General features: G+C 43.2%; 1 protein-coding gene across 1 annotated transcript; it reads left to right on the top strand.

The window, feature by feature from the left end:
• Positions 1-24,854: 24,854 nt before the first annotated feature.
• apln (apelin) lies at positions 24,855-50,940 on the top strand. The gene is made up of 3 exons (XM_084041645.1): positions 24,855-25,412; positions 39,467-39,639; positions 46,225-50,940. Exons 1-2 carry the CDS (start codon positions 25,346-25,348, stop codon positions 39,631-39,633), a joined length of 234 nt encoding a protein of 77 aa, XP_083897771.1. The 5' UTR covers positions 24,855-25,345; the 3' UTR covers positions 39,634-39,639; positions 46,225-50,940.
• The last annotated feature ends 10,008 nt before the right edge of the window (positions 50,941-60,948 follow it).

The raw sequence follows: 60,948 nt of genomic DNA on the forward strand, positions 1-60,948 counted from the left end.
CAGGATGAGTCACCAGAACCAAGGACAAGTGTTTTTGATAAATCTAATCTAAATCTTATAATGCTGTTTTTTTTATGTTAATGTTTATGTTTTTTCAGCTTTCAGCATGATCACAGATGTTTAAAACGACAGGTGCCATTAAAAACACTGAATTATTTTGCTGATTACAATATAAAACTTCAAATCTAAAAAAAGCAATTGCCTATCTAAAAATCTAGTAACCTAAAACAATTTAGGGTTTGTATAGGAAGGGGGCGTATCTGATAAAATCTATATCAAATATCTAAATACTGAATCAAGCAACTTAAAAACTGTCTGGGGTGCTCACAAAAGCCTGAGTAGACGATAAAATGACCCAATTTTTTTTTTAAGTGAAACATCCCGAAGTCTTTAATTCTTTGAACGCACAGTCCACAGACAAGGAGGACAGTGGTGTGTGTTTGGGTGGGTGTGCGCGTATGTCAGAGAGGGAAATTCACTCTCAGATTGATACGGAATACCATCATGGGTCCACTGAAATGGGCTGATAAAAAATTCATAAACTCACAATAAATTTTTCACAGACAAAAAAAAAACTTGGCCTGTTCCAAGTCATGCAAGGAATAAAATGTTTGGTAGACAGGATTCACCAAAGAAACATGTCCTTCTGTATTCTGTTTATTACTGTGATGGCCACTCCAGCAGCCATAGGCTACAATATTGAAACAACATGGTGGTAACTCTTTTCTTTTTTGTTTATAGTTTAGATTTAAATTTTATTGCAATTCTTGACAAAAAGGTTGGCTGATTGGAGTGCACACATTTAGTGTTGCCTGATTTGGTTTTGCAAGGAACCTGCATTTGTTCCGCCAGGCTGGAACAGCACGGGCGGGGATTATGTTTTCGCCCCTGTCCGTCCGTGTGTTTGTCTGTCTGTCTATGTGTGTACACCTAATCTATGGCATCGCTGGACCGATCGGAGTGAAACTTTGCATTCACACTCCCAGTAGGAAAGTCGATTTTCAAATCGGCCTCATGGTGGTGCTATTAACAGCCGCTTCGTATTTTGGCCTATAAATCTTGAACTGTAGGTCGTAAAATTAATTTTTTTTAATTATTGGATCGTGGCGCAACTTCCCATATAGACCCCGCCAATGTCAGCCTGACAAGATTTTCTGCCATTTTGCGTTTTCTTCAAAACACTTTTTGTTACTACTCCTAAATGTTTTGTGCAAAGCTCACACAAATCAGTAACCATTCCCTCTAAGGTCATGTAATCAAGATGCACCGGTCAGATTCCATTCCATTCCAGTTTTATTACATATTATAAATGTCAGTTTGTTGCAGAAACGTGATTAGATTGGAATCTTCAACTGAGTCTTCTTTTTTTTTAACCGATTTTTTGGGGGGCTTTTTAATCCTTTTTCTTTTTTTTCTCTTTGATAGGACAAGTAGGCTGACAGGAAATGGGGAGAGAAGGACTGGAGTCTTAAGGACTGGAGGATTTGTCAATAACTCAAGAACTGCTTAAATTGAATTGATGAGGAAAATGGACTGCACCATATTCCTTCTGCATCATAGGGAGGGGAAGGGGTTTAGTTTTAGGTTAGTTTGATTTTTGCTATTATGTTGTTGGACAACTGTGTCTTTGATATGTCTGTTCATTGACATTGTACTGGCATATGTTGTAGTTATTGTTGCTTGTTTAAATGATAATATCATTTAAACGAAATGATAATATCATTTAAACTGATCAGGCTGACATATTATGTCAGCCTGATCAGCCACTATACAGTTTATGTTCCCCATGACTTAGTTTGTTAGGTCAGTAGTGCTGTCATCAGCCCAGACCTATGCTTAAGTATTTGTATTACTTTTTTGTTTGCTAAATTGAAAATTGAAAATACAAAAAGAAACATTTTCTCAAATGAAGACTTGTCTCTCTGTTACATCTGCTCAGTCCCAGAGAATTACACTACATTCCTATATTCTGGTTATTGATGATGGACATGCAAAAAGTTGATGGAGATTTTAATTAAATACATACAAGATTGTAATTGTAAGCTTTTACATGGTTAGGGGAGGAATAAAACAGAAGATGACTGAAGGGTGCAAATACTGTACTGTAAATCAAGTTCTGATTAGATCTGCAGTAAATGAGGGTAAATGGGTAAATGTGGTCAAGAGACTCCTAAATTATCTTTCCACTCAATTCTGAGGCTTATAATAATGCACTTTTAATTCATTCCTTTAGGCTAATTCAGTAAGGCAAACATCTGAATTAAGATGGGAAGGGTAATTTCCTTTTCCAATTATGCCTTTCATTTAGTTTTATTTCCGTGTATTACGCTTGTCAGTGAACTGGCTTGGCAACTCAAACAGAAATGAGGTAGAAATTAATCAAATCCTTCCTAGCAACTGCAGCGACTTCTCAGCCAAGTTCACACACTGTTTAAATTCCAAGGCAATGGAATGTGTCACTGCATATCTTTATTTTAACAGTTTGTTACAAGTTGATGAGAAACAAGGAAATGGAAGCCTTGCGGCGTACACCGGGTCGGAGGCATTTGTCACAGACAGAAACGTGAGAAACTGAGCCCGACTAAAACCCAGCTGAACCCTGCTGAGCTCCCGAGCACCTGTTTTCTGTAAACACCACCAAGCCTTTGCGCCTCCCGATAACACCCTTCACCCGCAAACCCCACCCCCTATCCCCCTGTGTGGAAGCCTTGTCCCCAGGGGATTCCAACTCCTCTTATAACAATTCCATGGACCCTCTTCCCTGAATTATTCCCACCCTGGCCTGAACAGTGACTAGTGAGTGCCAGCAGGCCACGACGGCAGACACAGATAGAAGGCCTATGATGGCTTCCATATGTCACATCGCTCTTGTGCTTTAAAAAAAAAAAGTTTTCTTTCCATCTCTCATCTCTCTGTTTCTGTCTTGAAATGGACTGACCAGGGAAAGAGCAGCAGGCGGTACGGAGGGGGTCAACAGTGATGCCCATTAATATGTCTCAGCACAAAATAGGGACTCTGTTTAAGCTTGAACTCCACCTCTTGGCTAGATGAATATTGTGAGGTTAAAGACTCTGAGAGGTTAAAAGTAGCACATTTTATGGCCAAGAAGCTGACATGAGATAATTTGTACTTTGGGGGGGGGGGGGGGCTGCAGTGTCTGCCAGGGTCTTGGAAATGGATCCATGGTGAGATTTCCCACCATAACTCCTCCCTCCGATACCCGTCACCAGATTTAGACATCTTTAAGCCACTCTGGGGAGGCTGTGACATGAATCTGTTGTTGTTGTATGGTAAATATGAACCGATCGGAAGCAGAAAAGCTCATTTTGACACTGCGGCACTGGGAGGTTTTCCTGTCTGGGCTGACACATGAGAACACTAATATTCCCCTGTCTGATTGTAATCCCTGCAGCCGACCTCATTAACCAGGCATTCGCATTGAACCCTGGCAGAGTAGGGTCCAGAAGCTTGGCTGTCAATCAACACAGTTTTCTTCAAACAAAGGGCATCAGGAGAAATAATCCATCTCTCTCTCTCTCTCTCTCTCTCTCTCTCTCTCTCTCTCTCTCTCTCTCTCTCTCTCTCTCTCTCTCTCTCTCTCTCTCTCTCTCTCTCTCTCTCTCTCTCTCTCTCTCTCTCTCTCTCTCTCTCTCTCTCTCTCTCTCTCTCTCTCTCCCCCCCTCCCCAACGGAGCTTAAAAACAGGTTGTTTTGGGATTTAAAGACTTATGGATGCAAAGCATACACACGTACATAAGAATGAAGGCGTTTAAACATCAAAGGTACAAAATCACCTTTAAAGGGCTTTATAGCCACACCTACAGCAAATACAAGTAGTAGGAGTTGAAAATTATTCAGAATAGGTCTTTATCTTTCAGTTTATCTAGTATTGTGCTGACACAAAACATGGCACAGATCTTTGTAAGGCTGGTTGAAACCAAAAGCTTCCATCACTTTCATTCTAAAGCTCTCCCTCGAGCCCTCACACAAAGTAATTCTTTGTATACACAAGAGCCACACGTTAATGCAAGTTCTCGCTTACGTTCAGGTTCATAGCATGCAATAAGGCCTTTACTTTCCATACTAAAGGAATTAGCGGAATTCCATGAGGTTCAGACGCTGGACAAAGGTTATATTGAGGTTCCCGGGTGAACTTTTGGTGGTGGTCTTCTGATAGGTTTCTGTAGATGTTTCTGCACCCCCATCCCTTTTATTCACCTCTTGCAGCTTGAATTCAGAACCCCTTCTCTCTGCAACATGGAGCGAAATAACAGCCAATAAAGTGACACTGGCTATGGGGCAGTCTGCCAGTTGAAAACACAGAGCTGCCAAGGTGATTTACGGCATGCTCGCTTTTCCTGAGGGTGACAGCGGAGACAGCGACGGAGACAGAGAGGGAGAGTGATTGGGGCTTTTGTGAGGTCCTCTCATAAAAGGTTGAGCGATGAGACCCCACTGCTCTCATAACATTCCTGTGCTGTTGGGATAACACACTCAAACAGAAAACGATACTCCTTTTACGGCATGTGCCGTGTCACCAAACACTAACGCCGCTCTCCGCACTGTTCATCATGATAAAAGAGAGAGGGGGCTGTGAGTGGGACCAAAAAATGCCTTTTCATGGGAGAACTCACAGGGACCGATTTGCCTAAAGCTGAGTTGCAGAGGAAAACAAACAGTTATAGTTGCTCTAATTCAATAATCTCCTCTTGCTGCATTCTCCGTCTGCATTCTGTAACTTTATAGCTCCACAATGTGGGGTGGAGTGGCTTTGGTGCCAAGCCCTTTTTTCCCCTCTGTTGGGTTGAGCGGGTGCCACAGACTTGAAAGACAGACAGACGGGCAGGGCAGACAGACAGACGGGCAGGAGGCTGAGCCTGGGTGGACAAGAGCGTTGTTGTGCATCAGGAGCACGCAGCCTGAACCTTATCCATTTCAGTCTTACGAAGGCGCATGGGAGAGAGACATACAACACAACATGGACAGAAAGAGGACACTGCTCTGTCTGCTGTGTGTCATCATAACTGCTACGTTCGTTCGCATGCCTGTGAGTTCACTGCTGGACCGCTGCCTGGGAAACAGATGGCAGGGAACAACACTATCACCCACCCTCAACTGTGACATCCTGGTCCAGGCCTTCGCCATGCACCTTGCTATTGGTCTGACTGTATCTACTGTACGCCTGAAACCCCTCCACCCCCGGCTAATCCATCGTCAGATTAGGAGATATTCAAGAGTGAAACTGCCTTGACAGCTGAGCCTCATTAGCCCAAGCATGCGCTTCCATTTTACAATGACTTACTTTACTTGTAATGTGCACTAGGTTGTTCAAATGGCACAGCACTGGTCTGAGATTTATGGGACACATAGACCTGCTTAGCCCCCGTGTAAACCCGCCAGGAGATGAAATCGGAAGCCCCCTGGTCTTGTTACTTACTGACCAGCTTTACAACGTTAGACAATTAACGAGTTAAGATGGATCAGTGGATCCTGGGATTAAGTTGGAGATGCTGAAATAGTTTAGAAGAGATTAAAAGGGGACCTTATAATGAAGGCAATAAACCCTGTTACACAAAGCCGATATTTGGAAATATTCTGCAAATTCAGAATTGAGATAAGTTGCCAACAACTTGCTTAAGTGGTACCTTAACCACGATTTGAATAATTGTGATAAACAAAAAATGTCAATACACCTTTTTCAGAATCCAAATGAGTGGCAACCAGACACAGAATATAGACAATACCTAGTTCACCAATAAAATGATGAGCAGAAAATACACAGGCACAACAAGGGCAATGTCTCTGTCAGATTGCCATGGTCTATTTCAGAGAGGGTTTTGGGAACAGGCACATCTCTCCTGGGTGTCTAGCTCCCTCCTGTTCAAAGACTTGTCGGCAGCATGAGGCCATTTTAATAAAAGTTTGCTAGCTCTTTCCACCTCCAAGCCCACCACCCCCACATGCACCTCTAGTCTGGTTGGCAGAAAGTGATTTGAACTCGATAATAAGCGAGACATCGGAAAATGTGTTAGATTGGGACATGAAGGGAAGCCTTGACCTTGGCAGTTCATGCTGGTGTTCAGAGGTTTTGAGAGGGAAGAGGGTGCTTGGTGACAGCAGGTGGGTTGCTTCCAGCCCTCTCATCTACCTCCTCCATGTGATACCCATCAGACGCCACAGAACCAGCGGGTCTATTCACCAAAGCTCGAACAAGAAAAATAAAAGACTTTTGGCAAGGTTTGTTGGTTTAGTAATGGACTTCGTTATGTTGTCAAAAGGGGTGGCAAGTTAGAAGGACTGACCAGGAACTGGTCCCCACACACCCTGTGTGAAAATATGTTCCCTTGAGCAAGGCACGGACCCCAAAATGCTCCAACTTAATTGAAGTTGTTCTCTCTCATTTTGAAGTAAATTTTACAATTCATGATGAAGTTATGGAAGAAAATAATTTGTACCTTTTTGGTGACTTCTATCTTGACCCTAACTTTTATCAGGTTATCTAAGGACCATTGCTCACCTTTCCTGAAAGTTTGAAGTCAATCCATCCGCTACTACAGTATGTTCCTGTGAAGTTGCTAAAACAGCCAAACTACAGACAAACCAAATGAAAACAATACAGTTACAGTACCAACAACAGCTTAACTCAAGTAGTAGTACATATTAGTTAACTTACTGTGTATAGAACATTATTTCTCACTTTAAAATTGCTTCTGTGCATGTTTCTCATCCAAATTCAAATGGATTACATCAGTACTTCAGTGCATAATCTATGGTATGTCTTCTGAATGAGGTAGGGGCCTAGGGGGGGTCACATGCCACATCTATTCAGAACAGGTGACTCTTGAATATTCATCTCTTTCTCATTCGCCATGCAGTCAGGTTCTGAACCTTTTCAGGCTTCAATACACAGTGAAATGTCACAACAACCCACTGACATTCTCCATGCCTCAACTTTTTCCTGGCCTCGACCGTGGTCCCTGAAGTGGCTCACGTCCCTCGCCTTCCCAGCTTCCGTGCAAAGTGTCACGGCACTGGTAAAGCTCCGCCTCGCCCTATGGCCACTGCTGCCGCAACCACCAGGGGTGCCCTTTGGCGGCCATCTCCAATTCCCTGTATCTGCCACCGGGGAGAACGGAATTACGAGGCCTTCCTTGGAGAACACTCTCTACAGCTCTCTGGCAGGAAGCCCCCTCCCCTCTCCTCTCCCCGCAGGTGGCTCCGCATCTGGAAGCGGAGCTCCAGCTGGGGCCCTGCACACCCGGAAGACCAGATGGATGGGCGTTTTGTTACCGGTGGAAGTAGTCCTCATTACCCTCCACGTCCTCGACCATCTCAGGGGTTCGTGTGTCACTTCAAGTCCATCACTCCCCCTGTTCTGCCTCCGCTCCCCTCTGCCCCTTCACCCCCACAGGCCTGCAGAGCCGTTGTGATGGCGCAGAGCATGAGAAAACTATAGGATGTCTTCGGAGCTGAGAGCGGCGGGCAGTAACCTTGACACATCGGCCGAGAGCACCGCACAACACGTCTCTTCGAATCAGCATCTTGGAGTCCTCACAAATATGGGAGACGCCGCAGAGAGATGACGTGCCCTTTGACCTTGCATGCAAGAACCTCATTTACAAGCTGAGAAAAAGATACTGCGATATATTATCCTCCCTTGCCTTGGAAAAGGAAAAGAGCCAGAAAGCTGCTCTTCTTGGGTTATCATCTCTATGAAAACATGAGAAAGGTAAACGTCTGTCCAGACCATTTAAGGAGAGCACAACATACCTACTGTAAGATGACCAAGGATTCATCAAAATGTCACAATATCAAGTGGGAGTAGAAAAAAAATACTGCTCACACTGTGCAAAGTGCAGATGCGGACCAAACAAAGATAAGCTGATACAGTAAGAATGTCATGCAAATAACTTGGAAATAAAGAACATACACAAAGTAAAATCCTGTGTTAATTTAACTCTGAGAGTGCACAAATTTCCCTTTAAAATGTAGGAAGTTGAATATACTACACATTATACTGTAGCACCTGGAGGCCTTTTGGTAATGACTTACTCAATGAATTTATAATAGACAAATCACAACTTATAATGTTGATACATGATCTTACTAAGCCAATGCAAAACAATATTTAACAACAGATACTGTAACAACACCTTGACATAACTCGGTTTCTGAGTATGGTATAGGTACAGTAATGTGGCCTGGCAAAGGGAAGTCTGGGATTCTCTGCTGGAACTGTAACCTCCGCAACCTGACTCCGGATAAGCGGATGAAGGTGGATGGATGGATGGATGGATATTCAAATTTTTGTACCAGCCTGTAAAAACAGTTTACAGGCAGGAAGTGCCTGTAAATTAATGTAAATTCAATGTATTGTGTGTAATTGTTATTCTGCAGCGATTATCGTACAGCCATAATCATTACCACCAGAACGTTTTGTTGTTGTTTTTCATCAATCACATCATTCTATGCTAGTGTATTGCTATTCAAATAATAATGCCACTAGTTAACCCCTATATATATATCTTAATCCCTTAAACTCTATACACTTCATTGTACATCAACAGCGAAAATAGCCAATCTACAAGCTAACAAAGTGTTCCTATTTCTTCACCTATTTTTTCGCCAGATGTTTGTCTATTTTCACCTGTTATGACATGCCCGGAATAGGATTCATATGGTTAAGACACTGTTACACTGCTACATAGCTGTACATTATGAGCATGTTGAGTGCGTGTCAGAGTTGTTCAGCAGATACAATCGGCCTCTGAGGATCCGAGATCTCAGGATACCACAAAGTAGTGATGACTGAACCAGCTGTCCCTTCTGTATACACACACGGCAGCCTCTCATCTGCCTTTCAGCCGTCTTGTTTAATGTCTGTCTCCTTGGAAGGAACAGTGTAATCTTGCTACAATGTCACATGTGGCACATCCACTCCTCCCACCCTGGAGTACGAGCTCTTGTCTGGGGAAACGTGATATCGAGTCAAAACAGTCGAGGAACAGAAATAACTTATGACCTGAAAGTGCCTGGGATCCCTTGAAAGTACTCGATGACAGAAAAAAAAAAATGACGTCCCTATCTGCTCTCTCTTCTGAAATGCGCCGCTGCTCTTTGGTCCGTGAACCCCCAAGGTAAATGGTTTTGTTTGCAGGCACTGAATCACAAATGTTGAATTCAACTTTTCATCACAGCTGTGGTTGAATGCCTCACTAACTCCTACGTGTCGGAGCCTTCGTTATTATCATCATTAACGGTGTTCTTATCACAGCAACTTTTCACTGTTGGCTCAGCACCAAAAATGTGCTCAACAACTGCACGTAATTCGTATGAGTGAAACATGACCATGACTGACTGCCATTATTATTTTTAACCAGAGCTGCAGGTAACACGGTAGCACTGAATGGAATACCACAGTCAAAAGTGTAATACTCATGTTATCACCAGGGTGATAACTCACCCTCAATATAGATGCATATCATGATTGGGCCTCAGAAGCAGGAGGATTCACTCTTTTTTAAAGACTTTTCCCACAATTTTTTGCATTAAAGGGGGGGGTGCTTAAACTGTTTTTTTTGTCTAGAAAATGGGGGGCTTTAAGATTATTGTTCTCTCTCTCCTGCCTGTCTCTCTCCAATGTCGCTATCAAATAAGAGGATTGAAAATGCCTGGGGGTAAAAAAGAAAAACACAAAATTGAGATTTAGGACATTAATGATATCAAATCCTATATTAAAATTATACTGGGAGTGCCAGTCGGCAGGACTACGGTCACGTGAATCTGACTCAGACATAACCATAAACAAACCCGATATGCCAATATATAGGCATATATGGAGATCCAGTTGTCCAGAGCCACAGATCCAACCGCTATAACCATATATGATCATGTGCATATATGGGACCGACGACTTCAAACTCGGCGCGCGCACCGGCAAGGACTCGGGGGAGTGCGGTACCCACAGCTGAGTTTTCGGTTTGCCGGAGTACAGTTGAGGGGCAGGCCCTCATTTTCAATGTAGCCGAGATACAAAGTCCATATACAGTATGGGCATATATGGCCATGGCATATATGGATATCCAGTTGTCGGGAACCACTGATCCAACCAATATGCCCATATATGGGCATGGGCATATACTGATGACATCAGGGATATGGGCAAAAAAGGGGCACAGACAGACGGGTACAACGGGCACTCTGACAAACATCCCAACACTATGACTATGACAGACATATTGGTCGGATCGGCGGTGCAACGTAGGTGTGAAGGCCCGAATCTCTAGTATCAAACAAGATAGACAAAGTACTCTATACGACATGGCACTGGCTAACAATACTGACTGACTAATGGCTCCAAGTTATTCTCAAAGCTCTCAATTTGGAAACATTTAATTTTTGTCAACAATCTGGGCATTAAGGGGCTATAAATATCTGTGTATTAGACAAAAGGGGGCTTATGTTCTTTCAGCATCAAAAGCATGGGATCCTATCTCAAAATACTAAGTATACCCCCCACCCCACCACACCCACCCACCCACCCACCCACCCACCCACCCACCCACCCACCACACACACACACACACACACACACACACACACACACACACACACACACACACACGCACGCACGCACACACACACATACACACACACACACACACACACACACACACACACACACACACACCCCAGGGCCACCCACCCACCACCCAGGGTGCAAGTACTTGTCACTCATATTTGTTGTCAATCAGAAGAATTATAAAAATGTTCATGTCACGTTATCTTTTCCAACTTCAATTTTGTTTGATTATTGGGAAGGACTCTGTTCAGGAAGTTAGGTCAACACTTTTAATGCCAGCCATAAATCAGCCACTCGGTGGATTATAGAAGAAAATCCTATGGAGCAGGCGGTTGGAGCGTGTCCAAATCATGAACAAAGAGGTGCCTCTCTTTCCCTCTGCTAAAGGGTCGCACTTGTTAAATGCAGCTTGAGGTTTGTCTTCTTTGATTTCCTGTAGGTCTATAGCTCGGTAACCCAACTTTCCCTGTGCGTTTTTTAATGGCTCTGCCTTCCTTCTATCTCTCTTGTTTCTAATTTGCTGGTCACAGTTAGAAGCCAGCAGAGTGGGACTTGGTCAGTAATTGGAGTCTGTGCAGTGGCGGTCTACAGCACGGCTCCAAACGATGCACAGGGGAGACCTCCTAGAAACACTCAATAAGCTCTTCACAGTTAAGTATAGTCATCATTAGGGTTTTTTTTCCACTGTAGTGAACAGTACCACATGTCCTGTTAAACACCAAGCATTTGAAATCACGGAATGCTTCAAAGCTGACTCTTTGGCACGTTTCCTAATTTCTTTCATCACATCACAGAATCACATGGTCCCTTTCTAATTTTGTTCAGTGCGAGGCTCTGTTGTTTAATGTGGGTCAATTCACATACTTTGAAGAGTAATTTCCTTTCAGCTGGTTAGAGGTCAACAGAGTTAATAAAAATGTGAGTGAGTGCTGGCAATGTTCAGCAGTGTTTGCCTGGTTGATGTCCAGAAAGCGTCTTGTAAAAGTTTACAGCAATCACTTCTGCTACAAACAGTACTGTACCATTCCCACTGCTCAGTTTGATTCGTCTTAGAGTCAGAAAGCAGCTGTGAATTATTGCCTGAAAGAATCAAGGGAACTATTTCATGAAATAAATTGTAAACTGCTCATTTACAATGATGGAATATGACCTTGTATTGGTGATGGTGAGGATATTTTATTTAACCACATGAACCCTAGCACCACAATTCTTTGGCAAACATTCAGTGGCAATCTCACATGTTGCATTGCAATCAACGCATGTGAGCTTGTACATTGGCTATTTTCAGCTAAGCGATTTGGTGTAAAGGGAAAAAAGGAGTGAACAAAGTACAGCATCCTGGGGAACCCTGGTCAATGAAGTATTACACATAGGGTTTAAAGGAGTTTTATATGCATCAAGCAGATAGCTGTATGAAATACTCTGATATGATTGTGACTATTTAATTATGAGCATCTTAGCTTATTATTTATTATGTGTGTACATGATTTGACATTCTTTGTTTTTTGAGGAAAATAAATTCCATGTTGAGATACAACAACAACAAAAGTTTCCACCCGCTCAATAACATGATGATGTCTGTAATGGCCCATGTTTGACACAGAGTTAAGTCTGGATTTCCTTTCTTTTTTAGCCATCAACATATTTGTCTGACATCCTCTGCTGTGACAGAGATATTGACTGAGCTGCACTTGAGTAATAAAGGGCATTAAACAGTGATACCCCCGCGCCCACAACCCCCTTTAAGGATTATGTGCTTACTTCAGAGCCCACTAGGCACCAAAGTGAGAGCATGAAAAAAGTGTTAATTGCAAAAATGGATTTGCTGCCAAGTCAGCGGTATAGCGGTCCCAGTGCTACGGCCACCAAGGTCTATACCCCCCACACCCCACTGGGCTGACACAGAGAACAGTCCGCAGGTTTTGTGTGAAAAAAGACAAGGCCGAAGGAGGGGGAAAAAATGATGAAAAGGAATTCTGTTCAAGCTGCTTTTAAAACATATATATTGTTCTGCCTCTTGAGATTTGTCAGAGCTCTGGAAAGTTCAGATCAGGCGTCCACCGCCAAAAAGAAACAGATCCTGTCAGTGGAGGTATAGTAGCTCTCAGGAGGTGGGAGTATACGTTTCAAGTTGGTGCTCCTGAAGCTGAACCTATACATTACAACAACCAGAACACGCCATGAATCAGGGCGCGTTGCCATCACTTCCTGATTAAGAGCCCCCCCCCAAAAAAGCATTCAGGAACCTTCTCACACCTGGCAATGCATGATGGGAAGCCCTGACACGCAGGCGCATAGTGAGTGACATTGTGATAAATGGCTGAGTGACGAAACACAGAGTCTCGGTGACCCCCTACGACAAACGGTGCCGCTAACCCTCGAGAGGACAGAATATATTACACTCAGAGCCTCCAGCCTTGGAGAGATGTCAACATGATGTAGCAAAATTGCAGAAGGAGATGTACGTATAGCTTGTTTAAGCCTCATTTGGCTCACCATGGCTGACAGCTCCCCTCTCATTATAAACGGGGGTTAAAAATGATATTGAAACGCCCCGCGCGCCTGTGCAAAATCTACTCCCCAAATTCGAGGCACCTTAAACGACGACGGCTCCCAGTGAACTCCTAACAACTCCTGATCCGCAATCATTTCAGGGGGAAGGAAGCGGATGACATGATTGGCTGCTGAAAGGCTGCGCTTCCTAATTAAAACAGGAAGAGTGATGACTTGGCTCATCCTTTGTGAGTTATCACTCTCTCAACCTCTCGCTGTCCTGTGACTCAGCTTGCTGTGTTTTCCTCCAGATAGTGAAGCTATGGCTCAGACCTTGTGACAAGACCAGGCCTGGCATGCAAGGAAATACGCCACACACCCCTCCCCACTCCGTGCAGACACTATAAAATGCAACTTGTTATGAATAACCACAATACATGTTGCATCATGCATGTTGAAAACAAAGTGTCTGTAAAATGCTTAAGAGTTCTAGCAGTGGAGTGGTAGTTAAGTCCCCTGTGCTTTAGATTTACCGTTCCAATACTGCATCCTAGCATCCAGAGGAAGTGGTGGGTGACAGCATTTTTAAGGTGTGTAAGCAATGTTGCTCGTACAAAATGCCCATAATTCACGGGCTATTTAAGGGTTCCCCTTGGCCTACATAATCTTTAATGAGTTAGGGTGTATTTAAACAAGAGGGTCAGCCCCAGTCAAGTTAATGCAGTCCACTGCTGTAGCACTGAACCGCGAAACCTGACATTAATCCTGAGGGTAATGTGGCCCTTCCTGTGGCTAATGAAATCTGAAGCTTTTAAATGGCTGCACCTAATGACACTGCCTGACAGTTTTTGAATAAAGCAGCCATGGCTGTTGGGACTGGTCTAAATAGCACACAGATGGCCCACACCAAAATGTTGTCCAGCCACCCCCACCACTTTTCGCCCCTGGGCTCTTGCATGCAATGCGGTACCTACAGTATTTGGGCATGGAAGCAACAGAGAACTTTAACAACAGGGATTCTACAGTGCCTTAGCCTTAGTCAACAGCAATAGCTGTGAGATGTTATTGTATGGCTTAAACTTTTGCTCATATTTGGTTTAACATTTTCAATGGCAATCAGAGCTAGGAATTTGTGTTCATGACTATTCATAATACATCGATGGCAATGTATGAATGTGGTGATAAACGTTTCAAGATGCTTAATGCTTATACACATAAGAAAAAAGCTAATCGTTTTTTTGGCAGGATTCATCGTGACATTATTTCAACATGGGATGAATTACTGCCAATATTGATATGAAAATAATTTATTTCACCACATCTGCAAACAGTATTTCAAGCTAGTTGCTAGTCACTATCTACCTGAATAAATTGTGGAGATTCTTGCCTTACAAAAAACAAATACATATACCGTACTGTTATTGTTCAGATTCTCAGTAAAGCTGGACACAAGAAAATATGTTTTCAGAAGTGATTGCAGTAAACTGCTACAAGATCTTTTTTTTTTTCTGTGTGTGTCTCCAGATATATTTTAGGGAAAATTGGCATAAACATATGTCCTATATGTAATCTAAGACAGACAAAATGGAATTTCCTGGTATATTGTTGACTCGCTCTATGTAAAATGTGTACATTATTTTCTCCAGTTTGAGGCCTCATAACAATCTTAAACTAGATGTTTTTCAACTCAGTTGCCAAAAATGAATGGAATAAGGATAAATGGTGTGCAAAATTATTCAGAGAAAGCATACAAAATAGTCATTCATGAATTAATCATGACAACTGTACATGCTCAACTGTACATAATATATTGCTTGTTATTATCCCTTATCTGGGATACGTTTAAGTACATTATCATTTTGTAGTAAATTGTTATTGGACTGTAGGCAATAATTGTCAACAGTAAATCCACCCAAACATCTCTCAAGACAGTTGAGCTTGTCACAGCTGGACATAAACATGGAATTCAAAGCCACATAATTGCTGATTTGATTGCTCCAAATATGTAATATTATGTGCAATCTTCCCAAGCCAAATAAATCAATTCATTTACCAGCTGCAAACAGTACCACAGAACAAGGGCTCTCTTGGACACATCATGGTGAATCAACATCTGTTGAAAATACTCAAACCCATTTTCTTTCATGTGCAACAAACAAACCGTTCCAGTAAGCCACAGAGGCACATAGCAAACTGCAGCCAAGGGAAGCGAAGTGTGAAAATGGCTTGAGATGGGATTTAAAACACCGTCGCCAAAGAAAAAGTTTATTTCACACACTATCTGAAAGGAGCATACTTCTATAAAACTGTGAGGATCTTTTTTCTTGGTTTACACACCATCCCTCCATAATAATAACAACACTTTGCACCGAATAAATAAACAATACAGAAACATATGCTCCTTTCAAGATATAACTTAAAGTAACACCCATAGAGCATTCCAACCTTATCTCAGCTTCAGAGCCTCCCACAGTGTTAAATAGTTTAGAGTCAAGATAATGAGCAAGCACTGAAGGACCTGGCCATTTATTTGATCACCTACAAAGTAGGGCAAGCTACTTCAGCAGCACGCTCATTTGACTACTTCCAACATTTGGAGTGATGGTCAGAGATGGGAATACCTCGGTCCACAAAGTTGCTCCCCACCACCACGAGAACCCGCGGATAATTCACACATCAGTCACAGGGGAAGGGTAGGTACTGTAGGGACCACATTATGTTGCTGTTCACTCTGAAGGGCTCTTCTGGTTCAGGCAGAGCTCTCTGCATCACTCTGACAGCGCTGTCAGAGCATTGGGGTGGTGGGACTGAAGTCCAGACCCCACTTAAACAGTCCATGTCATGGGGAGAGGCCTGAAGCAAGGGGAACCGTTCCCACAGACAGAGCATGCATGAGCACAGCAATTTCAATGGCAATTCAGCAAGTAGTTTCCGAGATATCTTGTGTGCACCACAGTGTTGGACAGGCCGACCGACCAACCGTCATTCTTAGATGCCGAGGTCATAAACTTTTAATTAGATTTAGTCAACTAGTGAGAAGGTTTTGTGTTGTAAACTTGTAATTGGCCACGTCTATCACCTCTGGCCATGTTGGCCATGTTGTGTTTGATCATGACTCATGACATTGGTTGTGTGGGCTTGAGGGGTAGGGTTCCCATGGACTGGTCTGCTGAGCTGGTGGTGAGCTCTGGTGGTGTGAGTGGAATGCTAAATGACCTCCATGGCTGAAACCTGAAGCTGTAGGACAGGCGTCAACGTGTGCCCAGATCCACAGCACACTGCAGAGTACTCTGAATGCCAGCCTGGTCATCACTACCGTAACTCATAACTCTGAGGTGTCATATGTACTGTAATATCAAAGAGACACACTGCCATCTAAGTAAAGCTTCAGTAAAGAAGCTGTAGTGAAACGCACACATTTTACTCAGGTGTCTCTGTGATTTTCTTGAGAACTATTTCACTGGAGAGCGAATCTGCTCAAACGTTTTGTATATTTTAAGATTGACTTGCCCTTTCAGTACATTTCTATTCTATACTTCTCCATAAAGGATTTAGATTAAAAAACTTGATATGCAACTGCTTTAATACAGGGCTGGAGCAGTCACTTTTTGAACGCTGAAATTCAACACACAGAAATTCAAGCTGGCAGTGACTGATTATAGAACCTATGGGCAAGATTAAATACCCTGTAAAATAAAACATTACGGATTTCATAATTATTGCCCTAGACCCAAGTCAATGGTATGGAAAAATGTATGATTCATCTGAAAGTGTTTATTGACTTCTCTTCTTTCAAACACAAAACATCCACACATATTTTTATGATTTGCCATGGTCAAAATGTGTTAATTGTTTGTGGCTGTTTGTTCATATCACAGCAGCAAAAGCTTGGCTAGAAATGCAACAATTGCATTCAGTCGATTGGTGTGTTGTGAGTGAATGTGTGTACTGTACAGTATATGTGTTGCGCGAGACGGTATTATTTGTTTAGCCGAGGTGTACAGTAATGGTCAAAAAACAATGCCTGGTGTTCAAGAAACCGAATCAATCGACCCAAAATAGACCTTCAAGAAAATTATATCCTTTTTATTTAATGGAACAATTGCTTTGCAGAGATTTATGACTGTGTGTGTTCTTAGATAAATTACGTGAAATACAATTCCTGCCAAAAGTCTAGTTGCTACGTAACTGAGAGAGGTCAAGCAGACTCGGTAAAGGGACGGGGGTTCTCCAGATAAGTCCATTCATCAAGTGCTGCCATGTGCCAAACATACAAAGGACAGCACTTCCATTCCTGGGTCTATTTCCCTTTCTCATCTCTTTTCTTCTTTTAAACTCCTTTCACAGTTGTCCTGACCCTTTAAAGTAGTCCCAACACAAAGAAACGCCCATATTTCTTTCTTTCTTTCTTTCTTTTTTAAAGGCGAGGAGACTTTATTATGGTCAACATATCACTAATGCTCAAAAACACAGTGTTATTTAGCTGATTTGCCTCCATGCACTACACATTTCTTTCAGTACAAAAATCTTTGCCCAATGAATTTAAAGGAATATGATCAGCTTTCACAGGTTTGTCAGGTATCCTCCATCTGCAGTCAATTGTGGTAAAAATAAAACACGATTTAATGGGTCCCTAAGCTCATGCAGAGAAATGCCCTTCAACCACCCCACCCGAGGCAGGTGGGGACCAGAGTGGCACGAATAAAAAAGAAACAATTTATGTTCGGGACATTTGAAGTTTTAAGTCGGCTGTGAAACCTTGTGCCATTAAGAACACTGCCTTTCTCTGCACTTCCCTCTTTTATAAAACAATAACAGCTGGGGAAATATTATTTCCAGGTCTACTTTTTTATTGTGACAATGAATAAATTACTATCAGATATCAGAGAAAAATGGCAAACGATGAAGTGTGGATTGCAGAGCTATTCTTTCAAGAAAGAGCAAAGAGAATGGATAATGAAGGCAGTGTGGAGACATGAAAGAGAAATTTCACACAGACAAGACACAAAAGAACAATGCCTTCAAAACACTGCCAGGATAGTTTTTCTGGGTGCTTGTTCCTTACTTACTAAAGTTCAACTGTGACTGTGATACTGCACAGTATCTTTTCATTGCTCATTTTACTGTGCCAAACCAGACTCTGAGAATCCCAGGCATAAGAGGACACAATGTCACTCTTGTCAATTAGGTAAGGTAACAGAATACCGTTTTTAAGTATACCATGGTATCAAGCAACCACAGTTCGGAACCGTAAGCCTTTCCCACAGTATGAATTCAGCCTTGCATTAAAATATGTTTTTATGTTGGCCCGGGCGGTTGGCGTAACCGTCTGGGCACCAAGGCTGGTAATCTAGCCTGACAGCGAGTCGCGAGTTTGACTCCCGATCCCGACGGCCTTTGCTGCATGTCACTCCCCATCTCTCTCCCCATTTCCTGTCAGCCTATTGTCCTATCAATAAAGGCATAAAAGCCAAAAACAAAAATCTTAAAAATATATATATATTTTTTGTAACGTTAATATTACAATGCTAATGCATGACTTTGCCCCCCCCCCCCCCCACACACACACACACACACACACACACACACACACACACACACACACACACACACACACACACACACACACACACACACACACACACACACACACGGGCATGCACATATGGTTTAGTTCAATTAAACAATATCTTCAAAGCAAAATACTTTGTTTTGTTTTGTTTGTTTTTTCAACGGGCCATAGTACAGAACAGTATGTTTAATTAAAAGGGGGAAATTTCATACCGTTACATCCATATTGTCTGCAAGTATCCAATGTGTGCTGTAGTCACAGTAAGGTCAATAGTGTACCTTTCCTTCAGTTGGCAGTATTCCCTCCCATCACATTTGCTCTTCTTGGCCTGATTACCTCCACACTAACATGACCTCTGTGAGAGAAGAACTGTACTTTTCCTGTGTCTTGTGAGTTGGAAGATGCCCAAGGCAAGGATGGAAAGGGCAGATGCAGACATGGAATTAAGTCTGACTGTTGTTTAATGATCACATTTACAGCAGGACCATGCCGCCTAATGAAGACAGGAAAAGGATCACTCCTAATCAGCTCAACGTGACGTGCTGTTATTGTTAACCACTATTTTTTAACTCTCCTGCAAGGTGGTTTAAGATTTCAGATTGCCTTGGGTCTGATGCTTCACAGGTAAGTCTACACACCATTACGTGCTGAGCTATTGTGAACATGTTTTCCAAGTTTCACAGAGTTGTCTTTGTACTTGAACTTCCTAGGACTTGTATCGAAGAGGAAGGAGCAAAAGTAAACAGGGAAGATTTCTGTTAAAGGTTCAGTGAATTGGCTTCCAGGAGACGGTGATCTTCTTATATAAGATGATTGAGGCTGAGGCCTTTAAAAACCCATTCAGAAACACCTTACGCCTGTCTTCTCCCTCAGAAAACATATCGTTATCTCTCATCAGTCAAGTCACATTTCTCCATCTTGCAGTATGTCAGAAAGACCAAGCCACAGCATGCAGAGCCTTCCTTCTCAAACCCCTAGCAGTTTAAAGTAAAAAAAAGGCATCCATATGAAACAAGCAGTGCATTTCCAAACTGCATGCCACGGCGCAAACAGATCGAAACGCTGATAAGCGCAACAATATTGGAAGGGAAGAGAGCAGCTATCCGCTTTGGCTGCCTCACTTCAACCGTTTCATTTGTTTTGACTCTTTTGATCTTCTGGTTACAATAAAACGAAAAAACGCCTAATGACCAACTGACCGTCTGTATCCGTGTCCAAAGAACAGGACACACTAACCTAAAAAGAATGGTGCACCCAGCGGCCAAATAATTGATGTTTTGAAGTGCACAGGACCATGTGAAAAGTTGGCGTGCTGCCACTAACATCCCACTCACACACACATACCCTTACATACCCATACACAAGTACAGGTATAATGCAGCAAAGCCAGGGTTAAGGAGTCAAACTTTATAGATAGTTCCTGCGGTACTTTATGTTTAACAGGCATTCAACACCAGTGAAACAGACGGCTCTAAGGGTGATATCAGGAGCGGGGCTAGTATCACCTGCCACCTGGAGAAGAAAGCCCCCCTCAGAAGATTTTATTTCTGATAAAACGCCCAGGAGAGTCAAATAAATTCAAAAGCCGTCCTTTGTTTGTTGTTTTTTCAATATCTGTGGAGAATCTGGGTCTGGCAGGCTTATGAGGGTGTGGAGCATGTTTTACACACTCGCTGAGTTTAATCATGTCTCCGCTACAAAAAGCAGGGCAACAAATTCACCGTACATTACAGCACAAAACCATCCCACTGCAACTGGAAACGTGCTTGGTCTGAGCCTCTCTCTGATGTTAGTAAATTGGAAAAAGGCAGGTCCCACAGGTGCCACATCACAGAGAGAGAAACTCTGTGGTCTCCTTGTCCACAAATCAGCGAAGATGGAAGTTAACAGACAAGAATACATCCCATATCAACTGTGCAAGACTGATGGGCCAGGCCAGATTGGACTGATTGTAGAAACAACTGTTTGAGAGTCACGCAACAACACCACACAGCATATGGTCTCAGTAGAAAAGTGGTCAGCCCCTTTTAGAGTAGGGACACAAAATATGTAACCCTTCGCGATTTGCTTCATGCTTGGATATCTGGAGTTACTGAAAAAAGTGTTTAAATCAAAGTGATTACAATTACTGATTTGTATTTGTATTTAATAGCTTGTAATACAGTACAGTATCTGGAAAATGTTTGTGGTTACTATGCCTGGCGCCGCAGGCATGTTTGTCAGTGGATTGTAATCGGTCCTGTCTGTGTCTTTCTGTGAACAAAATGAGTTGAGATGGACAGAATTCAATGAAGATTGGTGGGAATGATCAGTAGGCTGCCCTGAAGAGATTAATCAATTTGTAAGGAAACAAGTACCAGGTCAAAATGACATAATCGGCCATAACTCGGGAATGGAAAGACATTTAAAATATATACATGTACCGTACGTATGTATGCTCTCTCATGTTGGTCTGGGCACGGTTTACACCCCCAGGTGCGGTTTTGATTAGTATTCATCTGGTGAATATGGAATAGAGTAGAAACTAACTGGATGAGTCTGTGATTATTCTTTACTGGTTTAATGGTAAATAAAATCCGACTGGAGGCTAGATCCAAGGACACTCTCTCACTGTCCCACAGAAGACTAAATCAGGTTCTCTACTTACTCTGATATCCACAGGACACCTTCCGCCTTATGGTTTCCAGGAACTCAAGCAAGTTCTCTGTGTCCAAGTGGGACTTTATGTAAGTGGGATTACTGCTAGGCAATATGGTGAAATGAAAGACTGGCAGAAAAGTGCTGCCCTATCTTCGAGGGGCTTGAGAAGCCCAGCACATTCCTCAGTTGGATTGCTGTGCCGGCGATAATGTCACGATTAAAGGCAGATAAATTAATCCACGATCCTCTGATTCCTGACATTTTACTATGTGAGACACAGGCCGCCTGGGGCAAGGATCTCATTCGTTTAAAGTATGCGGCATGATGGGAAAGTCAGAGAGCTCTGCTCAGATCCTCTAATCTCTTTGAGAAGACACTTTTAACATGTTCTAATGAAGATGTCTCAGTTAACTCTTTTCTCTGCAGAGCACCTAATCTAATTATGGCCCACAAAAATGGATCTCAGATTGACAGTAGGTCTCCAGGCTGACAGAGCCTTCATCTTGATGCAGCATGGATGAGTTTTCCAGTTGAGTGTACAGTAGGTGCACTATGCTATATGCTTGCAATGGAAACGGAACCAGATGCCGTGGTACGGAGTTCAGTTTTGTACAACAACAACAACAACAACAACAACACAAGCCACCCGCCCCTGTTCATTCAACAACAATACAAACAAACATCCCCCATCTCATTAGCATTTCAGAAATAAGCTTCTTTATATAGAAGCGGATGATAAACAGGAAACACATTAATCTTGAATAGAGTGAATAATACAGCAAATCTTCTGTCAGATCAGGGGATTAATTTAGACACAGCTGAAAGGCCACCTGTTGACATTTTTTAAGCATTATTTGTCATATTTATGGAAAAACATGCTTTGGGGACAACCCCTCACTGTTATGCCTATTACACTTATCTGCGGAATGTCGAGTTTTCCTATTATTCAAACGCCGGAATCAGGAAGACCTCATCCTTTACTGACCACAAGAGCATCGCCAAAGTCGTCAGCAGTGACCAAAATCAACATACGCAGAATTCCTTTATCAGACATTTCCTGTAAACAGCCAAGTGCTTCCTGTGTCAGGGCAGATGCGATTATATTGCTGGCCTCTGTCTGGTGCTCGTGCCTACCATGACTCACTCCACATCCCTAGAGGTAGTTACAAGATAGACCTCCAGTCTGTTGGCTTGCACTCGCGTCACCGCACATACTCCACGGAGCCCTCTAAAGCACTCTGAGGAAATACCATCTGTTACGTTCTCATTATGGGCTTTGTGTCAAGCTAAGATAATTAAAGCTAATATAGTGCAAATGTTTGAGACCCCCTTGCCAACTTTACGATGTCTCACACTTTCGTAATCGTTACCCGGGACATTTTAATGATTTGTAAATCCAAAGCCATAAATTACCACAGACAGATCCAGCACCTGCATTCAACAAGACCTGGATAGCTCACTTATTCCGCATTAACAGGAATTTCAGTTCTGATATCCAGCCCAGGTAAATTAACTTAATAGTACAGGCAATTATCCCAAAAGGCTCAAAGATTATTCCTGAAACATAAAACAGGTCAATATTGGACGAGATGTTATGCTAAATTACTCCAAATGACTCCTAACTACCTGGAGGGCTGGTAATGGTAGCACATTTCCCAACATCTCTATTGCTGCGTACATTTAGACGGACTTGCCTCGGCTTTCTGTCAAACTGATCAGCAAGCACCTCCGAGAGAATGCCGTGAACAGATTCTTTTTTTCAAAGCACTCGGACAAATAATCTCGGCGCTAAAAAAAGGACAGGCTCGGATAAGCATCTTTAGCCCCCGGTGGACTGGGCCACCCGCGAGGTGAGAGGATTACTTCACACGGAGTGAAGGTTTCAAGTGCCGCGTGTAAAAATGGAAGGTGCTCCTGTTGTTGTGGTCTCAAGTGGGTGGTGCAGACGTGCTGCCTGCCCAGGGACACAGGGCCTTCAGGAGACAATGGGCTGTGTGAAGCGGACCCTAGAGCGGAGCAGGGGGTCACAAAGGCCTCTTCTGAGGTCTACACAGTTAAAGTGACTGTTTGGTGGCAACACGTATAGAGAAGTCTTTGCTGGAGTAGATGGGGTGGGGGCGTGGGGGTCTTGGATTTGCTACCAAAGGCAGTCCATCCATCATGTGTCACTGCACTACTCAAAGACTCTGTAGGAACTCTGTGTGTCAACATCTATGGCATATGACAAAAACAGCATGGTTTCCTCTATATATTTAATTACACTACATTATTTGTGGTGTCCAGGTAAAGTGTAAAATAACTGGGAGGTACTTTTCTCGGTTGGCTTTATATTTTATATAACTATAATCAACTATAATCACCACAATGTTATTGGGTTGATTATAGTTCAAAAACACTTTACAGGGCCATTTAAGGGTCCTCCCATTGAGGGCAGACAGAGGAATAAAATCTGTAAATTAATATGGCTGGTTGGAGCACAATAAGTGGCATGCTAGTTTATAAAGTATATATCCATTAAATATATTTGTATTCATGATTTTCAGACTATTACGTCAAGGCCAACTGGAATGCTATTCATTTCAAGAACGTGTTGCCTTGATGTCGCACTATGGCTAATAGCGATAAGTGGCTGCCCAATGTGCCCATAGTTCTCACAATTCAGTACAAGAAATGCAACCTTTCCTGTTTATTGTTGGCTAAACAAATGAAAAGAAAATGTATGCCTTATTTTATGGCAACACAGGGTGTAGGTTCTGTCGGCACTTTGTTCACTGAAAGAATCAAGTCTCCCTAACAAACGAAAACAAATGACTCTGGGCCAATGAGACAAACAACGCAAGCGACGGGATCGGGCACAGTCTGATACGTTTTTTCCTCTGGCCACTCCCAATGTCACGAGGGTACTCACATCAAACACTGCAGATGATTTATGCCGTGCCGTTCCTCAGACAGGGCTGTCTGGCACTGCCGTTTTTGGTAAATAATAGTGTACGGAATCGGAAGAAAGGTCTATACAGCTGGCTATGGTACAAAAGCAGGAAAACATGAGCCCCCCTCCTTTTTTTTCCTCCTTTCCTCTCATCTCACACCTACCCCTCTTTCATCTGCTTCTCCCTATAAGCTGGTATTTTGATTCCTGGATTCCTGGCAATCCGCCCTCCTTGCGCGCCAAAGGGTTTTCAACAAGAGCATCTGTTTAGGTATTATCATAAACCTGGACAGTGGACACCCCACTCCCCTACCCCCCATTTCTACCCTCTTCAGCCACTCTCTGCTCTCATCATCCGGAGGGTCAGTGAGTGTGTGTGTGTGTGTGTGTGTGTGTGTGTGTGTGTGTGTGTGTGTGTGTGTGTGTGTGTGTGTGTGTGTGTGTGTGTGTGTGTGTGTGTGTGTGTGTGTGTGTGTGTGTGTGTGTGTGTGTGTGTGTAAAGGGAGGGTGGGTGTTTGTGCGTGTGTGTGCAAGGAGTGGGATGGCATTGGGGGTTGGGGAGGGCCCTTTTCCATGACCCAGAGTCAATGATACATAAGCCACATGACCAACTGGGCTCCTTATCCAATGCAAACAGGACTTGTGCACGTTCGCAAGACAGAGAGACCTGACTCCCGGCACATTCACAGATCTACTGAACTTGGATCAGGCTGCCGTCCCTCTGACAGAAGAAGGAAAAAACAAAACAAAACAAAACACATGTCCGTGGGAGAGCTAAGATAAAGACGTGCGTTCAGTCTAGGAGCGGCGCTGTCACACTGATATACAAATACGCATTTAGAAATACACAGACACAGCCAGGGACCGACCACACGCCACATTCACATACATTCACTGGGACACACATACTCACTCCTCACTCACACACACACACACACACATACACACACAAATACACAGGGGAGCAAATAGAGTCTCTCTCCTGCTCTCTTTCTTGCTCGCTCAGCTGCTCTCTCTCTCTCTCTCTCTCTCTCTCTCTCTCCCTCTCCCTCCCTCCCTCCCATCCACACACACACACCACTACAGTATATCAGCGAGTGACTAGCGGAGAGCCAGAGGGGAGTGCAGAAATGAATGTGAAGATTCTGACGCTGGTGATTGTGCTCTTGGTGTCTCTGCTGTGTTCTGCCAGTGCTGGTGAGTACAGGAGCAGCCAGCCTTATAGCTGGTAGCCTCCCCACGCTTTCTCATTTTCCCTCTTATTAGCCTTGGGCTTGCACAGGCAGCTGTAGTTGATCAGTTACCCAGCATGGTTAGCCTTGTGTGGGCTCTAAAAGACAGGAATATCAGCACCTGGCTGTGTACAGTACTGCACTGCAGTGGTTACACCGTCTGCTATTGTATTGCTGAGGGTTTTATGTTGGAGTTAAAAGGTGGCTTATTGCTTTTGCTTCAGATATAAATGTATTTTTTTCTGCTCCCAGCTTCAGATTGATGTAAGCAGAGGCTGTGACTTTGGGATGAAATATTTAAGAGGCTTTTATTGATGGGCATCGCTCTGTCTGTGTGGAGTGGAGTGCTGCCATCAGATCTGTTGGGTGACTGTGTTGTGACTGTTATGAAATGTAGATATTGCACAGCACATGTTCTGTAAAGGTGGAGTGGCAAATGGAGTGATGCTGATTAATTCACACCCCACTGTATATTGTGTGACTCCAAGTGATATGATTATTAATACATATCATTGTACAGGCAAGCTATAGATGTATAGTGTGATATGTGTGGTAGCGATCATGAGCACTGCGTTGAGTGAGAGGAACACAGATTCCCAGATGCACGGATGGTCTCTTGAGGTTCTCAACATCTTGACTCCTTGTCACAGTAAATTTCCGTTTAAGTGCTGCTGCATCTCCGGAAGCCATTGTACTAATGCTGGATATCTATTGTAATGTGGTCATAAAAATGATAACTTGTCACGATTACAGAGGGCGCTGGGCGTTGTGCTCGCAGCGATAAATGGGCTTTGAGAAATGTGGCTTGTGGGGTCAGCTTCATTACACCGGTGGTCAGTCTGCAGATGTGATGCAGGTAGCATTGTGGTGAGAAAAAACAACAGTTAGGCTTGTGCAAACGTCTAGACCTCTCTCTGGATCATCACCTACCTATGAACTATACAGCTGCCTGGCAGACAGACACACACACACACACACACACACACACACACACACACACACACACACAAACACACACACAAGCTGTTAATGTGAGTGTGTTTCACCGCACATGCGTGCACGCCACAGCACACATGCAATATGGCTACATGCTGTTAAGGTGATCTATAGGCGACATGCTTTTTTGATATGCAGTGTGCACTAAATGGTTTTACTACTTAAGCCCTATTTTATACTTTGACTATTTTCTTCAAAAAGAAAAAAAAGAAAAGGATTTTTTTTTTTAAACAATTTTGAAAATGACAGAACATTTTTGTAAAATGTGTGCCTATAATGACATGCCTAAAATAGGGATGGCAGGGTTAATATCTTTAAGATGCTGTATGGATTATAATGTATGGACGGATGTGAGTGTACAATAGGATGTATAGATGCAACGAAGGCTGTAGGTGGATTTTGAATACAATCAGTGGACTGAGTGTGTGTGTGTGTGTATGTGTATGTGTATGTGTGTGTGTGTGTGTGTGTGTGTGTGTGTGTGTGTGTGTGTGTGTGTGTGTGTGTGTGTGTGTGTGTGTGTGTGTGTGTGTGTGTGTGTGCGCGCGTGTGTGTTAGAGGCTGTGCAGCCTATATGGTTGTAAGATGCTGTCCACTGTGCGTATCGATCTCCGCACACAGCACTCCCAGTTCCCATGCTCCCCAGCACGTTTGTTACGGTACGGTGACATGCTATTTTTGTCACAGGCTCTCGGCACATGTAGCAAAATGGGAAGCAATTATCTTGCATTACGGTCAGTGTCGTTTTTCACACCCTGCGTGTGGCGGAGCGTGTTCCACGCCTGAAAGCACCCACTACCCACCACCCCCCACCCCCCACCCCACTACACTGCTACACCACAGACAGAGAAAACAAGGCTGCTGTGCCTCTGGCTGATGAGAGCTTATCCTGCTCAACATTGTTCGGGTCATGCTGCTTATGTGCTTCCCTCGTTCCCCGGCTGCTAGCGTAGTATCAGAGCTTCATTGACAGAGAGAGAGAGAGAGAGAGAGAGAGAGAGAGAGAGAGAGAGAGAGAGAGAGAGAGAGAGAGAGAGAGAGAGAAAGAGAGAGATAGAGTGTCACACACAGGGGGATGGAGGGAGGGAAAGAGAGAGAGAGATAGGGAGAGATGCAAGCATGTTGCAGTGATGATGGGTGTGGGGAGGGATGCTATGCCTCTTGTGTGTCTGCGTAGCCCAAGTCTCTGCTCTATACAGTCGCGGGAAGGTGTCGGAAGAAGCTCTGCATGTAGGCAGTGGGTGTGAAAGCCTTTCATCTCGAGACAAACGCTTTTCCAGTTCATCTGGCTTTTTCTCTCAGGCAACTGTCTGCGTGACTACAGCATATATATATATATGGGAGGGTTTGTGCATGAGAGAGAGAGAAAGCTAATACTGTATGTATGTATGTATGTATGTGTGCGTACATGAAGCAATGTATTCCCAAAGCAATGAACATGGATAAAACTGAAATAGGGTGGGGAGGTGTGTACAAATGTGCGTGCGTGTGTGCGTGAAACTTGTAGCATGCGGGAGGACTCCTAGTGCAACAGGCAATAAGACACTCAATCCAATGCTGCTTCCAACATTCTTTCGGCAGTGATACTCTGAGGGAACCATGGCCTTGTCTATGTACTATTAGCATCCTTGAGCAGCGCACCTCAAATCACCCATCTTCAGAAACCACTATGCCTTTTCTGAGCGGGCTTTAGACATGTGGTGTTCATAATTCACCCTGACGCCGATCACTCTTCCCTCGCATGTAACTCCTAAGGCTGGTATGTAAACAATCCTCGTTCTGGTGACACGCTGGCCTCTCAGGTCCTTCAGCGGCTCAGAGATATCAAAAGCAGCGTTTCTCACAACCATGGAAACACCCCTGCCAAACCTCACCTAGGGACACGCAGGACAAAAACAACAGGCTGGCTCACATGATCCGGCGCACACACGCAAAACTCACCCTTGTGCATACATACACATATGCACACTGAAATGCGGATCCATATGCACAAAGCCACAAACATGTTCCGATTCTTAGTCACACACACACACACACACACACACACACACACACACACACACACACACACACACACACACACATACACAGATGATTTCTGAGATGGAACCGCAGCTGCCTAGCTGCTTGCAGTGTATGTGCGTGTACAGTATGTACAGTATGAGGGGGGCAAAGGCTCTGATCATAACCATTATCAGTGAGAGAAATCGTTTGCTTACAAAGGGGTGGTTTTATGAGAGCTGTCAGCAGTGCTATTATTCTGTATTAAACTTTGATGTATTGTAGGGGCTGCTGGGCACAGACATACACACAGTATAACCAGCCTCACTCGCAGACTCAGCCGAGCATTTGGGGTCTGGCAATGCGAAAGAGGAGAAAGGGAGCTGAAAAAATACGTTGCAAAGCAACGCGTTGTGAGCTTTGCGATGCATTGTGAGCTTGTAGATCTACTATATTTTCACAGAATGGTCATCTGTTTTTGCAGAATATTTGCCTACCTGTAAGGGGCTGTAAGTGTGCAAAAAAAAAAGTGTGCAGTGTGCAAAAAAATCCAGGAAAAAAAATGTATGTTTTCTTAAACAACATCACTGGACCTAAACTAACAGCGGGCAGGAAACTTTAAATCAAAATCCCGGTTCCTCTGCACTGGTGCACGTAATATAAAGGAGGTGTTTGTGTCCGCCGACATGATTATGGGGGGTGTGGAGAGAACAAAAACAGGTAAACTTTTCCAGATGTCCTGGAATAACATAATAACAGTGGGCAAACAGTGGTGTGGAAGGGGGTTGCAGTGGAAAGGTTATTGCAGGATTACGGGGAATCTTTCAGTCCGTTTTGAACTGCTAGGGCTTTTACGCCAGCTGGGTTTTTGCCGCACACACACACTCACGCACGCACGCGCACATGCATGCGCACGCGCACACGCACACGCACACACTGACAAGGTCAATGGTTGAGATCTATTTTATGAGTAACCTGGATTTCCTCTTTGCACAGCATTGCTATAGAATAGAGCCAACCAGATTCAGATGAAGACAGCATGTCTTTTCTGTTGCAAACAGGCCAGCTGCAAACGTGTGCACTTGCGCGCACACACACACACACACGAATCTCTGCGCACCCCCATTTCGGCGCCAGTGGTGTTTGTGTGTGTGTCTTTGTGCAGCTGGACACACACACACACACACACACACACACACACACACACACACACACACACACACACACACACACACACACACACACACACACACACACACACACACACACACACAGACAGTTGCCGCATGGTTTTGAGTGCAGCTGTTGCAACTACACTGGCTGATGTTTGGCTCACATACGTTTTGTGTACATGTGTTGTGTACTGTATATGCCGGAAGTGCTAGCATCATGCTTTCATGACTGACAGTATATGCCCCAATGTAGTTCCGATTTATAGCATGAGGCCCAGTGTACTTCTATGGGGAGATTTTAACCAGGCTTTGTGGGATAAGCCACTTCACATCTGTATAACATCCTAACACACTGGGCTTCATAAATATGGTCCACAATTGCCTCGCAGAGGGTGGGAGTTGGGGAAGAGATTTAGGAAAAATCATAACTCATTTGGTAGGGATATAAGGCTAACCTTTTGGGCTAACGCTCCCCGGAGGGTTCCGCTAGTGAACACTTTGGCATATGTGACTGCTGGCCCGCTGTAATGCAATTCAGAACCCTTTGAATGAATAAATCAACTCACTTAAGATTTTCCCTCGAGACCATAAGCGGTGATGGGGGAAAAGGCAGAGGGAGTAAAAGACGGGCAGAGGGACAGAAAAAGAAGAGGAGGAGGACAGGAAGAGGGGTTATCTGGAAGCTTAGAGGTTGTGTAAGCTTGCGGTAGTAGAGGCACTCGTCTGACTCTTCTAAGATCTCACAGCTGTTGGTCTGGCCAAGCTTTTCAAATTCCACATGTGGGGAAATAAGAGGAAATTACACATGCTGGTAGCAAGGAAGGAGAGGTCCATTCTGCAAAATCAAATTTAGCCTCCATTCTGTTATTCCAGCAGCGTGTGAGTCTGGCCACGTCGATGCACCATCGGGCTTGAGAGGGCATAACCCGAAAGTTCAGGTACAGGGGGGTTGCGTTAGCCACCCTGCTTGTTAACCAGGCCTTTTGTAAGTACCAGACCCCATCCTCAGGCCCAGTCTACTCTACACCCCGACAACTTAATCAGAGCCAGATATGTTCAAAAGCCATTATTTTCCACCAGGGTCCAATAACAAAGTGATTTATGACTCCCTGTTTGAACATTAAGTGTTACATTTATAGTGGTGGCCCAACAGATCAGATTCCTGATCAAGATCTGAATGGACCTTTTTATTAACAGCATGCCAGACTGCATAATAAGTATTCTGTGCTTTCTGAATAAATGTTAACTACTTTCATGACCAACTTTGAATGGTAAAATATGTATTATATTAACTTTGAGAGTATTAAGGAAAATCAAGCATAGGTGTTCATAGATACAATGTCAACCACTTTTGCGTGACAATATCATATTTGATTATTATATTGATTCATGTTGTTTTGTGGCAGATATTCAATAAGCAGAAGTGCAGTGATGAAACAAGAACAATATTATGATCAAATATAGAGTTTGACCATTATTGTCAAACGTCTATAAATGCCATCATGGTTCGGTTAGATGTCATATTCTGGTTTAGATTGCTGCACAGCTGGCCCTTGTTAGAATGCTCTGAGGATTTCATTGTGAGCTGTGAAGATCATGGATTGAAGACTTAACAGAGTTTGGGAACACTTACCAACGGGATCTACCTAAACTCTGAGCCTTAGGCCACAGGATATCCGTGCCTACCCTACATCTTCTATTGTCAAAGACTTTTAAGCCACGGAGCACCTTATGTTCTCTAAAGCTGCCGTGCACGTATGTTCTTACCCTTAATCAAATGAAACAAACAAAAATGGAAAACATCTGATCTCTTCCATCATACACCCAAGCAAGTCCCCTCTGTGACACAGAGATCTTTCATTTATGAAATCATACATAATTCATGACAAGAGTAAGTTGCAATCTTTCTCCCTTTGATCACCAATGATACTTTTCCCTGGGAGACTATTTCACGCATGTGAGCATACGCTCAAACAGCGGTCAATCATGATCTACGATTCTGCCTTTGAGTGATAGCGGAGATCTCTCCACACCCCGTTTCCTGGTGGTTATTTGGGTCGAGCGAGGGTCCAGAAAAGGGCCCCTCGCTGCGTCCCTATGTCTTGTTTGCCGTTGAGGAGAGGGCTTGTCTGTGCTCAGGGCCCCTGACCACGAACAGATGTTTATGAAAGTGGAAGGGGAAAACAATATATGGAATTCATAAACATGTATCCACATCAGGCAAACAGTTTATTCAAGCAGTTGATGAAAACCTCATGGACCCCACAGGACTTATAAACTCTCATGCTTCAACTTACCTGCAGTAGTGTACAGCTGTACCTGGCAATGAAATGATGTATGAATTTTATAGCATCACTTTTATACAAGTGACCAGATTGCCTGTAAGGGATCGTGGCAGTATAACATTTATCCATAAACTCTGCTTTCTGTGCTACATATGTTTTATGTTAGATCAAGTCATTGCACCTAAAATAATTGGAATTGATTGTGCTTAACTGAAGAAAAACATTTTTATATTTTTTTATATTTATATATATATATATAGTAATTTTTTTGCAGCATCTTTTAGTTTTGGCTGTAAAGTAACCTGCTGATGATATTTTGCTCTCTGGGCCTACGTATATGCTACAGGGGCAGGTGCTGGTCCCCTTAGGAACTGAGAGCTGCAGTAAACGCTACGCAGTGACGATTTTCTTTCAATCTCTCTCTGCCATGTCCCAACTGGGAGACGGCATGCAGGTTCACAGTGTGGCGTGGAGGGATGACACAAGTGAAGGCGGGGCTGTACTTCACATCTGATTAGTGTGCCCATGGAAACGGGTGTGTTGCAGGGTACCTTTGCCCTTGACATGTTATCGCCGGAGATTAAGGTAACGGTTGGTAGCCTTACCGACCGACCTGCCACACGCGGGGTCTTATAGTTCACTGCTGTTAACTGGAACATCCATGCCACCAGCCCCTGCACTGTGCCTTCCCACAATCCTCTTGGACATAACGAGGGGCTTAAATCTCACTAGGAGTCTTTGTGTGACTCTGTAGCTTTCTGGTCTCACGATGTGTAATAGGGCTTCCAACCTACAGTAACCTCCTAGCCACAGATTGACCCTTTTCACTGGAGTGGGTTTGTGAATAAACCAACAGGCAGCGAAGTAGTGAAGGGATTCATTAGCCGGCTCTGTGCTGTTGTTGGTGGTGCTGGTGCTGCTGCCGGCCCTTTGAACTCACAGTCCTCTGATCATGGCAGAACAGAACTTATCCCACCTCATCATTACACACACTCACTAATTCAGGAGCATGTATAGTTCTGAACTTCACAGCCATCACAGGCAGCTGAGTGACTCACAGGGACATCAAGGGGATAGCTCTATAGAGAACTCTCTCTATAGACAGCAGTGGGCAGAACCATTTGTTTTTAATAGTTCTGATGCCTTGACTGGCGCAGGGTTTCTTTCTGTGCCGGGTTGTGCAAAGAGGTTAATTTTCAAAGCCGGGGCTTAGCGGCGGCAACTTTTCATGCACTTTGGTTTCCTCTGCAGAGTTGGCCCGGACAAAGCGGGCCTTCAGTTTAGCCACAAGCCTTGCATTATCACAGCACAACAATGCTGCATATCAATCAGGGCCCAAAAAGCAAGGAAACAAACTGTTCACAATCACAACAAACCTCCTGAGAGGAACACATTGAGGCCAAGCGTAATGGAACACAGAAAGGGTTAACCCCTCCTACCCCACACATACAGTACACGCATGCATGCCCACGCACACACACACACACACACACACACACACACACACATACACAAGACACCTACAGAGACACAGTTGGCAGCCTAATCACCGATTCAGAGCTTGTGCACTGAAATTTGTAAACCGGGAACCTGGTCCATTCCAACTGACAATGTCATTCTTTTTGCTCCTAACTGAGCGCCTTTCACAGGGCTGCCATGGTAACGTGGTCTGCGAGTCGGCAAGCAATTGGTACCAGTTTCTGCCAAGGCCCAGAATTGGTGGAGAGCATGCGATAAGCAGCTTTCCCAAAGGAGTGCGATTCTGACGACTGGGTTCTGAACGGTAGCTCTAGAAACCATTCCATATGTGAAGCAGGCCAGCGATGGATGTGAAGGGGAGGCTAAAAGGCAGCTAGCAAATCCCTGGTACCATGCCACAAGGCTGCCGAGGCTTATGCAAGGCTAAGAGCTAGCCACCACGATTATGTGTCATGTCTCATTTCTGCCTAAATAGACCTTATCCCCTTATGTGCTTATGCAGCAAGGAAGCAGCCCTGGCCATCGCATGTCTCTGGGCGTGTGGGTTAGGATGTCTGTAGCAATAGCACGCCAGTACAGAGGGAATCGCTGGTTAGCTCGGCTTTTAGTGAATGAAAGAAGGAGGCACATGATGGACGCAGCAGGCTAGCTCCCCCTACGTCACGGTAATAACCATGGATACACTCACCGGGGTGTTTCTCACCAGTGTGTTTATTCTTACCCTCTCCCACAAGCACAAATATTGTTTTTTTGGATTACACAGGAACATGCACATAATTAGCTAACACAAACCCTAAGCAAACTCTGATGGTCTCTCTGTATCAATCTAAATTTAAACACTAGAATTAACCACTGTGGGCGTATCATTACAGGCAAAAATAGTCAATGTACAAGCTCACAGCGCGTTGTGAACTTGTAGATCGGCTATTTTCAAAATAATTATTTTATTTTATATATACAGTATATATATATATATATATATATATATATATATATATATATATATATATATATATATATAATGAAGTGGTTAAATTAACACTCAAGTTACAGTGCATTTTGTATGCTGAATGTCTGTGCAACAATTAATGTATAGTCATAAAGTAATGGGAATCCTGTCTTTGTGTGTGTACTAGAAACCTTGTTCTTCCATTAGGTACACTATGTTGTGGCAGAATGTTGTGCTCTGCTGTGGCAATAACAAGGCATTTTTCACCAAGACAAAATGTGAAAAGAGGCCACATTGTACTTTTAGCTGTAATTGGGTCTCTGCCTCAGTGCAATTTTTTTTACCAGAGAATGAATCTCAGGCTGAATAGATAGAGCTCATTATCACTTTCCATCACTTGTCACAAGAGGTACTTAACTATAGCCAGGATCAATTATAAATGTGATGCCCCTTGAAGAAGTGGCATCATATTGTGGGCACATGGGGCTAGCTCTCCTCTCCTCTCCACGCCTTTAGTTCCAGGCCAGTGGCTCGATTTCCATTCTGTGACAGCCGTTTGTTTAGTCCACTGTACAGACTGGGGTGAGTAGTGCTTGAGTAGTGAATGGCGTCATGATGGAGGGATTTAACCACTTTCTACCTGGTGTCCCTATTTTGGGCATGTCATTATAGGCAAAATTGTGCAGAAAATAGCAAGATCTAGACACTTGTGAACTTGTATATCGGTTATTTTCACTGTACTGTACAAAGTATATATTGTAGGGCTTTGTTAAGTATAGGGCTCGGTTAAAGATAGAGAAATACAGAAGAGAAATCAAATGTTTTGCAAATGCTCAGCCAACCGTGAAAGTGGATCAATGAGATTTTAAATATCTGACTACTAATCAGTGTAACTAGACGTGATGAGCAAGGCCAGTAAACAAACAGATCGAATCCAACAAGATGGTGTGTCAATTCACTGTGACACGCAGAAAATTAAACACAGCAGGGGCCGTTCAGTTCTGGCGCCCATGCTTGACTGCACATGTTGATGTTGTATCAATTCATAAACAGCTCCTCTCACTTGTTGCTACAAACATTATTATGTAGTGATGGGAAAAACACCAGATTGTGTCTTTGCAACTGTACCGTAGACATGTTCTGTGCTCCCATTGGCGTCCTTTAAAACAAACTAACCAACATTTTAATTCTCTCAGAAAAGCTCTTCTAGCCCATTTGCCAAGAAGTTCTGTACCAGCATATGCCACATCTTTGCCAGTCCTGTGATATACAGGCTGCTCAGGCCAGGGGTGAGGGCAACTGATGAAGTTGGCATTACCCCAAAGGACATTCCTTTCTCTTCCCTGACATGACAGATAAGTACTGGGAGATGTAAAACTCTCCAGGCCTGCGTGATGAGCTACTGGGGAATCAACAGCGATAGGCTGTCAGTAGTGTTCTTTCGGGCTGGGCCAAGATAAGAGCGAGCGAGAGAGAGAGAGGGAGACAGGCCATTGAAAAAGTCAACATAATAGATGGCACCTTAGGAAGGTGCTGAAGCTGGAGCAGGGAATTAGGTAGTAGCTGAGCAGCTATTCATCATGAGTCTGGAGACTAGCCAGTTTGTGACACTGTGGACTACCCTCTCTCCCACAGCCCTCCCTCCTGCACTCTCTTTTCCTGTATGAGGAGGCAGCAGACAAGCAGGCAGTGGTAGTGGCAATAACCAGGCATTCCAGAAATTCCCCCTTTATTAAAGTTTAATTAGGGAATTACCAGATGGGGAAAGAGATGCTGGGATTTTGGTGAAGGAAGGAAAAGCCAGGGCTCCAAGGTTATCACAAGTGGTGATAAGGTGAACTTTTTTTCTTTTTACTCGCTTAACATAAACATGGGAATCCCACATGGGAAAAGATCAAATGGGATGGTACACAGAGTGGATTCAATTTCCCTGCAATAAGATAGCAGAGATATCTTTGTTTGTGGAGATGAAATATGCATTAGTCGGTGTTAACCCTACCATGGTAACAATCATAAGGTCTCATCCAGCCGTAATGGCTGCTGCCACATTCAATCTATCCAGCTTTCAGTATAGATAGCTACAGTTTAGATGCAGGAGCTAGTTGCTATATGACACTGCGTCTATCATAGGCTGATGCTTTCCCTGCTGTCTTATCACTGGCACCTAGCTTATTTTTAGTAGCTTTCATTACACTTCTCTATCCCTTAGCCAGATGGATGGATTGAGTTTTGCCGGGAGATGTTCTCTCCTCAAACCCCGGTTTTGAGTAGACACTGACAGCTTGCCATAGCAGGAGACATCTAAATTGTCTCATTATGGTCCTGGGTTATGACAGTCTGAGCCACCCATAGAGGAGCAGCACATCAGCTGTGTTCAGTACAGGCGCTGCAATTACTGTACCATCTTCGCTTACTGTGCGCGCGCGTGCGTGCGTGTGCGTGTGCGTGTGCGTGTGCGTGTGTGTGTGTGTGTGTGTGTGTGTGTGCGTGCGTGCGTACGTGCGTGTGTGTGTGTGCGTGCGGGTGTGAGAGAGAGGGAGACAGAGACACAGAGAGAACATGTGCCAGTGCACACATCTGAGTGCATTTGTGTGCATGCGTGTGTAGCGGCTGTTAACCCATTAAGACTCTTAAAAATGTTTTCTAAATTCTAACAGTTTTTTGAAAAAAATCAACATTTTTCAAAAATAGCAGATCTACAAGCTCATAGCGCGGCACTCGGTGCCGCGCTATGAGCTTGTATATCTGTTATTTTTGAATAGCCAAAGAAATCTAAAATGACACAGATGCGTTCCCGGTCTTAATGGGTTAAAACAGCCTGTCAATCAAACATCAACCGTGGTTGGGGGGGTTGATGACCATGGTTTAATGGTATCCTTCTAGTGCGACAAGGAGGACTAAAGCCTTCTTTCTCTGTGAGCAGTTAATTGCTGAAGGTGTTTCAGGGGCCAAACCGAAATGCCCCTACCCCACAAAACAGAGCCCCTGTCGGGCAAAGCTGCTCAAACACGGAAGTTTTTTTGTTTACGTTAAACCCCTGAGATTACAAAGAAATGAGCCGAATGCGTTCAGAATATGTAAACTTCCCTCATTCATTCTGTATCTAGTACAATAACAAAGGGATAATATGCAGATTAGCGCGCCTCTGGGTAAAGAAGGGCTTTAGATGCAGAAATATGCAACAGAGACTTTCCCTGTTGCACATGAATTAGCCCACTGTTCGTCCACAAATGTAGCATGAAATAAGCGTGTGGAAGAAGATTAGTGTGGAAATGGAACTTGAGATGTCTGGCATTTCGGGGGAAATACTCTGAAAACATTCGACAGGCTGTCTAGGTTAAATGAAACAGTCAATTCTCCATTGTTTAAACCTGAAAATTTAAAAAATATTTTCTTCCATTTCATTGCAAGATGTTCTTTGAAAATGCTCAATATGTTTATATTGAACTTGATTGATTGTGCTAGGAACACATACTGTACAGAGGTTTTGTTTTCCCTCCATTGGCTTGAACATATTGAATTCTGCGCAGGAGGAAAGCAGTCCTTACAGTCCTGTAGTGGATACTGTACAGTACAAACTGCTAACAATACAGGCAACAGCCTCCAAATCTCTCTACTTTTGTGGAAGAGATCTTTGGGGACTAGGAAAGCAAGCATGCCTTCAGACACTCGTCCATAAAGCTGGCCAATTAAGAGATAATCACCGGAGCCAAGAATCATCATGGCTTTGACAGCTGTTCTATTGCGGTCCTGAGCACCCGTGCTCCCTTTTCCCACCTCTGTGGTAGCGTCAGTGGGTTATCTTAACAAGGGTGCCTACCCACAAGCTCAGAAACCCATGGAAGGTCATTCTCTAGAGAATTCTAAAAATGGTGCCAGTGTTTCAAGGGGAGGGGGGGTCAGGAATGTCATGACCCAGTGTGAGTGATGTCAACCCGCTTTTTTGGCAAGAAACGCCTTCTTATTTACTAAATGTTAGTTCATTTGGCTCTGATGCAATTCTTTTTTCGGGAGTGCAAAGGGAATCTTTGTTATAGAAAATAATATTGTGTCAGAGAAGGTAGAGAAGGCAGGCAGACGTATGTCTACGCAAATTATGTAAGATCGCAATCTATTTCTTCTGGTTAATTGGGTCAGACAATTGTGAATTAATTTAAAGTAATAGCTAGAATTACTTTAGTGAGTGAAATGTATCAGCCTTTCAGTTCGCTGAATATTCTACCATAAGTTAGTTAATCTTTTTGACATGCCCCAAGGAAAAGCAAAGCTATGCTTTTACTGAAATTTCATAGGAGTAAGGCAATGGACTTTAAGTGTGAAAGATCACCCACGTTAAATATCCCATTACATATAAAGATATGCCACAACCCTCCCCCCACACACACCCTCCGCCAAAAAACTAAACCCTGATCTCCCGGAGGTCTTTTTGATTGCATTAAGGTTGAAAGGTTACGGAGACAAGAAGTGGATCAAACCATTTGGAACAGAGGGGCTTTAAAGGATCAAGCCACACTTATTGAGAGCTGACTGAGAACATCTGGGATCGCTCTTTAACACACACATGCACACACACACACAAACACCTCACATCCTGTGAGAGTCGCACTACAATTCAGCTCGTCTCATATCTTGGTTCAAACATAGGGTGCTATAGGATGCATCTCTTCATGTGTGTGTGTGTGTGTGTGTGTGTGTGTGTGTGTGTGTGTGTGTGTGTGTGTGTGTGTGTGTGTGTGTGTGTGTGTGTGTGTGTGTGTGTGTGTGTGTGTGTGTGTGAGAGACAGAGACAGTGTGTATCATTTGTAATCTTGACAAAGTGTGACGGAGACATGAGACACAAGGCTTTTTAACTTGGCTATAGCTAGATCTGCTGTGCTTTGGTTTCACCACAATGATTTGATGAACTACGATGCTGGGTGGCCTACTCTCACACTTATCTATACATGTCTCTTATTTCCATTATCCATTATACCCCCATGAACCCTCTCTCCCTTTACACTATGCTATATTCTCCATAGACATTGACAGAGATGGTTCACATTTAAAACATAACACTGTGGCAGGAGATTAGGTTGTGAAAAGGCAATTAGAGTGGCACATCTTGGGGTTCTAATCATCATCTCTGTTTGTTCGCCAGGTCCCATGGCCTCCACGGAGCACGGCAGAGAGCTGGAAGAGGCGGCTACGGTGCGGAGGCTGGTCCAGCAGAACCCCGGCAGGGGTGGTCAGTCTCACAGACCAGCTGGTTGGAAGAGGAGACGCCCACGGCCCCGTCTTTCCCACAAGGGGCCCATGCCGTTCTAGAACAAGGTGAGTTTTTCTACCTCCAGCGTGGGAGGAAGCTTGTTATAAAGCACGGTAACAAACAAAACAGTTGTTGAACTGATCCGAGAAAATAAGCTTTGATACAGTATCAAGGAAATGGCAACAAGTCGTTCTTCACTTCAATACTTGGTATTGCTGATTTTATTGAAATATTATTCTAAGAGCATGTGTTTCAAATACTGTTAGACTGATGTCAAATGTTGAGGCTAAAACTACTTCAAAGCCCACAGAACGTCTTGTTTATTCACTCAAGTCATATCAAACCAGAGGCGGATTTAGCTACACGATACGACCAAGCGTCAGTGGACACCCTTTCTAATTACCGTAGTCTGTCTAACGAATGCTCTTTGTCAGTGAATGGAAATCCTAATGCTACAGCTGCAAAGACATTCTGGACTATAGTGTGCTTCCAATTTAGTGGGAGTTTGTGGATGGCCGTTTCTTGTCTCAGAATGACATTCCCCCCGTCCCGCCCACACTTCCACATACAGAAATAGTTTAGGAAGAACTTGCCTGTCCTGCACAGAGAGCCCTGACCTTAACCTCATCATAAACACTTTGTGAAAATATATTGAAAATATCAAATGGGAGCCAGACCTAAAAAAAGAGTCTGACCTCACTAATGCTCTTATGGCTGAATGGAAGCAAATTGCAACAACAATGTTCCAAGTAGTGAAAAGCCGTCCAAGAATAGTGGAGATTGTTAAAGTAGCAAAGGGGGCCAACTCCATAATAATGCTTGTGATTTGCTTCCATTTAGCCACAATACAAATTACTAGAAAGGTCACCGGTGCAGTGCAAATCTCCACCAGGAGGCATGCCCTCCCACCCTCCCTCCATCTTTCTGTCTGTCGAGAGCATGTGATGACAATGTTTTGGGGTTGTGCGTGTGTGTGGCAGCGGTGGCCTAGTGGTTAGAGGGGCGGCCTTGATACCGGAAGGTCCCTAGTTCGATTCCCCAATTCATCACATCAATCATGAATCACCGCTGAATAGCCCTTGAGCAAGGCTTCCATGCAGGGTCCGGCTGGAAACAAGTTTCGTACTTAGTCCGACACCCTGGGTAAACAACAAACTTTGCTTTGCTTTGTGTGTACAGTATGAAAATGCACAGGCAATGGGGAGCAGGGCTACTCCCAAAGGATGCTACCTGTAACTCTAATTCCTTTTGTCAGTTATGTTTTTACAGGGGTGGGCAGTTTACTGTAGCCTTGACTCTAAACAGACAGAGATGTTAAGATAATTCATCAATAAGAACAACACAAGAAAAATATTTGTTTTACATGCATAGATTATCAACTACGATAAAAGTTTGCCAGTGCATTGTTGCATGCCTGCAGAGGAACAAGAGCATTGTAAAAGGCTAGTAGTGTAGATCCCATATTCAAGATGGACAGCTTACATCCGATTGGCTATTTTCGGTCCATGGCCTAGAGGGAAAACTGCACTGCAGTAATTAATTCACAAAAGTGACATAGTTGTTGTTGACCGATTTGAAAAATATTCCAGAATGAGGTCCTTGGCCTGCTGTCAGTGTGCACAATTAATATGATGCAGATCGGCCAAGTAGTTGGAGAGATTAGCTGCACACACACACACACACACACACACACACACACACACACACACACACACACACACACACACACACACACACACACACACACACACACACACACACACACACACACACACACACACACACACACACACACACACACACACACACGCACACACACACAATATCGCCACCTGCCTGGTGGATATAATAATATTGAGGTCAGACATTGATGATGGGCGATTAGGTCTGACTCACATTTGACATTCCAATTCATTTCAAAGGTGTTTGATAGGGTTAAGGTGCAGGACAGCCAAGTTCTTCCTTACTTATTTCAACAAACTATTTCTGTATGGGGGAGTGTCGGGGGGGGAAGGGGAGATTGTCGTTCGGAAACAGGAAACGTCCTTCTGCAAACGGTTTCCCAAAATTAACCCTATAGTGTCACTATTATCATAATAGGCAAACATTCGCCGAAAATGGGCAAATATTTGCAGAAAATAGCAGATTTACAAGCTCACAACATGTTGCGTTGCAATGCGTTGTGAGCTTGTAGATCGGATAGTTTCGGCGGAATTAAACTACTTGGCCAATCTGCATCATATTAATTGTGCACAGTGACAGCAGGCCAAGAGCTGAAGCTCACTCACAGTGGTGCCCACTGTCTCAATATCTATATCATTTCGTAAATCATGAGAGCACTATGATGAGGCAATAAGTGTCATGTTTCATATCGCTAAGAAAACTTGAATCCAAGAGGCCTCAACTCCTCTCTTGGCAGAGTCACTCAGGAAGGTTTGGACCACAAGTGGAAAGTTCAAACCGTTAGAGGAAGACTGGAAAATCTGTTAATGACCATCATAGACGCCGTTTCAACTCAACCTCCCCACACAAGGATGTTATTGTTGGCCCAGAAAAAACTATCACGTCTTAACAGATTATTGGACTTTTGCCTGCCGGCTTGCATATCTTCATATTACTCCAGTAGCTGTTTTTCATGCGGTGTCATTTAATATATTTCCTTTTAAAGGGAGACGGTTGTACTTAGAAACCTTAGCGTCAAGTCAACTGAACAGGAATAAGCCTTTTCTTTCGATCTGATGAAGTCAATTAAAACCCTCTACCAAAGATAATACTTTGCAGGGTTGAGTTTCTCAGCTCTGCCACCAAAGTGTTTCTTTCCCATGAAAGGATATTTGACTTAAAGTCCAGAAAAGCAAAGCACGTCTTTGTGTGCATTTAGGGATGACTTATTTTTTTTATTTATCAACTTTTTTTTTTACACTATTTGAAACACAAACATGTAATTTCATTAACTACATTGCCCCTGGCATGCCTACTGTATTTTGGGCATGTTGCTATAGGGGAACATTTTCAAGAATAGTGTAAGTCTACAGCATATGCCAACACATCATAAACCAGTGTTGCGCAGTGAAAATAGAAGATCTACAAGCTCACAACATCGCCATGCAATGCATTGTGAGTTTGTAGATTGGCTATTTTCTTTGTATGACGGTGACAGGGATAGTTCACCCCAAAAAATACTTTTCTTCTATCGATTAGTCACCCCATGGAGACTTGAATTCATGGTTATTTTTTGTTTTTGTCGCATTCCTAAGCCAATAACTTGATGACGAGCGGACCGGTAGGCAGCGGTTCCGGTAGGAGACACAAAGGAGACTCTTTGTGTCTCCTTTGCCGGTCATCAAATTATTGGCTTAGGAATGCGACAAAAACAAAAAAAATATCCATGAATTCAAGTCTCCATGGGGTGACTAATCGACAGAAAAAGTCATTTTGGGGGTGAACTATCCCTTTAAGTGGTAAACACCAAGCAGGTTTCACTAGGGGGGAAAAAAGCGTAACACAGTGAATGAAACAATGACATTCTATCCAGATATGAACTCAAAAGAGGCTGTGACTATGTACATGTTAGATATAATGCTTGTGACCACAGCACTGCTCTGTCCATGAACCGAGAAGCACAGGACCCATTCATGTCTTTCCCAGATCGCGTGAGAGACGGAGGAACTCGATGGGGCACAATATCCCTGCAGGAGGTGCCAACCATACAATGCCAGCCTGCCAAGGGCAGCCATAAATTAACCCCGTAGTGGGAGAGCGCTGTGTGAGCAGACACAATCATGTCATTCCCTTAAAGACTAATTTATACTCTGTGGTACGACGGCGTCACTTGCCCAAAGGAACTGATTTTCAAAATATAAAAACGTGTGGCGACACCGTCGTGCAATGGAGTATAAATTAAGGCATGGTTAATCATTTCCAACAGGAAGGCAAATGAAAGTCATAGAAGTGTCATTCTTTAAAGAAGTCAAGATCATTTTTACAATCTATAGTGAATTACGGATTGGAGAATTGTTGTTGGGCATTTTCTTACATTTTGGAAGGGTGAGAATTCTTTGAAGTCCCTCCTACTTCCCATACGAAACTTCAGAGGTAGTGGAACAAAGATGGAAACAAAGACTCGCTCAAGCTCATTCCATACAAGGAGGGCCACATAACATTATACACTTGATTTGCCATTAAAGGCGTTGTAATTAGTTTTAAATGTAAAAGCTCTGTATTTGATACAGTAGTTAACATTGCTATAGAGTGTGTGTTGAGTAACAGGTGTCTCCCCATCTCTCCAGTTCTTCAGTAAACAGAAAATCTGTTCAGGAGAGAGAACCCCATAAAGATCATTTATCAGCTTAAATGTTATAGTGTTCCAGTTCTAAATGTGTCTGCTAATATTTTAGTTTCATCACTTCCAATGTCACTTCTATATCCCTTATGCTGTACAAGTTCTCTCTCCTGGTTGGATACATGGTGTGTATTTTCTGTTTACTAAAGAGCTGGAGAGACGAAGAGACCCCTGTTACTGAACACAGTGATTGCTATGAGAATATAGAGTTATTCAACACCTATTTTAACAGAAAAATATCACACCACCTTTCATTATATGCTGCTGGACTTTATTTGGAATTACAGTAGAACTCACACACCGTGAGCGGGTTCAACCACCGAATAACAGAGTTCTTTGCTCTGCCAGTAAAATGTGTGCATTCTCTTCATGTATTCAGTACTTGCTTTCAGAGGCAGAATGTTGACACACAATTGAGGGATGCTTCAGGAAGTTGTGAAACTCTATAAAAGAGAACGGCTCAGTGACTCACAATGCCGTCCTCTCACCAACACCACTCCAGTCACAACAAACTGAAGATTTCCGTTTTTGTTTGCTTCCCATTCCAGCCCCTCTCATGCCTTACTAAAGTTCACAGTTCACCGCATTCAAGGATCCCTTTTCCCAATCCCACAGTCATGCCAATTTGCTCAACCTGACCAGCATGCCAATCAAGCCGCTCGCTTGCACTGCTCGACATAGAATGGTCGTCCGCAAAGAAGAAATAGGCACTATCTGAGATCAAATGTGCTTCTTCCAAAACACTCATCGCATCTCTCTGGTGCTCAGCCTAGTAGTGAATAATACAAAATGTGTGAATGAGAAGTCCGGCTGGGCTTATGATCTGACAAATATCTGTGGTCCAGCTGACAAGGCTACTTGTTCATGTCTCCTGCTTTCCTCATGTTCTATCGATGATGTGATGAAAACCCCTTGGACACAGATGGAGTAGCACATTGTTCCACTCACAGGAATAACCTAAGATCAAAGCTAACATCGGGTTGAGAAAGACTGAGAATTCTGCGAGACAGACTGTATGTGGACATGTCATTATTAGCCTAGCCTTAATTATGGCCCTGCGTAAATAGAGATTAGGAACAGTGATAGACTTGACATTGTCCATCCACGAGCCACTATGCGTTCCTGCGTCTACTCCCATCACCCCATTTCAGTGTCATAAGCAGCTCATCTGTTATTCCCTGACACCTAAGGCAAATGGGGGAATGAGTTTGACTTTTCTTCATTACACATTCCAGATGTGAGGGAGTCCTAAAAGAGAAGATGGTAACCTAGGTCATTCTCTTCAGCCCCTATGTGGATTTACCGCTAAATGAGCTATTACAACTCTCGGATCTAAACCATGCCGCAGACAATCCAAAAAGACAGCAGGGTATTACAGGTTTAAAGCCACAAGCAATTTCTGAAAAGTCCTTGAGACCCCCTGTGTGAGAAAGCTTGGGGGGAAAAAATGTGTTCACAATAGTTTCCCATCAAACGTCTGGCGCACACCTTCCATTCAAAGAAGAGTCATGACATCTAAAATCTAGAATAAGGACACCAGGTGCTGGATAAAATAATTCCAATAATAATAAGTCCATGCAATGATGAAAGAAAATCTGCATACTGGAATTCAAGTTGTTTAGTAGCAATATTTAGAACAAACTGGTCTTCTTCAGTCAAATACCCACACATAGGGGAACTTCCTTTCAACTCTACCATGTACTCTAAGACCTTACACCAAGTGGCCTGTATGTTTACGTCATCCTGTACAGAAGATAAACAATATACAAACAAAAACTGCCAGAGAGATTAGATATGCATCAGTTCTTTGGCATTACATGACCACGCAAATATGTCTAAAGGGAAGAGTGGTCTCTTATCAATGAATGAACTCTGTTGTCATGCAACAAAGCTTGCTGTGCCAAGTGCACTAGCCATCTGAAATCTACGTAAATGATCAGGACAGGGGAAGATAAAAGGATAGGAAAGATTGTTCCGTTAACGAGAACTGATCCAGGGCCCTGGGCGTAGTATAACATAGGATTTCTGTTACATGGCGAGATATGCAGTTGTTTTCCTAACTCCTGCCAGTGCATTTCTATCAAAGCCCAGAGAACTTGCGGGTTACATGCTGGTATTACTGTTTATTCACTGCTTTCCAGTCTAGCATTGTTCCAAGTACGAGATAACACTCTGAAAAGCTCCAGTTGAAATCCCCCGAGGGAAACCTCAGTGGAGAGGAAATTGAATTGTCTGCATATGACTCATAACATGTTTGGGAGAAAATGGAGGCCTGATGGCACTTTTCTGTGTTTTCTTTGTTTTGCAGGCACTGCTCTGAGCGCCCTCCCCCAGGTTCTGATTTCTATGCTCTTCCTTTGCCTTGGGGGACCTTGCAACGAAGGGCCTTCGCTTGCCCAGCAGTCTGAAGAGTGATGTCCATAGCACCTGCTGGTTCTTCAAGCAACTCTGTCCACAAAAAAAATCAGGACAAGCCGCTCACCCTCAGCTCTAAGAAGAATTGGGGGCAGGGAAGGGGGGTGGGGGGTACTGAGTCCGAGCTACCAGATTCTATTTCTCCGTCTCTCTCTCTCTCTCTCTCTCTCACTCCCTTGCTCTCTATCTATCGCTGTCTTCTCCCAAGTGTTTTTTTCCCCTCTATCGTTTGCTTTCTAGAGCCCTGTCATGGCCATCTCCCTGAGTGTCTCATACACTTTGCATGACATGTGGTGGAGAGGGAGCCCGGTCCAAACAAGCCGTCTTAGTCTTAAAGCGTCTGTCACTTCTCTGTGGTGTGGTTATTCCTATCTCTCAGATCTAAGGTGATCACAGCCGCTAACTCCATTGCTGTGTAGCTGCTTCTGGCTTTACTTAGTGGGAGAGGGTGCTGGTTGTGAGGAAGGGCAGTTGACAGTCTCAAAAGGTTGAATGCATCAACTAATATTCACATCACTCGTGATACTTGTACCATGTCTGCTGCAAAAATCCAGTCCAAGGTTTCCCTTTCCAAAAGAACATAATGCTAAATCACTGCATCTTTTTACAACATGACCACCATACAGCTTAATAACCATAACCATTATTATTGGTGCTTTATACTTCCTTACTGCAGTACATTTCACTTGTGAAGAAAAAAAATACTGAAAAAGAGGCCAAACAACACTATTGTCTAAAACAATCTGCTTTAAACCACAGATTAAATCCTTATTTTAGAGCAATCTTTAATCCAAAGCTTTTTGGTATTACTGAACTCCTTAACACCTTGGGGTTTAACAATCGGCTAAAAGGTCACACAGCAACAATGTCCCACCTGGGATGAGTCCTTTGACCCCAGATCCCAAATCCCGATCCCAATCCCGATCCAATCCTGTCCCCAATCCCTGGCCTCCCTCGCCACACTGCTGCCCTGCGCAGCTGCTCTACACGACTGTTAACAGGCAGGAGTGGCCTGCTCTAAGGACAGGCCGCCTTGCCTTTTAATGAAGTGCCAAATAATAACCTACTCCACAATGCTGCCAGGAACGAAAGAACGCAAGGGAGGGAGAAATGAGAAACACATTACCTCTTGTTTGAAGTCTCGATACACTGACACATTATGCATTATACATTTCTATAAGAGAAATAAAAATAAAAAAATAGTCCCACAAAAGACAGTGGTAGCAAGGAGGACAGTTAAATTAGACCAAAAACAATTTTAAAGCAGACATCTGTCGGCTCAGTAAATATGCCACCATTTTCAGCCTACCACTAGTGCTCTAGTTGTCTTACTGTTTAGCATAAGGCTGGTTTGACCCTTTGACTGAGATCTTTGATTGACGGAATGCTATGCCTTTCCATCATACTGGAATATATTAATGTTTATGTTTTGTCTATTCTAAGTTTTACTAGTTTATTCCTTTTTTTTCTCAGGGTGCTGTGATAGAAGCCTGTACCAGAGCAGTCTATTTTGTGCATTTATTTACCAATAAATACACACATACAGGACATTTATAGCTTATATGAGCATATTTTCATATAATGTATCTTTATTCTCCCTCTATGTATACACCATTATAGCCATGTATTCAGATTCAGTCATCATCTATCTATCCCTCTGTTGGGTACAGTTGCCTTTTTAGCATGCCCTTCCACAGCACAGGTGGTCGTGGCTTTGATCATTACACTCATTAAATCCCATGGTTAATCTTTCTCAGATGGATCTCCCCAAGGCTGGCTGGGGCCACTTACAGTCTGAGCTCATTGTCAAATTGGCTTAGATTGAAACCACACCCTTCCTCCTTCCCAAATCCCAAACCCCTGTTGATTTCTATGATCAATACAACCATTTAACTGGTTCCGATGGTCACCTGTAGCACAGCCACCATCAAACATCCAATTTTGTATTAGGTGTGTGCAGACCCATGTCCAAAACTTGTCTTTGAAAATCCAAATCTGTTTCAACTACAGCGGATTCTGCCACGAACCGGTTAGCAAACACCACTACTCAAATGAGTTTTGACCAGATGAAGAAACTGGTGGGTTAACCTAGATTTCAAACATCTTCCCCTCTGTTGCCATATCACATGCAAATATTATAATAAAAAAGCAGACTTCTCTGGCCCAGCATGAGAAGCATTTATTAAGAGAGCATCTAAAATCACAGTGGTAATCCACCCAGCCAAGCTCACCTTGATTAAAAATGTATTAAATCCTAGGGCACTGTGAAGAAGTAATAATTTCAGTTCCACCATTATTATTTCATACCCTCTCAGACAGAGATGTAGATTTCATTAATGCTCCTTGGGAATGAGACAGCTTTGCTTTGGGTGTCTCATGTATTATTGGGGAACACAGTAGAAGGATATGAACAAGGGGATGGAAGTTCTAAGCACAGGAGTGTGGATGCTGGAGTTTTCATGACAAGGGGTTCAAATCAATATCTCTCCCCATCTCAGAAGTTATTTGGGAGTCAAGCGACGTCTGTATCCGCACTGTTCTTCATGAATGTATCCTTACCATCTGCACCAGCCATGCTGCCCTTTCAGAGACCAGAGCAAAACCAATGTTTATGTAAAGCACATTTGGAATCTCCATCTCCCACTCCGCGTCCTCATAACTGCTACATCCTGGTGACAGTTATCTGTTGGATCCAACAAACAAAGCCAAATATCCCACGATCCAAAGCCTCCAGTATCAATTATCCCCATCATTAAACGTGGCTTTGCTCCAAGACTTCTCTGTATGGGTTTGCAAGGCTGCACTTTTGCAATTCCATTATGCTGCTGGAGAAATAAACCCTGAAAACAAGATTCTCTTGGTATGAAATGGTTTTCCAGTGTATTGTGACAATTGATTTCCTTTTTTCTTTTTTCTTTTTGTCTGATTCTTGTCTAGCTGGTTGTCCAAAGCTTACTTTATTGAACACAGTTGTGGAAAGCTGTATCTTTTGTGGATGTAACGAAATAGATAAGTAGTCTACAGCACAATAATGTCGTGGACATGTGAAAGCTTTCAAGCATTCTTGTCTTATAGATGCTAGCCCATAGGCCCTCCCCTGCACATCAGGTTAATGGGCCTTGTGGTGTGGCAGGACAAGCGCGTCCAGGCTCAAACTGAAATGGTAAACCAATACATTATGCTCGGGGAGCAAAACCATTTTCCTTAATGGTCTTTTCCAGCAAGGCTTACACAAGAGAAACGATTCCTCCCCTCTCATTGTTTCCTCTCCTCTGTGACCATCACAAGGCCTGAGTAATGTTCCTATGCACTTGTTAGCATGTTTTTTCTGGTAGGCTGTGTTTGTTCTGAGAATTTACCCTTTTTATGTTTAGCCCTTTTTGTTTTATCCAAATGCATTTGGCTGTGAGTGTGTAAGGAAATGAGATGAGCAGGGGGGGGGGTTGATGTGTGTAACTGGTAGAGATGAGAATAAGCTGGCTGCTGGTTAGTTTGCAATAGGAGGTTATTAAATATTAGTGTAGCAGTTGGTTGCCACTACCCACTAGCTATAGCCTGTCAGTACCCTCACAAAGAATCATTCAAAACCCACAAGGTTCTACATTTTTTATACTGCTGTCATACATATTCTCTCAGTTCTCTACCAGATAACAGTTCCTTGAAAATGAAAATGAACCAAACATTTCGCCCCCATCCAGGAAATGGAGTTAGCATGCAACACATTCCATGGTATACCTTGTGCATCCCTAACCTATCATTACTGTATCACATTGGCCTTCAGAGTGGGCGTGTGCAGGATCGAGTGGCTGATATTCAATCCAGCGCATTCACACATTTCTACTGGCCTGGCAATCCAAAGGATAACTAGATTTGATCTCCCACGGGAAATGTGTACATGAACTGTCATTATCTTGCAGCCTCAAAATGAGACTTCCTATACCCAGAATAGAACGAGGCCCCTCCTCCATCGATTGTGACACATTCTCCGATCTACATAACCACTGTGTCCAACACCAGTTACCGTTCAGAACAGTCTGAGAACAGATGGAGTCTGTAGGCTTCCGCCTGATTTGTACCCCGTCGTGCGACAGTGTCTCGTGTCGAAAATAGCCGATCTACAAGCTCACAACACGTCGCGGATGTGACGTTTTGTGAGCTTGTAGATCGTCCATTTCCCGGCGCGACTCCGTCGTACAGCGGGAGTATAAAGCATTACACGCCATTGCAACAGTGTTACTAGGTCAGATACCGTTTAAAAAGACAATGTATTATTCCTGATCTTCTTTAATTCTGTTTAAGGTGTGTGCTCATATTACTCACCAGGCCAAATGTACAGTCCCTGTCTCTGTTTTGATGTTGATCTGGGCAAAAATAATAATGAAATAAATAAATAAATGAATAAAACAAGTGTATCAGAAATGGTTGAAATACTGTGTACATATTTGAACTTTTGGTTTCTAATTTATAAAAGATAAGCTTTAGCTCTTGGAGTACTTATTTTATTTTTTTCCTTTCATGCGTAGCTTTGTGTTTTTATTTTCTATTTCTGTAAAGTGTGTAAATATATCTTTATGATAATAAGTAATATTAAAAATCTTATTTTAAGAAACCACTGTGTTGTGCCCTTTTTTAAATGAGGAGTTGAAATGGAAATAAGCATCATAGTCATAACTGGTATTACGAGAATAGAAATGTAAATTTGACCTTCAATGATATTTGGAACTGGCATTTGTTCTGCACTTTCCTCATTGGGGAGGCGTCCCCACCAAGCATGACATCTATGATAATATGACTATTAATGTATCATTTAAAAATGTGTTCAAACTCAAGTAGGGTCCACACCACGACTATACATGAAGCTCACATAGTAATAGTTATATTTATTGTGCTTGGTATGGACAGCCCTGGCCTGTTGCATTCTGAACTGTTCAATTCAAACTAATCAGAGCTTCATGTATATTATGTCTGGATAAACTCTAGTCCCACATAGTGTACACATACACTCCATGTATCTAAGTGATAAATTGAAATGTAATGCAATCATAACGCTTGGGGGTGTGGTCAGTGCCAACCCCCCCCCCCCCCCCCCCCTTCAAATCTCCTTGAATCTTACAGTCTGAGGTTGGCAGGTATGATGTTACAGTACATCATCAAATAGAGCTTAAAGTTTTTCTAAAGAATCTGAACGTTCATTAGCTTTAGTGTCATTGAGGCTGTTCTGAAACTATACTATAAAGGAGACATAGATATTCCCATGGGAGGTCTGTCATAGCCAATAACATTCTAATAGCTTTAATTACAGCTCGTCTAAAACTTCTGCCGCTGCGGTACAGTATGTAGCCTACATATCTGTTGGTATTTAAATCAGTCCTTGGCCCATCAAGTAACACCTCAATAGTGTCAGACCTTATAGTGCATACTAAGCATGCTGCACATTAAAACATCACAACTGCTGAGCATGCATAGATATCATGAATAAGTCTAGCTATAATAAGATTCAGAATTCATGCAGGTTACTGCTATAGGCTACCGAGTCTCCCCCAAGCCAGCCGTTGGATAAGTATACAGTACGTAAATTAATTCTTGATAAGGTATTGGAATTGATTAAATAATAATAATATTTCTCTTTATCAGACATAAAGATTTTTTTAACCATCACCGACGATGGATTCAATTGATTTCTGCAAGTATAACTGCTTCAGAAACACCTTCAATACAATCACCATCTTTCCCTTTTCTTATTTCATGATTAAATAGGCTTGCATTTGTCTAAATCACTCTGTTTGATATTAGAACTGTTGCACAGTAGACATTTGATTAAAATACCATGTTGTGAAACTGAACATTTAGCACTTTTGAAAAGCTTTCATGACAGACTTCTAATGTTTCTGTCATGAAATTAAAACTTTCTTTTTTGGTCATAAGAAAAATACCGTGAGGCAAAGACTTCTCATGAGAGCGACTGACTGGTTTCTCCTCAACCCCCAGTGGGACCACTCAGGGAAGTGTCTGGTTAGCACACAGAGCTGACACGGCTTGATGGACAGGAGGCGCGCCCCTGTGCCAGAGTACCCCCAAAAGACGCCCAAGGTTAGATCATCAAGCCTGGGTCAGCTGTATAATTGGGCTAGGGGTCACCGGTATGATACGGAGCGTGACAATGAGGCTATAGAGTTACAGTGTGGAGCAGAGACCAGTGAGGGACGCCAGCAGGGCACTGCGGTGAGGCCAGACGGCCCTTTAAAGAGTTCAAGGTCCATCAGTGAGAGAGGGCTAGAGCCCTGTTCACTGTCACTGCTAAAATGTGTGTCACTGCCTTCAAGACAGTGGTGGGCCGATGGGAGAATGGGGGGCGGGGAAAAGAAGATGAGTGCATCAAGTGTGTTGTTGGAGGGAGGAAAAAAAAAGGTATAGAAGATGATGAGCAAGGCACTGTGGGGTAATGAGTGTCAGACACACTCACTAACTCTCTGGCGGCTCTTTTAATTATTGACAATATCCCCACGGCTAGAAGGAGTGAAAAGGCAGTGGGATTTACAGAGGGGAAGCACGTGGGGTTCTGTGCATTATGGCACTCCGCACCACAGAAACAGACTGGGGGAGGAACATCTGGACTGCTCCTGGCACTGAGTCCCTGGATCAACTGCTACCACTTCATAAAAACCTTTCCAACAGTTGGCTGTCCCACAATACCACCAACAAAGCCCTAAAGAGCCACTGACAGAACGACACTGATGGATATTATACAGTCAGTCGCTCTGTTTCAAACACCTGGACTCCTTGAACTCTCATTAAATGTGCAGGCTGTGATTGCAAATCAGGCACATTATGTACAACTAGCGGGCAAACATGCATATAAGCAGCCTATTACACGCTTCTATGTATTTCTGTATCTATGTGGGACATAAGTAAATGACTCCAAATTTGTGCATGAGAGTGTGCGTCTGTGTCGGCTCCCGAGGCAGAGGAAGAATGCTCCTGAGTGCAAACAGAGTCTGGAGCCGCAGGTAAGAGGCAGCAGCAACAACAGCCTGTGTAATGCACCTCAGCTGTGTTAACACTGGCAGCTCGGCAGTGGAGACGGATCATTGGAGTGGTCATAAAAACAAAGCCCGCACAAACACAGGACGTGCATGTGGGAGCGTGCACGTGGTGGGAGTGGGCGGGGGCCTGATAGAGAGAAAGGCTGGAATTGAGGGGAGCACGAGAAATGACAAGTGAGAGACAGAACCACCTTCTGTGAGTTGTCAAGGTGCCGGTTCCCACAAAGTGATGTGTTCTAGGTGGGCTCGGGATGTGGATATGTTGCAGTATCATGCAGATGAATGCTGAAGTTACCGTGTGCTCTTAAAATGGTCCTGTGAGAGTGCCACAATTGGTGTTGAGTGATTTTGCGCCTTTCCCTGAACTCATTTTCCATTGTCAATGAGCCAAGACTGTCCTCAAGGATTAAGTCATACACTGTGCAGCTTAGCCACATTAGCCTGAGCTGGCGGGCCAGAACAAAGAGAGCACCAGCCCATGCTCTAATATAATCAGGGTCATACCTTTCCCATCATTAGAATGTTACACATTAACCAATTTCAACCTGGGGTACCTATTTTGGGCATGTCAGTATAGGTGAAAAATATCGTAAAAACATTTTTAAAAAGCGTATTTACAAATAGCTTTTAGATATATACTGTAGACTAGAGCTTAAGTGTTTAATGATGGGTAGCACTTAGGATGAGAAAGTAACCTTCCTGCAGTCCTCTTTGTAAGAAAGCTTTTTGAACAAGAGGACACTTTGGTTTGTAATGTTGACACAATGGCCGTGGTCACACGTGCGTAGAGGAAGGCTGTCCGGGGAGACGCCTGAGGTTGTTGGACGGTAAACGCAAGCAATGCTGCAATCTTTATGGCTACATTTCAGGCAGTAAACAAGACATCCCCTGAGGAATTATGTGACATTGCAAAACTGTGCAAGGCCATTTGTACTGTGCAGCCATGCTACAATGAGCCAAACTGATTTTTATTGAGCAAAGACAATTTTACAGGAGGCTTTTCTGTTGTTGTTTGAAAGCTTGTATTCTTAACACTTGGTCACAGTCTCCAATGGGCTATTTTTAACAAGACAGCATGTAAACGGAGTGATTTTGAGGTCTGTCTGTCTGTCCTTGAGTTCTCCTTCGATAGGCCGACTTATAGTGTGCAGTATTCACGCATATACACATGCCAGTTATTGACAGAGCAAATCACAAGGGTGTCACCAAAAAAGACAGGGTTATCATGCTACAGATTATCTGATAGGCTGACACAGATTATCTGATAGGCTGACTACAGCACATACTGGGCTTTAACCATTCAAGGTCACATCAGTACCCCCCCTACCCCCCCACCCCCCTTTTCCTTAACCCCAAAGCATTAAAGAAACAATTTGCTGCTGATCAGGGGAACCTTGCAGTGTTATTATCTTGTTAAGGCCAGTTAAGAGGCCATGTCTCTGAGGGCTGAGCCGCCCCCATCAGTAAAGCCTCCCTGTGGTCTACCATGCGACTATGCAAGCATTAACGAGCAGGACATGCATACACGTCAACACACACACACACACACACACACACACACACACACACACACACACACACACACACACACACACACACACACACACACACACACACACACACACACACACACACACACACACACACACACACACACACACACATATAATGCACACGTGTTTCACACATGCACACACAGACAGCAACAGGAGTCACTTCGCTGCCCTCAGGGTATTTCCTTAATCTGTCAAGTGTCAAATTAATCTCTTTTATTTTCCTGCTCGCAGGGTTCGATGCACGTTTTTGTCCAAGCCCACTGAAGTTTACAATATTTAGGGTGCTCTCCTAACAAATTTAGGGAATGTAGTTGTTGGCGCAGGATGGGCGGTGAATGTCACAGTTCTACTCTAAGTTATTCAACTTTTCATTTTTCACAAAGATCTTAAGTGACTTGAGAGGCGGAAATAATGGAACTACATGGGTAGCTTCACACTGAAAAAAGAAAAAAACTAAAACAATGCACCATCCATAAAAGAAACAAGCAAAACAATTCATAACAAAGCAAACAATTCCTCCCCTTCCTCCTGGGTATTTGTAAGAGGCAGACATTCCAAAACAACAAATCATACTACAATGATCCTGAATACAGCAGCCGTGTTATTACTGGATTTCAAATCCAACTTAAAATAGCCAAGAGACAACACATAAAAAGACTGCAGCAGGAGCCGAGGACAAAGCTATTCAAACCCAAGACAATGATGGTGTGACACACAGTGACCTATAATTGTCAACAGTGTGGAGCTGAGGGGCAGTGATTGGCTGTCTCGTGGGGGCCGGTGGCCTAGAGAGGATGCGAATCATCATGCAATTGCACAGAAACAGCAAATCACTGTCAGATGGCCAGTGGCTCGCTACTCAAAACCCAAAAGCTATTTTACCATCCGCATCAGACGGTTTTACAGAACACAATGAAATAGAGAAAAAAGGAGGGAAAAAAATATGATCAGGTTGGAAGAAATAGCCGAAGAAGCCTGAGGCTCGTGCCAGAAAAAAACTAATCTCAGAAGAACACGTCCCTGAAAAGCGAGACGGCAGCGAAGGAAGAGAGATGGGATTCTTATCTCATGATAGTACTCTTCAATGAGGATAACGCCGCGCTGAAGTCTCCTGAGTGCATTAGGTTACTTGGGGAGTGATAGTACAAGGGGAATCTTGGCTCGCTAGCATCATTTATCCAATAAGACAGAAACAGGTTGCCTCTGTGGATACTACATCTCTCATGAACACATTAACGGTGGAGATAAAGACACCAGTGAGCGAAGGAGCATTTGGGCTTTTTCCAGGCAGCCCTAATCTGCCAACATGGATTATATGAACCCTCATTTAAACTGTAATAGCAGATTTCCTTAAATCACTGCCAAAGCTCTGCACTTTAACAAGCTTTTGAAGATGCTCGGGAACGCCGTTCCAATTAGCCTGTCAGGCCATTTCTTAACGTCTTAATGCAGGTCAGCTCTAGCCACAGACCGCACAGTTGCACTGAGAAAGAAATGCAGCGAAAGAGAGAGACAAGACAGATCAATGAGTCCTGCACAATCTGCACCGTGCTGATCTCAGTACATAGACCCACTGTTAATACAAACAGAGAAACCTTTAAATACATTTGGAGAAAAAAAGCGTTGCTATTTTCTATTTAAAATCATCTTTACTTATTTGTAGCCATAGATCTGTCTTTCTTGAGCATTCTTTCTGTCGGTATTTGTAAGTTAATGTTACCTGTTATATTTGAGTGCAATGTTCCACATTTCTTTATTCTGGTAGGCCTCTGATACAATTGCACACAGTTAAGTTTTGTTTTTTGACACTTGCTTTGGCAATGTAAACTATGGCAATATAGCCCCTTTGAAATGAATTGAGTGAGAGAGAGAAAGAGAAGTGTGTGTGTGTGTGTGTGTGTGTGTGTGTGTGTGTGTGTGTGTGTGTGTGTGTGTGTGTGTGTGTGTGTGTGTGTGTGTGTGTGTGTGTGTGTGTGTGTGTGTGTGTGTGTGTGTGTAATAAACCCAGCTCCCCTTATCTGTCCACACAGCCAGCTGAGTGCCACACAGACACATCACTCTCAGGCACTACACAGCCAACTGAGCCAAGCTTCTCTGGCACCCCCCTCCTCTCTCTACACCTCCGTGTGAAAATCCAACAGCAGTCACAAGTGTGTTCTTAAACCTAATCTATACTCTTGTCGCACAACGGTGTCGCTTTAATCGGCCTGCTGTCTGAGTGGTCAGAGTCATTGATTGCTTCCCAAAAAGCAGGCGGGCAGTTTTCTTTAGACAGTTCCCAAAACCTGCACAGAAACACACATTATAGACACACAAGAGTGCAAACAGGAGCCATATGCAAATATAAAAGAATTGTCCTTGCCCCCACATTCCCACTGGAGCAAATCTGCATTTTCCCATTCCTCCTTCAAGACGTTAATTGATTAAAAATTCAGCATATGGTAATAACACACACGTACGTGTGTGTGTGTGTGTGTGTGTGTGTGTGTGTGTGTGTGTGTGTGTGTGTGTGTGTGTGTGTGTGTGTGTGTGTGTGTGTGTGTGTGTGTGTGTGTGTGTGTGTGTGTGTGTGTGTGTGTGTGTGTGTGTGTGTGTGTGTGTGTGTGGCTCACAGGCAATAGATGGAGTTTGAGTACCTGCAGTGAATCAAAGTGGTGTCTTATCAGCTAATTATCTCTGCTGAATTGTTTATCAAACACACATACTTTCCTCTCCTCCTCTTGTGTGTGTGTGTGTGTGTGTGTGTGTGTGTGTGTGTGTGTGTGTGTGTGTGTGTGTGTGTGTGTGTGTGTGTGTGTGTGTGTGTGTGTGTGTGTATGTGTGCATGCGTGCGTGCATGTGTGTGTAAGTGCATGTGCGTGCGTGCGTGCATGTATGAGCGTGTTAGAGAGGGACATCTCTAACATTCCAAATGCAGGGCTAGTAAACACAGACATCAGGGCTACTGGCTTTAGGTGCCACGGGTGGATTACTGGAGACAAGGTAGGAGATCTACTAGGGGTATACTGTATACATGCTGTAGAATACAGTTATGACAAGTTATCATTACTAAAGGATCAGTGCCTGTGATTTATTTCCTTGAAATGACAAAATAAATGATGTTACTTATCTGTTTGATGCTGTTTTCTAATGATACTTTAACCACATAAGCACTGATTTTTCTACATTTTTATAAAATAGCTGAACATTTTTGAAAAAAGCTTTAAATATTTCCCTATAATGACAAAACAAAACAGATGCCAGGATTAATGTGGTTAAATTCATAGTTTAAGCAATAAGCCCCGAAATGCTGTGGTTTACAGTGATTTTAGAACAGCTAAGTTGTTAGACATGAGCAAAGTAAAACACCCGCAGGTGTTCTACAATCACTGTAAACCACAGCCTTGCAGTTACCAAATATGGTAAATCATAGACATAGCCAAATTAAAAAACCCAAATGTTGCAAGCAAACTTAAAAACTAGCCATTTTAAATGTGAAATCAAACAATATTGAGCAATTGAAAGGCCCATTTCTGACCTAAAATGTTATCAGAAACTGTTCTTCTATGTCAAAATTCAAAACAAAATCCAAATTGAAACAATCTGTTTGGCACAGTAATACTGATGTAATGCGGTTACAGGTGTTTATGGAGAATTGTGCAATGGCTTCGGATGCGGCTCAGCCAGTCAATCAAGCACTGTAAATATCCGATTTGTAAAGGAATATTCAATGTGACAAATAAAAATGTGAGGCAGCTGGATTTAAATGAGTTTGCAAGCAACTACAGCTGTGGTCAGGGGTGCTATGGAGTGCGGAATGATTAGAAGCAGCCAGAATGTATACCCAGATTTCCTGGAGAATGATCTACCCACTTAGAGGTAAACAACAACGTGGAGCACCTAGGCCACGGCACGGGCATGCGGTTGGACAGCACGGCAGAGCAAACGCTCGATACAGTCACAGGTCAGACAAACAGAGTGGGGACGATATTCAGTGTACAAACATGCCAATAAGGATAATACAGTACTTTGGCTGGTTTAAATCTCGAAAAATGGAGTGTGCTGGGTGATCATCACCATAAAAAATAGAGAGACGGGGCATCAACACACAAGAATCAACCACAGTGCTATGTCTTAGAATTTGAAATGATAATCTTCCCATCTATCTGCGCGATATGATAATAATTCTGTTCTATTATATGATGTAGCGATATAGGTAGGGTCTCTTCATAAAACAATTATTATTACACCTGTTTAAATGTGATAAAATCCAGAGAAATTAAACTCAGTGGGAGTGTGGTGAGAATATTCACAAGACTTTGACCATTTAAAAAGCCAGCCCTCGTCCTCGTACCGCAGGAGGGCTGGCCCACATGAGGGCTGTCTCTTCAACAGCTACTCCAGTCGTGTAAACATGACCTCTGGTAGACTAACAACAGCCTGAAAAATTGTAAATGTAATCTCGTACCAGAGGGACGCACTGTAAAACCAGGCCAGACACATTCAAAATCCCCAAGCATGTGTGCCTCAAACACAGGGCTTAGCAAAGATAGACAGGAAAAAAAATTCAGTGGCACATTTTGAACTTTGGTTTGAAGATAAATCACGGCAGATGGCTCAATGGGCTGAGGTGCATACCATGTGCACATAGTATGTTGTCACACACTCGGGTTCAAATCCAGCTCATGACCTTTGCTGCATGTCATCGCTTCTTTCTCTGTCGTATCTCCTCCTGTCCAAGTATTTACTATGTAATAAAGTAGAATGGTTTAAAAATATTTTTTGCTGTTAAGTCGTATTCTCACATTGCTGTTATGCCCTTTTTCATTCTAAACCACATACTGTATATTAGGAATGGAATTTGGTTTTCTATGCGTGCTTAGTGTCCTAATCTCATTTACAATGAATCTCTCTGTGGTCATACAATAGCTAATAGGAATTCAGACAACAGTGCAGGGACCCAAGCCACTTGCACCATTCCACTGACCTTGTGCCAACAAAATTCAAAAGTCAACAAGACTAACAAACCAAACAAACCAATGGCTCTTTGAATTTGACACAGTCAGTCACCATCTCCCAAAGAACAATATACTGTAGCTTTATGCCTGTCCGGGATATCTCACATTATTACCCCATTAGCTACACTTCATTTACAGTTTGGCAAACACAGGAAAGCTCCAGTTGACCGGGGTTGAGACTTTGACTTAAGATTAAGATCAAGTACTTATTCACGGTGGCTGGCTGCGGCTGTAAAGTATTCATAATGGAATTATAAGCAGTCTTAATCATGTATTTTTATCTCCCAAAACTGACAATGGCTCTATTTTGATTATACCACTCACTGAATTTTATGTGGAACTAAATTTTATTGGTAATGAAAGATGTATTGTTTATGTGTTTGCTGAGGGTAGTCTGTAGTATATTATAATATAATAGTGTTTCTTTTTCCCCTGAATCATGTTTAAAGTTTAAATGTGACCACAACAGGACTGAATGAATTGAATGTTTTGGGTTTCTGTCAACACCAAGCCAATTACTCTTCCATGCAATGGAAAAACACAGTGGGAATGTGAAACATGTTCAGAAGTGTGGAAGGTCTATTCATGCCATGTAACAACAGACCACAGAGACAACTACAGAGTTCCAAGATGAGTGAGAGTGAAACACAAGATAGGGGCAGGAATATTAAACACAGCATAATGCCATATTGTGTCCTTAAGGTTACACAAGCCTGGCATTACAGTTCCCTGGCAGAGAGGAAAAGTACCCTGTTCTCTCCATTCCAGGTCAGTGGATGAAAAAAAAGAAGAAGAAGAGCAAGAGAAAGGGATGTAAATTACTGTGCAATCAGTACAATTCCCTGCGTTCTACTACCACAAGATTTCTCTCCGTTCAAAGTCACACATGTGTCACAATGTGCATAGATAGAACATGGGTGACCAAGGCTGTCACATACAGTCTCATCGGCTCACTAAGCGAAAGTGGATGTGCACACAAGCTGGGTCTTTTCCTATGTATAATAAATTGTACGCTTGTGTA

The sequence above is a fragment of the Gymnoscopelus microlampas genome, assembly GCF_963454915.1.
Source record: "Gymnoscopelus microlampas genome assembly, chromosome: 18".
NCBI classification, from domain to species: Eukaryota; Metazoa; Chordata; class Actinopteri; order Myctophiformes; family Myctophidae; genus Gymnoscopelus; species Gymnoscopelus microlampas.

Coding starts and splice junctions, on each gene's coding strand:
- apln (XM_084041645.1), top strand. CDS start 25,346: ATGAATGTGAAGATTCTGACGCTGGTGATTGTGCTCTTGGTGTCTCTG. Junction 25,413..39,466: donor GCTGTGTTCTGCCAGTGCTG/GTGAGTACAGGA, acceptor TTTGTTCGCCAG/GTCCCATGGCCTCCACGGAG.